Here is a 71,052-nt window from a genome sequence, read left to right as displayed (position 1 = left end):
GCTTCTATTTGAATTGTCTCCCAAGTGCTGTATGCAGCTGTAGATGAATGCATGCCTCTGGACAGACGAAAGAGGTAGGGAAGAATTCTAAGGAGCATTTTGACTGTCTGCAGAAGTGAGATCAGATGGCCAATGCAATGTGGTGCTAGGCTTTTCCCTTTAGGTTTTACCCCAAGAATGTTTTGCTTCTACTCGAATTGTCTCAGAAGCGCTGTATGCAGCTGTAGATGAATGCATGTATCTCGGCAGAGGAAAGAGGTAGGGACGAATTCTAAGGATCATTTTGACTGTCTCCAGAAGTTAGATCAGATGGACAATGCAATGTGGTGCTAGGCTTTTCCCTTTAGGTTTTACCCCAAAAAGGTTTTGCTTCTATTCGAATTGTCTCCCAAGTGCTGTATGCAGCTGTAGATGAATGCATGCATCTCGACAGAGGAAAGAGGTAGGGAAGAATTCTAAGGGGCATTTTGACTGTCTGCAGAAGTGAGATCTGATGGCCAATGCAATGTGGTGCTAGGCTTTTCCCTTTAGGTTTTACCCCAAGAATGTTTTGCTTCTATTCGAATTGTCTCAGAAGCGCTGTATGCAGCTGTAGATGAATGCATGTCTCTTGGCAGAGGAAAGAGGTAGGGAAGAATTCTAAGGAGCATTTTGAGTGTCTCCAGAACTTAGATCAGGTGGCCAATGCAATGTGGTGCTAGGCTTTTCCCTTTAGGTTTTACCCCAAGAATGTTTTGCTTCTATTCGAATTGTCTCACAAGTGCTGTATGCAGCTGTAGATGAATGCATGTCTCTCGGCAGAGGAAAGAGGTAGGGAAGAATTCTAAGGATCATTTTGACTGTCTCCAGAACTTCGATCACGTGGCCAATGCAATGTGGTGGTAGGCTTTTCCCTTTAGGTTTTACCCCAAGAATGTTTTACTTCAATTCGAATTGTCTCAGAAGTGCTGTATGCAGCTGTAGATGAATGCATGTCTCTCCGCCGAGGAAAGAGGTAGGGAAGAATTCTAAGGAGCATTTTGACTGTCTGCAGAAGTGAGATCAGATGGCCAATGCAATGTGGTGCTAGGCCTTTCCCTTTAGGTTTTACCCCAAGAAAGTTTTGCTTCTATTCGAATTGTCTCAGAAGTGCTGTATGCAGCTGCAGATGAATGCATGTCTCTCAGCGGAGGAAAGAGGTAGGGAAGAATTCTAAGGATCATTTTGACTGTCTCCAGAAGTGAGATCAGATGGCCAATGCAATGTGGTGCTAGGCTTTTCCCTTTAGGTTTTACCCCAAGAATGGTTTGCTTCTATTGGAATTGTCTCAGAAGTGCTGTATGCAGCTGTAGATGAATGCATGTACCTCGGCCGAGGAAAGAGGCAGGGAAGAATTCTAAGGATCATATTTACTCTGTCCAGAAGTGAGATCAGATGGCCAATGCAATGTCGTGCTAGGCTTTTCACTTTAGGTTTTACCCCAAGAATGTTTTGCTTCTATTCGAATTGTCTGAGAAGTGCTGTATGCAGCTGTAGATGAATGCATGCATCTCGACAGAGGAAAGAGGTAGGGAAGAATTCTAAGGAGCATTTTGACTGTCTGCAGAAGTGAGATCTGATGGCCAATGCAATGTGGTGCTAGGCTTTCCCCTTTAGGTTTTACCCCAAGAATGTTTTGCTTCTATTCGAATTGTCTCCCAAGTGCTGTATGCAGCTGTAGATGAATGCATGTCTCTCCGCCGAGGAATGAGGTAGGGAAGAATTCTAAGGAGCATTTTGACTGTCTGCAGAAGTGAGATCAGATGGCCAATGCAATGTGGTGCTAGGCTTTTCCCTTTAGGTTTTACCCCAAGAATGGTTTGCTTCTATTCGAATTGTCTTAGAAGTGCTGTATGCAGCTGTAGATGAATGCATGACTCGCGGCAGAGGAAAGAGGTAGGGAAGAATTCTAAGGAGCATTTTGACTGTCTCCAGAAGTGAGATCAGATGGCCAATGCAATGTGGTGCGAGGCTTTTCCCTTTAGGTTTTACCCCAAGAATGGTTTGCTTCTATTCGAATTGTCTCCCAAGTGCTGTATGCAGCTGTAGATGAATGCATGTCTCTCGGCAGAGGAAAGAGGAAGGGAAGAATTCTAAGGATCATTTTGACTGTCTCCAGTAGTGAGATCTGATGGCCAATGCAATGTGGTGCTAGGCTTTTCCCTTTAGGTTTTACCCCAAGAATGTTTTGCTTCTATTCGAATTGTCTCAGAAGTGCTGTATGCAGCTGCAGATGAATGCATGTACCTCGGCCGAGGAAAGAGGTAGGGAAGAATTCTAAGGATCATTTTTACTCACTCCAGAAGTGAGATCAGATGGCCAATGCAATGTGGTGCTAGGCTTTTCCCTTTAGGTTTTACCCCAAGAATGTTTCGCTTCTATTCGAATTGTCTCCCAAGTGCTGTATGCAGCTGTAGATGAATGCATGTCTCTCGGCCGAGGAAAGAGGTAGGGAAGAATTCTAAGGAGCATTTTGACTGTCTGCAGAAGTGAGATCTGATGGCCAATGCAATGTGGTGCTAGGCTTTTCCCTTTAGGTTTTACCCCAAGAATGTTTTGCTTCTACTCGAATTGTCTCCCAAGTGCTGCATGCAGCTGTAGATGAATGCATGTACCTCGGCAGAGGAAAGAGGTAGGGAAGAATTCTAAGGATCATTTTGACTGTCTCCAGAAGTGAGATCAGATGGCCAATGCAATGTGGTGCTAGGCTTTTCCCTTTAGGTTTTACCCCAAGGATGTTTTGCTTCTATTCGAATTGTCTCCCAAGTGCTGTATGCAGCTGTAGATGAATGCATGTGTGTCGGCGGAGGAAAGAGGTAGGGAAGAATTCTAAGGAGCATTTTGGCTGTCTCCAGAAGTTAGATCAGATGGCCTATGCAATGTGGTGCTAGGCGTACCCATTTAGGTTTTACCCCAAGAATGTTTTGCTTCTATTCGAATTGTCTCCCAAGTGCTGTATGCAGCTGTAGATGAATGCATGACTCTCGGCACAGGAAAGAGGTAGGGAAGAATTCTAAGGATCATTTTGACTGTCTCCAGAAGTGAGATCAGATGGCCAATGCAATGTGGTGCTAGGCTTTTCCCTTTAGGTTTTACCCCAAGAATGTTTTGCTTCTATTCGAATTGTCTCCCAAGTGCTGTATGCAGCTGTAGATGAATGCATGTATCTAGGCCGAGGAAAGAGGTAGGGAAGAATTCTAAGGATCATATTGACTGTCTGCAGAAGTGAGATCAGATGGCCAATGCAATGTGGTGCTAGGTGTACTCATTTAGGTTTTACCCCAAGAATGTTTTGCTTCTATTCGAATTGTCTCCCAAGTGCTGTATGCAGCTGTAGATGAATGCATGTATCTAGGCCGAGGAAAGAGGTTAGGAAGAATTCTAAGGATCATTTTTACTCTCTCCAGAAGTCAGATCAGATGGACAATGCAATGTGGTGCTAGGCTTTTCCCTTTCGGTTTTACCCCAAGACTATTTTGCTTCTATTCGAATTGTCTCAGAAGTGCTGTATGCAGCTGTAGATGAATGCATGTATCTCGGCCGAGGGAAGCGGTAGGGAAGAATTCTAAGGAGCATTTTGACTGTCTCCAGAACTTAGATCAGATGGTAAATGCAATGTGGTGCTAGGCTTTTCCCTTTAGGTTTTACCCCAAGAATGTTTTGCTTCTATTGGAATTGTCTCAGAAGTGCTGTATGCAGCTGTAGATGAATGCATGCATCTCGACAGAGGAAAGAGGTAGGGAAGAATTCTATGGAGCATTTTGACTGTCTGCCGAAGTGAGATCAGATGGCCAATGCTATGTGGTGCTAGGCTTATCCCTTTAGGTTTTACCCCAAGAATGTTTTGCTTCTATTCGAATTGTCTCAAAAGTGCTGTATGCAGCTGTAGATGAATGCATGCCTCTGGACAGACGAAAGAGGTAGGGAAGAATTCTAAGGAGCATTTTGACTGTCTGCAGAAGTGAGATCAGATGGCCAATGCAATGTGGTGCTAGGCTTTTCCCTTTAGGTTTTACCCCAAGAATGTTTTGCTTCTATTTGAATTGTCTCACAAGTGCTGTATGCAGCTGTAGATGAATGCATGTCTCTCGGCGGAGGAAAGAGGTAGGGAAGAATTCTAAGGAGCATTTTGGCTGTCTCCAGAAGTTAGATCAGATGGCCAATGCAATGTGGTGCTAGGCGTACCCATTTAGGTTTTACCCCAAGAATGTTTTGCTTCTATTCGAATTGTCTCCCAAGTGCTGTATGCAGCTGTAGATGAATGCATGACTCTCGGCACAGGAAAGAGGTAGGGAAGAATTCTAAGGATCATTTTGACTGTCTCCAGAAGTGAGATCAGATGGCCAATGCAATGTGGTGCTAGGCTTTTCCCTTTAGGTTTTACCCCAAGAATGTTTTGCTTCTATTCGAATTGTCTCCCAAGTGCTGTATGCAGCTGTAGATGAATGCATGTATCTAGGCCGAGGAAAGAGGTAGGGAAGAATTCTAAGGATCATATTGACTGTCTGCAGAAGTGAGATCAGATGGCCAATGCAATGTGGTGCTAGGTGTACTCATTTAGGTTTTACCCCAAGAATGTTTTGCTTCTATTCGAATTGTCTCCCAAGTGCTGTATGCAGCTGTAGATGAATGCATGTATCTAGGCCGAGGAAAGAGGTTAGGAAGAATTCTAAGGATCATTTTTACTCTCTCCAGAAGTCAGATCAGATGGACAATGCAATGTGGTGCTAGGCTTTTCCCTTTCGGTTTTACCCCAAGACTGTTTTGCTTCTATTCGAATTGTCTCAGAAGTGCTGTATGCAGCTGTAGATGAATGCATGTATCTCGGCCGAGGGAAGCGGTAGGGAAGAATTCTAAGGAGCATTTTGACTGTCTCCAGAACTTAGATCAGATGGTAAATGCAATGTGGTGCTAGGCTTTTCCCTTTAGGTTTTACCCCAAGAATGTTTTGCTTCTATTTGAATTGTCTCCCAAATGCTGTATGCAGCTGTAGATGAATGCATGCATACGGACAGAGGAAAGAGGTAGGGAAGAATTCTAAGGATCATTTTGACTGTCTGCAGAAGTGAGATCAGATGGCCAATGCAATGTGGTGCTAGGCTTTTCCCTTTAGGTTTTACCCCAAGAATGTTTTGCTTCTATTCGAATTGTCTCCCAAGTGCTGTATGCTGCTGTAGATGAATGCATGTCTCTCGGCAGAGGAAAGAGGTAGGGAAGAATTCTAAGGAGCATTTTGACTGTCTGCCGAAGTGAGATCAGATGGCCAATGCAATGTGGTGCTAGGCTTTTCCCTTTAGGTTTTACCCCAAGAATGTTTTGCTTCTATTGGAATTGTCTCAGAAGTGCTGTATGCAGCTGTAGATGAATGCATGCATCTCGACAGAGGAAAGAGGTAGGGAAGAATTCTATGGAGCATTTTGACCGTCTGCCGAAGTGAGATCAGATGGCCAATGCTATGTGGTGCTAGGCTTATCCCTTTAGGTTTTACCCCAAGAATGTTTTGCTTCTATTCGAATTGTCTCAGAAGTGCTGTATGCAGCTGTAGATGAATGCATGCCTCTGGACAGACGAAAGAGGTAGGGAAGAATTCTAAGGAGCATTTTGACTGTCTGCAGAAGTGAGATCAGATGGCCAATGCAATGTGGTGCTAGGCTTTTCCCTTTAGGTTTTACCCCAAGAATGTTTTGCTTCTATTTGAATTGTGTCACAAGTGCTGTATGCAGCTGTAGATGAATGCATGTATCTCGGCCGAGGGAAGAGGTAGGGAAGAATTCTAAGGAGCATTTTGACTGTCTCCAGAAGTGAGATTAGATGGCCAATGCAATGTGGTGCTAGGCTTTTCCCTTTAGGTTTTACCCCAAGAATGTTTTGCTTCTATTTGAATTGTCTCAGAAGCGCTGTATGCAGCTGTAGATGAATGCATGTATCTCGGCAGAGGAAAGAGGTAGGGAAGAATTCTAAGGATCATTTTGACTGTCTCCAGAAGTTAGATCAGATGGACAATGCAATGTGGTGCTAGGCTTTTCCCTTGAGGTTTTACCCCAAGAAGGTTTTGCTTCTATTCGAATTGTCTCAGAATTGCTGTATGCAGCTGTAGATGAATGCATGTCTCTCGGCAGAGGAACGAGGTAGGGAAGAATTCTAAGGAGCATTTTGACTGTCTCCAGAAGTGAGATCTGATGGCCAATGCTATTTGGTGCTAGGCTTTTCCCTTTAGGTTTTACCCCAAGAATGTTTTGCTTCTATTTGAATTGTCTCCCAAGTGCTGTATGCAGCTGTAGATGAATGCATGTATCTAGGCCGAGGAAAGAGGTTAGGAAGAATTCTAAGGATCATTTTTGCTCTCTCCAGAAGTCAAATCAGATGGACAATGCAATGTGGTGCTAGGCTTTTCCCTTTCGGTTTTACCCCAAGACTGTTTTTCTTCTATTCGAATTGTCTCAGAAGTGCTGTATGCAGCTGTAGATGAATGCATGTATCTCGGCCGAGGGAAGCGGTAGGGAAGAATTCTAAGGAGCATTTTGACTGTCTCCAGAACTTAGATCAGATGGTAAATGCAATGTGGTGCTAGGCTTTTCCCTTTAGGTTTTACCCCAAGAATGTTTTGCTTGTATTTGAATTGTCTCCCAAGTGCTGTATGCAGCTGTAGATGAATGCATGCATACGGACAGAGGAAAGAGGTAGGGAAGAATTCTAAGGAGCATTTGGACTGTCTCCAGAAGTGAGATCAGATGGCCAATGCAATGTGGTGCTAGGCTTTTCCCTTTAGGTTTTACCCCAAGAATGTTTTGCTTCTATTCGAATTGTCTCAGAAGTGCTGTATGCAGCTGTAGATTAATGCATGCATCTCGACAGAGGAAAGAGGTAGGGAAGAATTCTAAGGAGCTTTTTGACTGTCTGCAGAAGTGAGATCTGATGGCCAGTGCAATGTGGTGCTAGGCTTTTCCCTTTAGGTTTTACCCCAAGAATGTTTTGCTTCTATTCGAATTGTCTCCCAAGTGCTGTATGCCGCTGTAGATGAATGCATGTCTCTTGGCAGAGGAAAGAGGTAGGGAAGAATTCTAAGGGTCATTTTTCCTCTCTACAGAAGTGAGATCAGATGGCCAATGCAATGTGGTGCTAGGCATTTCCCTTTAGGTTTTACCCCAAGAATGTTTTGCTTCTATTCGAATTGTCTCAGAATTGCTGTATGCAGCTGTAGATGAATGCATGTCTCTCGGCAGACGAAAGAGGCAGGGAAGAATTCTAAGGATCATTTTGACTGTCTCCAGAAGTGAGATCTGATGGCCAGTGCAATGTGGTGCTAGGCTTTTCCCTTTAGGTTTTACCCCAAGAATGTTTTGCTTCTATTTGAATTGTGTCACAAGTGCTGTATGCAGCTGTAGATGAATGCATGTATCTCGGCCGAGGGAAGAGGTAGGGAAGAATTCTAAGGAGCATTTTGACTGTCTCCAGAAGTGAGATTAGATGGCCAATGCAATGTGGTGCTAGGCTTTTCCCTTTAGGTTTTACCCCAAGAATGTTTTGCTTCTATTTGAATTGTCTCAGAAGCGCTGTATGCAGCTGTAGATGAATGCATGTATCTCGGCAGAGGAAAGAGGTAGGGAAGAATTCTAAGGATCATTTTGACTGTCTCCAGAAGTTAGATCAGATGGACAATGCACTGTGGTGCTAGGCTTTTCCCTTGAGGTTTTACCCCAAGAAGGTTTTGCTTCTATTCGAATTGTCTCAGAATTGCTGTATGCAGCTGTAGATGAACGCATGTCTCTCGGCAGAGGAACGAGGTAGGGAAGAATTCTAAGGAGCATTTTGACTGTCTCCAGAAGTGAGATCTGATGGCCAATGCTATTTGGTGCTAGGCTTTTCCCTTTAGGTTTTACCCCAAGAATGTTTTGCTTCTATTTGAATTGTCTCCCAAGTGCTGTATGCAGCTGTAGATGAATGCATGTATCTAGGCCGAGGAAAGAGGTTAGGAAGAATTCTAAGGATCATTTTTGCTCTCTCCAGAAGTCAAATCAGATGGACAATGCAATGTGGTGCTAGGCTTTTCCCTTTCGGTTTTACCCCAAGACTGTTTTTCTTCTATTCGAATTGTCTCAGAAGTGCTGTATGCAGCTGTAGATGAATGCATGTATCTCGGCCGAGGGAAGCGGTAGGGAAGAATTCTAAGGAGCATTTTGACTGTCTCCAGAACTTAGATCAGATGGTAAATGCAATGTGGTGCTAGGCTTTTCCCTTTAGGTTTTACCCCAAGAATGTTTTGCTTGTATTTGAATTGTCTCCCAAGTGCTGTATGCAGCTGTAGATGAATGCATGCATACGGACAGAGGAAAGAGGTAGGGAAGAATTCTAAGGAGCATTTGGACTGTCTCCAGAAGTGAGATCAGATGGCCAATGCAATGTGGTGCTAGGCTTTTCCCTTTAGGTTTTACCCCAAGAATGTTTTGCTTCTATTCGAATTGTCTCAGAAGTGCTGTATGCAGCTGTAGATTAATGCATGCATCTCGACAGAGGAAAGAGGTAGGGAAGAATTCTAAGGAGCTTTTTGACTGTCTGCAGAAGTGAGATCTGATGGCCAGTGCAATGTGGTGCTAGGCTTTTCCCTTTAGGTTTTACCCCAAGAATGTTTTGCTTCTATTCGAATTGTCTCCCAAGTGCTGTATGCCGCTGTAGATGAATGCATGTCTCTTGGCAGAGGAAAGAGGTAGGGAAGAATTCTAAGGGTCATTTTTCCTCTCTCCAGAAGTGAGATCAGATGGCCAATGCAATGTGGTGCTAGGCATTTCCCTTTAGGTTTTACCCCAAGAATGTTTTGCTTCTATTCGAATTGTCTCAGAATTGCTGTATGCAGCTGTAGATGAATGCATGTCTCTCGGCAGACGAAAGAGGCAGGGAAGAATTCTAAGGATCATTTTGACTGTCTCCAGAAGTGAGATCTGATGGCCAGTGCAATGTGGTGCTAGGCTTTTCCCTTTAGGTTTTACCCCAAGAATGTTTTGCTTCTATTCGAATTGTCTCTCAAGTGCTGTATGCAGCTGTAGATTAATGCATGCATCTCGACAGGAGAAAGAGGTAGGGAAGAATTCTAAGGAGCATTTTGACTGTCTGCAGAAGTGAGATCTGATGGCCAATGCAATGTGGTGCTAGGCTTTTCCCTTTAGGTTTTACCCCAAGAATGTTTTGCTTCTATTCGAATTGTCTCAGAAGTGCTGTATGCAGCTGTAGATGAATGCATGTCTCTCAGCCGAAAGAAGAGGTAGGGACGAATTCTAAGGAGCATTTTGACTGTCTGCAGAAGTGTGATCAGATGGCCAATTCAATGTGGTGCTAGGCTTGTCCCTTTAGGTTTTACCCCAAGAATGTTTTGCTTCTATTCGTATTGTCTCAGAAGTGCTGTATGCAGCTGTAGATGAATGCATGTCTCTCGGCAGAGGAAAGAGGTAGGGAAGAATTCTAAGGAGCATTTTGACTGTCTCCAGAACTTAGATCAGGTGGCCAATGCAATGTGGTGCTAGGCTTTTCCCTTTAGGTTTTACCCCAAGAATGTTTTGCTTCTATTCGAATTGTCTCCCAAGTGCTGTATGCAGCTGTAGATGAATGCATGCATCTCGACAGAGGAAAGAGGTAGGGAAGAATTCTAAGGAGCATTTTGACTGTCTGCAGAAGTTAGATCAGATGGCCAATGCAATGTGGTGCTAGGCTTGTCCCTTTAGGTTTTCCCCCAAGAATGTTTTACTTCTATTCGAATTGTCTCACAAGTGCTGTATGCAGCTGTAGATGAATGCATGTCTCTCGGCAGAGGAAAGAGGTAGGGAAGAATTCTAAGGAGCATTTTGACTGTCTCCAGAACTTAGATCAGGTGGCCAATGCAATGTGGTGCTAGGCTTTTCCCTTTAGGTTTTACCCCAAGAATGTTTTGCTTCTATTCGAATTGTCTCCCAAGTGCTGTATGCCGCTGTAGATGAATGCATGTCTCTCGGCAGAGGAAAGAGGTAGGGAAGAATTCTAAGGGTCATTTTTCCTCTCTCCAGAAGTGAGATCAGATGGCCAATGCAATGTGGTGCTAGGCTTTTCCCTTTAGGTTTTACCCCAAGAATGTTTTGCTTCTATTCGAATTGTCTCAGAATTGCTGTATGCAGCTGTAGATGAATGCATGTCTCTCGGCAGACGAAAGAGGCAGGGAAGAATTCTAAGGATCATTTTGACTGTCTCCAGAAGTGAGATCTGATGGCCAGTGCAATGTGGTGCTAGGCTTTTCCCTTTAGGTTTTACCCCAAGAATGTTTTGCTTCTATTCGAATTGTCTCTCAAGTGCTGTATGCAGCTGTAGATTAATGCATGCATCTCGACAGGAGAAAGAGGCAGGGAAGAATTCTAAGGAGCATTTTGACTGTCTGCAGAAGTGAGATCTGATGGCCAATGCAATGTGGTGCTAGGCTTTTCCCTTTAGGTTTTACCCCAAGAATGTTTTGCTTCTATTCGAATTGTCTCAGAAGTGCTGTATGCAGCTGTAGATGAATGCATGTCTCTCAGCCGAAAGAAGAGGTAGGGACAAATTCTAAGGAGCATTTTGACTGTCTGCAGAAGTGTGATCAGATGGCCAATTCAATGTGGTGCTAGGCTTGTCCCTTTAGGTTTTACCCCAAGAATGTTTTGCTTCTATTCGTATTGTCTCCGAAGTGCTGTATGCAGCAGTAGATGAATGCATGTCTCTCGGCAGAGGAAAGAGGTAGGGAAGAATTCTAAGGAGCATTTTGACTGTCTCCAGAACTTAGATCAGGTGGCCAATGCAATGTGGTGCTAGGCTTTTCCCTTTAGGTTTTACCCCAAGAATGTTTTGCTTCTATTCGAATTGTCTCCCAAGTGCTGTATGCAGCAGTAGATGAATGCATGTCTCTCGGCAGAGGAAAGAGGTAGGGAAGAATTCTAAGGAGCATTTTGACTGTCTCCAGAACTTAGATCAGGTGGCCAATGCAATGTGGTGCTAGGCTTTTCCCTTTAGGTTTTACCCCAAGAATGTTTTGCTTCTATTCGAATTGTCTCCCAAGTGCTCTATGCAGCTGTAGATGAATGCATGTCTCTCCGCCGAGGAAAGAGGTGGGGAAGAATTCTAAGGAGCATTTTTACTGTCTCCAGAAGTGAGATCAGATGGCCAATGCAATGTGGTGCTAGGCTTTTCCCTTTAGGTTTTACCCCAAGACTGTTTTGCTTCTATTCGAATTGTCTCACAAGTGCTGTATGCAGCTGTAGATGAATGCATGTCTCTCGGCAGAGGAAAGAGGTAGGGAAGAATTCTAAGGAGCATTTTGACTGTCTCCAGAACTTAGATCAGGTGGCCAATGCAATGTGGTGCTAGGCTTTTCCCTTTAGGTTTTACCCCAAGAATGTTTTGCTTCTATTCGAATTGTCTCCCAAGTGCTGTATGCAGCTGTAGATGAATGCATGCATCTCGACAGAGGAAAGAGGTAGGGAAGAATTCTAAGGAGCATTTTGACTGTCTGCAGAAGTTAGATCAGATGGCCAATGCAATGTGGTGCTAGGCTTTTCCCTTTAGGTTTTACCCCAAGAATGTTTTACTTCTATTCGAATTGTCTCACAAGTGCTGTATGCAGCTGTAGATGAATGCATGTCTCTCGGCAGAGGAAAGAGGTAGGGAAGAATTCTAAGGAGCATTTTGACTGTCTCCAGAACTTAGATCAGGTGGCCAATGCAATGTGGTGCTAAGCTTTTCCCTTTAGGTTTTACCCCAAGAATGTGTTGCTTCTATTCGAATTGTCTCAGAAGTGCTGTATGCAGCTGTAGATGAATGCATGCATCTCGACAGAGGAAAGAGGTAGGGAAGAATTCTAAGGAGCTTTTTGACTGTCTGCAGAAGTGAGATCTGATGGCCAATGCAATGTGGTGCTAGGCTTTTCTCTTTAGGTTTTACCCCAAGAATGTTTTGCTTCTATTCGTATTGTCTCCCAAGTGCTGTATGCAGCTGTAGATGAATGCATGTCTCTCGGCAGAGGAAAGAGGTAGGGAAGAATTCTAAGGGTCATTTTTCCTCTCTCCAGAAGTGAGATCAGATGGCCAATGCAATGTGGTGCTAGGCATTTCCCTTTAGGTTTTACCCCAAGAATGTTTTGCTTCTATTCGAATTGTCTCAGAATTGCTGTATGCAGCTGTAGATGAATGCATGTCTCTCGGCAGACGAAAGAGGCAGGGAAGAATTCTAAGGATCATTTTGACTGTCTCCAGAAGTGAGATCTGATGGCCAATGCAATGTGGTGCTAGGCTTTTCCCTTTAGGTTTTACCCCAAGAATGTTTTGCTTCTATTCGAATTGTCTCTCAAGTGCTGTATGCAGCTGTAGATTAATGCATGCATCTCGACAGGAGAAAGAGGTAGGGAAGAATTCTAAGGAGCATTTTGACTGTCTGCAGAAGTGAGATCTGATGGCCAATGCAATGTGGTGCTAGGCTTTTCCCTTTAGGTTTTACCCCAAGAATGTTTTGCTTCTATTCGAATTGTCTCAGAAGTGCTGTATGCAGCTGTAGATGAATGCATGTCTCTCAGCCGAAAGAAGAGGTAGGGACGAATTCTAAGGAGCATTTTGACTGTCTGCAGAAGTGTGATCAGATGGCCAATTCAATGTGGTGCTAGGCTTGTCCCTTTAGGTTTTACCCCAAGAATGTTTTGCTTCTATTCGTATTGTCTCCGAAGTGCTGTATGCAGCTGTAGATGAATGCATGTCTCTCGGCAGAGGAAAGAGGTAGGGAAGAATTCTAAGGAGCATTTTGACTGTCTCCAGAACTTAGATCAGGTGGCCAATGCAATGTGGTGCTAGGCTTTTCCCTTTAGGTTTTACCCCAAGAATGTTTTGCTTCTATTCGAATTGTCTCCCAAGTGCTCTATGCAGCTGTAGATGAATGCATGTCTCTCCGCCGAGGAAAGAGGTGGGGAAGAATTCTAAGGAGCATTTTTACTGTCTCCAGAAGTGAGATCAGATGGCCAATGCAATGTGGTGCTAGGCTTTTCCCTTTAGGTTTTACCCCAAGACTGTTTTGCTTCTATTCGAATTGTCTCACAAGTGCTGTATGCAGCTGTAGATGAATGCATGCATCTCGACAGAGGAAAGAGGTAGGGAAGAATTCTAAGGAGCATTTTGACTGTCTGCAGAAGTTAGATCAGATGGCCAATGCAATGTGGTGCTAGGCTTGTCCCTTTAGGTTTTACCCCAAGAATGTTTTGCTTCTATTCGAATTGTCTCACAAGTGCTGTATGCAGCTGTAGATGAATGCATGTCTCTCGGCAGAGGAAAGAGGTAGGGAAGAATTCTAAGGAGCATTTTGACTGTCTCCAGAACTTAGATCAGGTGGCCAATGCAATGTGGTGCTAGGCTTTTCCCTTTAGGTTTTACCCCAAGAATGTTTTGCTTCTATTCGAATTGTCTCAGAAGTGCTGTATGCAGCTGTAGATGAATGCATGCATCTCGACAGAGGAAAGAGGTAGGAAAGAATTCTAAGGAGCTTTTTGACTGTCTGCAGAAGTGAGATCTGATGGCCAATGCAATGTGGTGCTAGGCATTTCCCTTTAGGTTTTACCCCAAGAATGTTTTGCTTCTATTCGAATTGTCTCAGAATTGATGTATGCAGCTGTAGATGAATGCATGTATCTCGGCAGAGGAAAGAGGTAGGGAAGAATTCTAAGGAACGTTTTGACTGTTTGCAGAAGTGGGATCAGATGGCCAATGCAATGTGGTGCTAGGCTTTTCCCTTTAGGTTTTACCCCAAGAATGTTTTCCTTCTATTGGAATTGTCTCAGAAGTGCTATATGCAGCTGTAGATGAATGCATGTATCTCGGCAGCGGAAAGAGGTAGGGAAGAATTCTAAGGAGCATTTTGACTGTCTCCAGAAGTGAGATCAGATGGCCAATGCAATGTGGTGCTAGGCTTTTCCCTTTAGGTTTTACCCCAAGAATGTTTTGCTTCTATTCGAATTGTCTCCCAAGTGCTGTATGCAGCTGTAGATGAATGCATGTCTCTCAGCCGAAAGAAGAGGTAGGGACGAATTCTAAGGAGCATTTTGACTGTGTCCAGAAGTGAGATCTGATGGCCAATGCAATGTGGTGCTAGGCTTTTCCCTTTAGGTTTTACCCCAAGAATGTTGTGCTTCTATTCGAATTGTCTCAGCAGTGCTGTATGCAGCTGTAGATGAATGCATGCATCTCGACAGAGGAAAGAGGTAAGGAAGAATTCTAAGGAGCATTTTGACTGTCTGCAGAAGTGAGATCTGATGGCCAATGCAATGTGGTGCTAGGCTTTTCCCTTTAGGTTTTACCCCAAGAATGTTTTGCTTCTATTCGAATTGTCTCCCAAGTGCTGTATGCAGCTGTAGATGAATGCATGTGTCTCAGCCGAAAGAAGAGGTAGGGACGAATTCTAAGGAGCATTTTGACTGTCTCCAGAAGTTAGATCAGATGGCCAATGCAATGTGGTGCTAGGCTTGTCCATTTAGGTTTTACCCCAAGAATGTTTTGCTTCTATTCGAATTGTCTCCCAAGTGCTGTATGCAGCTGTAGATGAATGCATGTCTCTCGGCCGAGGAAAGAGGTAGGGAAGAATTCAAAGCATCATTTTGACTGTCTCCAGAAGTGAGATCTCATGGCCAATGCAATGTGGTGCTAGGCTTTTCCCTTTAGGTTTTACCCCAATACTGTTTTGCTTCTATTCGAATTGTCTCCCAAGTGCTGTATGCCGCTGTAGATGAATGCATGTCTCTCGGCAGAGGAAAGAGGTAGGGAAGAATTCTAAGGGTCATTTTTCCTCTCTCCAGAAGTGAGATCAGATGGCCAATGCAATGTGGTGCTAGGCATTTCCCTTTAGGTTTTACCCCAAGAATGTTTTGCTTCTATTCGAATTGTCTCAGAATTGCTGTATGCAGCTGTAGATGAATGCATGTCTCTCGGCAGACGAAAGAGGCAGGGAAGAATTCTAAGGATCATTTTGACTGTCTCCAGAAGTGAGATCTGATGGCCAGTGCAATGTGGTGCTAGGCTTTTACCTTTAGGTTTTACCCCAAGAATGTTTTGCTTCTATTCGAATTGTCTCTCAAGTGCTGTATGCAGCTGTAGATTAATGCATGCATCTCGACAGGAGAAAGAGGTAGGGAAGAATTCTAAGGAGCATTTTGACTGTCTGCAGAAGTGAGATCTGATGGCCAATGCAATGTGGTGCTAGGCTTTTCCCTTTAGGTTTTACCCCAAGAATGTTTTGCTTCTATTCGAATTGTCTCAGAAGTGCTGTATGCAGCTGTAGATGAATGCATGTCTCTCAGCCGAAAGAAGAGGTAGGGACGAATTCTAAGGAGCATTTTGACTGTCTGCAGAAGTGTGATCAGATGGCCAATTCAATGTGGTGCTAGGCTTGTCCCTTTAGGTTTTACCCCAAGAATGTTTTGCTTCTATTCGTATTGTCTCAGAAGTGCTGTATGCAGCTGTAGATGAATGCATGTCTCTCGGCAGAGGAAAGAGGTAGGGAAGAATTCTAAGGAGCATTTTGACTGTCTCCAGAACTTAGATCAGGTGGCCAATGCAATGTGGTGCTAGGCTTTTCCCTTTAGGTTTTACCCCAAGAATGTTTTGCTTCTATTCGAATTGTCTCCCAAGTGCTCTATGCAGCTGTAGATGAATGCATGTCTCTCCGCCGAGGAAAGAGGTGGGGAAGAATTCTAAGGAGCATTTTGACTGTCTCCAGAAGTGAGATCAGATGGCCAATGCAATGTGGTGCTAGGCTTTTCCCTTTAGGTTTTACCCCAAGACTGTTTTGCTTCTATTCGAATTGTCTCACAAGTGCTGTATGCAGCTGTAGATGAATGCATGCATCTCGACAGAGGAAAGAGGTAGGGAAGAATTCTAAGGAGCATTTTGACTGTCTGCAGAAGTTAGATCAGATGGCCAATGCAATGTGGTGCTAGGCTTGTCCCTTTAGGTTTTACCCCAAGAATGTTTTGCTTCTATTCGAATTGTCTCACAAGTGCTGTATGCAGCTGTAGATGAATGCATGTCTCTCGGCAGAGGAAAGAGGTAGGGAAGAATTCTAAGGAGCATTTTGACTGTCTCCAGAACTTAGATCAGGTGGCCAATGCAATGTGGTGCTAGGCTTTTCCCTTTAGGTTTTACCCCAAGAATGTTTTGCTTCTATTCGAATTGTCTCAGAAGTGCTGTATGCAGCTGTAGATGAATGCATGCATCTCGACAGAGGAAAGAGGTAGGAAAGAATTCTAAGGAGCTTTTTGACTGTCTGCAGAAGTGAGATCTGATGGCCAATGCAATGTGGTGCTAGGCATTTCCCTTTAGGTTTTACCCCAAGAATGTTTTGCTTCTATTCGAATTGTCTCAGAATTGATGTATGCAGCTGTAGATGAATGCATGTATCTCGGCAGAGGAAAGAGGTAGGGAAGAATTCTAAGGAACGTTTTGACTGTTTGCAGAAGTGGGATCAGATGGCCAATGCAATGTGGTGCTAGGCTTTTCCCTTTAGGTTTTACCCCAAGAATGTTTTCCTTCTATTGGAATTGTCTCAGAAGTGCTATATGCAGCTGTAGATGAATGCATGTATCTCGGCAGCGGAAAGAGGTAGGGAAGAATTCTAAGGAGCATTTTGACTGTCTCCAGAAGTGAGATCAGATGGCCAATGCAATGTGGTGCTAGGCTTTTCCCTTTAGGTTTTACCCCAAGAATGTTTTGCTTCTATTCGAATTGTCTCCCAAGTGCTGTATGCAGCTGTAGATGAATGCATGTCTCTCAGCCGAAAGAAGAGGTAGGGACGAATTCTAAGGAGCATTTTGACTGTGTCCAGAAGTGAGATCTGATGGCCAATGCAATGTGGTGCTAGGCTTTTCCCTTTAGGTTTTACCCCAAGAATGTTGTGCTTCTATTCGAATTGTCTCAGCAGTGCTGTATGCAGCTGTAGATGAATGCATGCATCTCGACAGAGGAAAGAGGTAAGGAAGAATTCTAAGGAGCATTTTGACTGTCTGCAGAAGTGAGATCTGATGGCCAATGCAATGTGGTGCTAGGCTTTTCCCTTTAGGTTTTACCCCAAGAATGTTTTGCTTCTATTCGAATTGTCTCCCAAGTGCTGTATGCAGCTGTAGATGAATGCATGTGTCTCAGCCGAAAGAAGAGGTAGGGACGAATTCTAAGGAGCATTTTGACTGTCTCCAGAAGTTAGATCAGATGGCCAATGCAATGTGGTGCTAGGCTTGTCCATTTAGGTTTTACCCCAAGAATGTTTTGCTTCTATTCGAATTGTCTCCCAAGTGCTGTATGCAGCTGTAGATGAATGCATGTCTCTCGGCCGAGGAAAGAGGTAGGGAAGAATTCAAAGCATCATTTTGACTGTCTCCAGAAGTGAGATCTCATGGCCAATGCAATGTGGTGCTAGGCTTTTCCCTTTAGGTTTTACCCCAATACTGTTTTGCTTCTATTCGAATTGTCTCCCAAGTGCTGTATGCCGCTGTAGATGAATGCATGTCTCTCGGCAGAGGAAAGAGGTAGGGAAGAATTCTAAGGGTCATTTTTCCTCTCTCCAGAAGTGAGATCAGATGGCCAATGCAATGTGGTGCTAGGCATTTCCCTTTAGGTTTTACCCCAAGAATGTTTTGCTTCTATTCGAATTGTCTCAGAATTGCTGTATGCAGCTGTAGATGAATGCATGTCTCTCGGCAGACGAAAGAGGCAGGGAAGAATTCTAAGGATCATTTTGACTGTCTCCAGAAGTGAGATCTGATGGCCAGTGCAATGTGGTGCTAGGCTTTTCCCTTTAGGTTTTACCCCAAGAATGTTTTGCTTCTATTCGAATTGTCTCTCAAGTGCTGTATGCAGCTGTAGATTAATGCATGCATCTCGACAGGAGAAAGAGGTAGGGAAGAATTCTAAGGAGCATTTTGACTGTCTGCAGAAGTGAGATCTGATGGCCAATGCAATGTGGTGCTAGGCTTTTCCCTTTAGGTTTTACCCCAAGAATGTTTTGCTTCTATTCGAATTGTCTCAGAAGTGCTGTATGCAGCTGTAGATGAATGCATGTCTCTCAGCCGAAAGAAGAGGTAGGGACGAATTCTAAGGAGCATTTTGACTGTCTGCAGAAGTGTGATCAGATGGCCAATTCAATGTGGTGCTAGGCTTGTCCCTTTAGGTTTTACCCCAAGAATGTTTTGCTTCTATTCGTATTGTCTCAGAAGTGCTGTATGCAGCTGTAGATGAATGCATGTCTCTCGGCAGAGGAAAGAGGTAGGGAAGAATTCTAAGGAGCATTTTGACTGTCTCCAGAACTTAGATCAGGTGGCCAATGCAATGTGGTGCTAGGCTTTTCCCTTTAGGTTTTACCCCAAGAATGTTTTGCTTCTATTCGAATTGTCTCCCAAGTGCTCTATGCAGCTGTAGATGAATGCATGTCTCTCCGCCGAGGAAAGAGGTGGGGAAGAATTCTAAGGAGCATTTTGACTGTCTCCAGAAGTGAGATCAGATGGCCAATGCAATGTGGTGCTAGGCTTTTCCCTTTAGGTTTTACCCCAAGACTGTTTTGCTTCTATTCGAATTGTCTCACAAGTGCTGTATGCAGCTGTAGATGAATGCATGTCTCTCGGCAGAGGAAAGAGGTAGGGAAGAATTCTAAGGAGCATTTTGACTGTCTGCAGAAGTGAGATCAGGTGGCCAATGCAATGTGGTGCTAGGCTTTTCCCTTTAGGTTTTACCCCAAGAATGTTTTGCTTCTATTCGAATTGTCTCAGAAGTGCTGTATGCAGCTGTAGATGAATGCATGCATCTCGACAGAGGAAAGAGGTAGGGAAGAATTCTAAGGAGCTTTTTGACTGTCTGCAGAAGTGAGATCTGATGGCCAATGCAATGTGGTGCTAGGCTTTTCCCTTTAGGTTTTACCCCAAGAATGTTTTGCTTCTATTCGAATTGTCTCCCAAGTGCTGTATGCCGCTGTAGATGAATGCATGTCTCTCGGCAGAGGAAAGAGGTAGGGAAGAATTCTAAGGGTCATTTTTCCTCTCTCCAGAAGTGAGATCAGATGGCCAGTGCAATGTGGTGCTAGGCTTTTCACTTTAGGTTTTACCCCAAGAATGTTTTGCTTCTATTCGAATTGTCTCTCAAGTGCTGTATGCAGCTGTAGATTAATGCATGCATCTCGACAGGAGAAAGAGGTAGGGAAGAATTCTAAGGAGCATTTTGACTGTCTGCAGAAGTGAGATCTGATGGCCAATGCAATGTGGTGCTAGGCTTTTCCCTTTAGGTTTTACCCCAAGAATGTTTTGCTTCTATTCAAATTGTCTCAGAAGTGCTGTATGCAGCTGTAGATGAATGCATGTCTCTCAGCCGAAAGAAGAGGTAGGGACGAATTCTAAGGAGCATTTTGACTGTCTGCAGAAGTGTGATCAGATGGCCAATTAAATGTGGTGCTAGGCTTGTCCCTTTAGGTTTTACCCCAAGAATGTTTTGCTTCTATTCGTATTGTCTCCGAAGTGCTGTATGCAGCTGTAGATGAATGCATGTCTCTCGGCAGAGGAAAGAGGTAGGGAAGAATTCTAAGGAGCATTTTGACTGTCTCCAGAACTTAGATCAGGTGGCCAATGCAATGTGGTGCTAGGCTTTTCCCTTTAGGTTTTACCCCAAGAATGTTTTGCTTCTATTCGAATTGTCTCCCAAGTGCTGTATGCAGCTGTAGATGAATGCATGTCTCTCCGCCGAGGAAAGAGGTGGGGAAGAATTCTAAGGAGCATTTTGACTGTCTCCAGAAGTGAGATCAGATGGCCAATGCAATGTGGTGCTAGGCTTTTCCCTTTAGGTTTTACCCCAAGACTGTTTTGCTTCTATTCGAATTGTCTCACAAGTGCTGTATGCAGCTGTAGATGAATGCATGTCTCTCGGCAGAGGAAAGAGGTAGGGAAGAATTCTAAGGAGCATTTTGACTGTCTCCAGAACTTAGATCAGGTGGCCAATGCAATGTGGTGCTAGGCTTTTCCCTTTAGGTTTTACCCCAAGAATGTTTTCCTTCTATTCGAATTGTCTCCCAAGTGCTGTATGCAGCTGTAGATGAATGCATGCATCTCGACAGAGGAAAGAGGTAGGGAAGAATTCTAAGGAGCATTTTGACTGTCTGCAGAAGTTAGATCAGATGGCCAATGCAATGTGGTGCTAGGCTTGTCCCTTTAGGTTTTACCCCAAGAATGTTTTGCTTCTATTCGAATTGTCTCAGAATTGCTGTATGCAGCTGTAGATGAATGCATGTCTCTCGGCAGAGGAAAGAGGTAGGGAAGAATTCTAAGGAGCATTTTGACTGTATCCAGAACTTAGATCAGGTGGCCAATGCAATGTGGTGCTAGGCTTTTCCCTTTAGGTTTTACCCCAAGAATGTTTTGCTTCTATTCGAATTGTCTCCCAAGTGCTGTATGCAGCTGTAGATGAATGCATGCATCTCGACAGAGGAAAGAGGTAGGGAAGAATTCTAAGGAGCTTTTTGACTGTCTGCAGAAGTGAGATCTGATGGCCAATGCAATGTGGTGCTAGGCTTTTCCCTTTAGGTTTTACCCCAAGAATGTTTTGCTTCTATTCGAATTGTCTCCCAAGTGCTGTATGCCGCTGTAGATGAATGCATGTCTCTCGGCAGAGGAAAGAGGTAGGGAAGAATTCTAAGGGTCATTTTTCCTCTCTCCAGAAGTGAGATCAGATGGCCAATGCAATGTGGTGCTAGGCATTTCCCTTTAGGTTTTACCCCAAGAATGTTTTGCTTCTATTCGAATTGTCTCAGAATTGCTGTATGCAGCTGTAGATGAATGCATGTCTCTCGGCAGACGAAAGAGGCAGGGAAGAATTCTAAGGATCATTTTGACTGTCTCCAGAAGTGAGATCTGATGGCCAATGCAATGTGGTGCTAGGCTTTTCCCTTTAGGTTTTACCCCAAGAATGTTTTGCTTCTATTCGAATTGTCTCCCAAGTGCTCTATGCAGCTGTAGATGAATGCATGTCTCTCCGCCGAGGAAAGAGGCAGGGAAGAATTCTAAGGATCATTTTGACTGTCTCCAGAAGTGAGATCAGATGGCCAATTCAATGTGGTGCTAGGCTTTTCCCTTTAGGTTTTACCCCAAGAATGTTTTGCTTCTATTCGAATTGTCTCAAAAGTGCTGTATGCAGCTGTAGATGAATGCATGTACCTCAGCCGAGGAAAGAGGCAGGGAAGAATTCTAAGGATCATATTTACTCTCTCCAGAAGTGAGATCAGATGGCCAATGCAATGTGGTGCTAGGCTTTTCCCTTTAGGTTTTACCCCAAGAATGTTTTGCTTCTATTTGAATTGTCTCAGAAGCGCTGTATGCAGCTGTAGATGAATGCATGTATCTCGGCAGAGGAAAGAGGTAGGGAAGAATTCTAAGGAGCATTTTGACTGTCTCTAGACGTGAGATCAGATGGCCAATGCAATGTGGTGCTAGGCTTTTCCCTTTCGGTTTTACCCCAAGACTGTTTTGCTTCTATTCGAATTGTCTCAGAAATGGTGTATGCAGCTGTAGATGAATGCATGTATCTCGGCCGAGGGAAGAGGTAGGGAAGAATTCTAAGGAGCATTTTGACTGTCTCCAGAACGTAGATCAGATGGCCAATGCAATGTGGTGCTAGGCTTTTCCCTTTAGGTTTTACCCCAAGAATGTTTTGCTTGTATTCGAATTGCCTCCCAAGTGCTGTATGCAGCTGTAGATGAATGCATGTATCTCGGCCGAGGAAAGAGGTAGGGAAGAATTCTAAGGATCATTTTGACTGTCTCCAGAAGTGAGATCAGATGGCCAAAGAAATGTGGTGCTAGGCTTTTCCCTTTAGGTTTTACCCCAAGAATGTTTTGCTTCTATTCGATTTGTCTCAAAAGTGCTGTATGCAGCTGTAGATGAATGCATGTCTCTCGGCAGACGAAAGAGGTAGGGAAGAATTCTAAGGAGCATTTTGACTGTCTCCAGAAGTGAGATCAGATGGCCAATGCAATGTGGTGCTAGGCTTTTCCCTTGAGGTTTTACCCCAAGAATGGTTTGCTTCTATTCGAATTGTCTCCCAAGTGCTGTATGCAGCTGTAGATGAATGCATGTCTCTCGGGAGACGAAAGAGGTAGGGAAGAATTCTAAGGAGCATTTTGACTGTCTCTAGAGGTGAGATCAGATGGCCAATGCAATGTGGTGCTAGGCTTTTCCCTTTCGGTTTTACCCCAAGACTGTTTTGCTTCTATTCGAATTGTCTCAGAAGTGCTGTATGCAGCTGTAGATGAATGCATGCATCTGGACAGAGGAAAGAGGTAGGGAAGAATTCTAAGGAGCATTTTGACTGTCTGCCGAAGTGAGATCAGATGGCCAATGCAATGTGGTGCTAGGCTTTTCCCTTTAGGTTTTACCCCAAGAATGTTTAGCTTCTATTCCAATTGTCTCAGAAGTGCTGTATGCAGCTGTAGATGAATGCATGTATCTCGGCACAGGGAAGAGGTAGGGAAGAATTCTAAGGAGCATTTTGACTGTCTGCAGAAGTGAGATCAGATGGCCAAAGCAATGTGGTGCTAGGCTTTTCCCTGTAGGTTTTACCCCAAGAATGTTTAGCTTCTATTCTAATTGTCTCCCAAGTGCTGAACGCAGCTGTAGATGAATGCATGTCTCTCGGCAGAGGAAAGAGGTAGGGAAGAATTCTAAGGAGCATTTTGACTGTCTCTAGACGTGAGATCAGATGGCCAATGCAATGTGGTGCTAGGCTTTTCCCTTTCGGTTTTACCCCAAGACTGTTTTGCTTCTATTCGAATTGTCTCAGAAGTGCTGTATGCAGCTGTAGATGAATGCATGCATCTGGACAGAGGAAAGAGGTAGGGAAGAATTCTAAGGAGCATTTTGACTGTCTGCCGAAGTGAGATCAGATGGCCCATGCAATGTGGTGCTAGGCTTTTCCCTTTAGGTTTTACCCCAAGAATGTTTAGCTTCTATTCAAATTGTCTCAGAAGTGCTGTATGCAGCTGTAGATGAATGCATGTATCTCGGCACAGGGAAGAGGTAGGGAAGAATTCTAAGGAGCATTTTGACTGTCTGCAGAAGTGAGATCAGATGGCCAAAGCAATGTGGTGCTAGGCTTTTCCCTGTAGGTTTGACCCCTAGAATGTTTTGCTTCTATTCGAATTGTCTCCCAAGTGCTGTATGCAGCTGTAGATGAATGCATGTATCTCGGCAGAGGAAAGAGGTAGGGAAGAATTCTAAGGAGCATTTTGACTGTCTGCAGAAGTGAGATCAGGTGCCAATGCAATGTGGTGCTAGGCTTTTCCCTTTAGGTTTTACCCCAAGAATGTTTTGCTTCTACTTGCATTGTCTCACAAGTGCTGTATGCAGCTGTAGATGAATGCATGCATCTGGACAGAGGAAAGAGGTAGGGAAGAATTCTAAGGAGCATTTTGACTGTCTGCAGAAGTGAGATCCGATGGCCAATGCAATGTGCTGCTAGGCTTTTCCCTTTAGGTTTTACCCCAAGAATGTTTTGCTTCTATTCGAATTGTCTCAGAAGTGCTGTATGCAGCTGTAGATGAATGCATGCATCTCGACAGAGGAAAGAGGTAGGGAAGAATTCTAAGGAGCATTTTGACTGTCTGCAGAAGTGAGATCAGATGGCCAATGCAATGTGCTGCTAGGCTTTTCCCTTTAGGTTTTACCCCAAGAATGTTTTGCTTCTATTCGAATTGTCTCCCAAGTGCTGTATGCCGCTGTAGATGAATGCATGCATCTCGACAGAGGAAAGAGGTAGGGAAGAATTCTATGGAGCATTTTGACTGTCTGCCGAAGTGAGATCAGATGGCCAATGCTATGTGGTGCTAGGCTTATCCCTTTAGGTTTTACCCCAAGAATGTTTTGCTTCTATTCGAATTGTCTCAGAAGTGCTGTATGCAGCTGTAGATGAATGCATGCATCTCGACAGAGGAAAGAGGTAGGGAAGAATTCTATGGAGCATTTTGACTGTCTGCCGAAGTGAGATCAGATGGCCAATGCTATGTGGTGCTAGGCTTATCCCTTTAGGTTTTACCCCAAGAATGTTTTGCTTCTATTCGAATTGTCTCAAAAGTGCTGTATGCAGCTGTAGATGAATGCATGCCTCTGGACAGACGAAAGCGGTAGGGAAGAATTCTAAGGAGCATTTTGACTGTCTCCAGAAGTTAGATCAGATGGCCAATGCAATGTGGTGCTAGGCTTTTCCCTTTAGGTTTTACCCCAAGAATGTTTTACTTCTATTTGAATTGTCTCAGAAGTGCTGTATGCAGCTGTAGATGAATGCATGTCTCTCCGCCGAGGAAAGAGGTAGGGAAGAATTCTAAGGAGCATTTTGACTGTCTCCAGAAGTGAGATCAGATGGCCAATGCAATGTGGTGCTAGGCTTTTCCCTTTAGGTTTTACCCCAAGAATGTTTTGCTTCTATTGGAATTGTCTCAGAAGTGCTGTATGCAGCTGTAGATGAATGCATGTTTCTCGGCCGAGGAAAGAGGCAGGGAAGAATTCTAAGGATCATTTTGACTGTCTCCAGAAGTGAGATCAGATGGCCAATTCAATGTGGTGCTAGGCTTTTCCCTTTAGGTTTTACCCCAAGAATGTTTTGCTTCTATTTGAATTGTCTCAGAAGCGCTGTATGCAGCTGTAGATGAATGCATGTATCTCGGCAGAGGAAAGAGGTAGGGAAGAATTCTAAGGAGCATTTTGACTGTCTCTAGACGTGAGATCAGATGGCCAATGCAATGTGGTGCTAGGCTTTTCCCTTTCGGTTTTACCCCAAGACTGTTTTGCTTCTATTCGAATTGTCTCAGAAATGGTGTATGCAGCTGTAGATGAATGCATGTATCTCGGCCGAGGGAAGAGGTAGGGAAGAATTCTAAGGAGCATTTTGACTGTCTCTAGAACGTAGATCAGATGGCCAATGCAATGTGGTGCTAGGCTTTTCCCTTTAGGTTTTACCCCAAGAATGTTTTGCTTGTATTCGAATTGCCTCCCAAGTGCTGTATGCAGCTGTAGATGAATGCATGTATCTCGGCCGAGGAAAGAGGTAGGGAAGAATTCTAAGGATCATTTTGACTGTCTCCAGAAGTGAGATCAGATGGCCAAAGAAATGTGGTGCTAGGCTTTTCCCTTTAGGTTTTACCCCAAGAATGTTTTGCTTCTATTCGATTTGTCTCAAAAGTGCTGTATGCAGCTGTAGATGAATGCATGTCTCTCGGCAGACGAAAGAGGTAGGGAAGAATTCTAAGGAGCATTTTGACTGTCTCCAGAAGTGAGATCAGATGGCCAATGCAATGTGGTGCTAGGCTTTTTCCTTGAGGTTTTACCCCAAGAATGGTTTGCTTCTATTCGAATTGTCTCCCAAGTGCTGTATGCAGCTGTAGATGAATGCATGTCTCTCGGCTGACGAAAGAGGTAGGGAAGAATTCTAAGGAGCATTTTGACTGTCTCTAGAGGTGAGATCAGATGGCCAATGCAATGTGGTGCTAGGCTTTTCCCTTTCGGTTTTACCCCAAGACTGTTTTGCTTCTATTCGAATTGTCTCAGAAGTGCTGTATGCAGCTGTAGATGAATGCATGCATCTGGACAGAGGAAAGAGGTAGGGAAGAATTCTAAGGAGCATTTTGACTGTCTGCCGAAGTGAGATCAGATGGCCCATGCAATGTGGTGCTAGGCTTTTCCCTTTAGGTTTTACCCCAAGAATGTTTAGCTTCTATTCAAATTGTCTCAGAAGTGCTGTATGCAGCTGTAGATGAATGCATGTATCTCGGCACAGGGAAGAGGTAGGGAAGAATTCTAAGGAGCATTTTGACTGTCTGCAGAAGTGAGATCAGATGGCCAAAGCAATGTGGTGCTAGGCTTTTCCCTGTAGGTTTGACCCCTAGAATGTTTTGCTTCTATTCGAATTGTCTCCCAAGTGCTGTATGCAGCTGTAGATGAATGCATGTATCTCGGCAGAGGAAAGAGGTAGGGAAGAATTCTAAGGAGCATTTTGACTGTCTCCAGAAATTAGATCAGGTGCCAATGCAATGTGGTGCTAGGCTTTTCCCTTTAGGTTTTACCCCAAGAATGTTTTGCTTCTACTTGCATTGTCTCACAAGTGCTGTATGCAGCTGTAGATGAATGCATGCATCTGGACAGAGGAAAGAGGTAGGGAAGAATTCTAAGGAGCATTTTGACTGTCTGCAGAAGTGAGATCCGATGGCCAATGCAATGTGGTGCTAGGCTTTTCCCTTTAGGTTTTACCCCAAGAATGTTTTGCTTCTATTCGAATTGTCTCAGAAGTGCTGTATGCAGCTGTAGATGAATGCATGTCTCTCGGCAGACGAAAGAGGTAGGGAAGAATTCTAAGGAGCATTTTGACTGTCTCCAGAAGTGAGATCAGATGGCCAATGCAATGTGGTGCTAGGCTTTTCCCTTGAGGTTTTACACCAAGAATGGTTTGCTTCTATTCGAATTGTCTCCCAAGTGCTGTATGCAGCTGTAGATGAATGCATGTCTCTCGGCAGACGAAAGAGGTAGGGAAGAATTCTAAGGAGCATTTTGACTGTCTCTAGAGGTGAGATCAGATGGCCAATGCAATGTGGTGCTAGGCTTTTCCCTTTCGGTTTTACCCCAAGACTGTTTTGCTTCTATTCGAATTGTCTCAGAAGTGCTGTATGCAGCTGTAGATGAATGCATGCATCTGGACAGAGGAAAGAGGTAGGGAAGAATTCTAAGGAGCATTTTGACTGTCTGCCGAAGTGAGATCAGATGGCCAATGCAATGTGGTGCTAGGCTTTTCCCTTTAGGTTTTACCCCAAGAATGTTTAGCTTCTATTCCAATTGTCTCAGAAGTGCTGTATGCAGCTGTAGATGAATGCATGTATCTCGGCACAGGGAAGATGTAGGGAAGAATTCTAAGGAGCATTTTGACTGTCTGCAGAAGTGAGATCAGATGGCCAAAGCAATGTGGTGCTAGGCTTTTCCCTGTAGGTTTTACCCCAAGAATGTTTAGCTTCTATTCTAATTGTCTGATAAGTGCTGTATGCAGCTGTAGATGAATGCATGTATCTCGGCAGAGGAAAGAGGTAGGGAAGAATTCTAAGGAGCATTTTGACTGTCTCCAGAACTTAGATCAGGTGCCAATGCAATGTGGTGCTAGGCTTTTCCCTTTAGGTTTTACCCCAAGAATGTTTTGCTTCTATTCGAATTGTCTCCCAAGTGCTGTATGCAGCTGTAGATGAATGCATGTCTCTCGGCAGACGAAAGAGGTAGGGAAGAATTCTAAGGAGCATTTTGACTGTCTCTAGAGGTGAGATCAGATGGCCAATGCAATGTGGTGCTAGGCTTTTCCCTTTAGGTTTTACCCCAATAATGTTTTGCTTCTATTCGAATTGTCTCAGAAGTGCTGTATGCAGCTGTAGGTGAATGCATGTATCTCGGCAGAGGAAAGAGGTAGGGAAGAATTCTAAGGATCATTTTGACTGTCTCCAGAAGTTAGATCAGATGGCCAATGCAATGTGGTGCTAGGCTTTACTCTTTAGGTTTTCTTAGTTTCATAGTTTCATAGTTTCATTCAGTGTTGGAAGGGACCACAAGGATCATCTAGTTCCAACCCCCCTGCCATGGGCAGGGACACCCCACACTAGATCAGGCTGGACAGAGCCTCGTCCAGCCTGCTCTTAAACACCCCCAGGGACGGGGCCTCGACCACCTCCCTGGACAACCCATTCCAGGGTTTCACCACTCTCATGGTGAAGAACCTCCTCCTCACATCTAGCCTGAATCTCCCCACCTCCAGCTTCATTCCATTCCCCCTAGTCCTATCACTACCTGATATCCTGAGAAGTCCTTCCCCAGCCTTCCTGTAGGCCCCTTTCAGATACTGGAAGGCGACAATTAGGTCACCTCGGAGCCTTCTCTTCTGCAGACTGAACAGCCCCAACTCCTTCAGTCTGTCCTCATAGGAGAGGTGCTCCAGCCCTCTGATCATCCTTGTGGCCCTTCTCTGGACACGTTCCAGCACCTCCACATCCCTCTTGTAATAGGGGCTCCAGAACTGGACACAGTACTCCAGGTGGGGTCTCACCAGGGCTGAGTAGAGGGGGAGGATCACCTCCCTCGACCTGCTGGCCACACTTCTCCTGATGCAGCCCAGGATCTGATTGGCTTTGCGGGCTGCAAGTGCACACTGAGAGCTCATGTTGAGCTTTTTGTCCACCAGCACCCCCAAGTCTCTCTCTTCAGGGCTACTTTCCAGCCAGTCACTGCCCAGCCTGTATTTGTGCCTGGGATTGCCTCGACCCAGATGCAGGACCCTGCACTTGCTCTTATTGAACTTCATGAGGTTGGCTTGTGCCCACCTCTCCAGCCTGTCAAGGTCCCTCTGGATGGCCTCCCTTCCCTCCAGCGTGTCTGCTGCACCACACAGCTTGGTGTCATCAGCAAACTTGCTGAGGGTGCACTCAATGCCACTGTCCATGTCACCCACAAAGATGTTGAATAAGACAGGTCCCAGGACTGATCCCTGAGGGACTCCGCTTGTCACTGGCCTCCACTGGGACATGGAGCCATTGACAGCCACTCTTTGGGTGCGGCCATCAAGCCAGTTCCTTATCCATCTAGTGGTCCACCCATCAAACCCATGTGTCACCAGTTTGGAGACCAGGATGTGGTGTGGGACAGTGTCGAAGGCTTTGCTCAGGTCCAGGTAAACGACATCAGTTGCTCGCCCCTCATCTATTAATTTTGTCACCTGCTCATAGAAGGCCACCAGGTTGGTCAGGCAGGACCTGCCCTTGGCAAAGCCATGCTGACTGTTCCCAATCACCTCTTCACTATTCTTTTGAGCGAGTAGTGACTCCAGGAGGATCTGCTCCATGATCTTTCCAGGCACAGAGGTGAGACTGACTGGCCTGTAGTTCCCTGGTTCCTCCTTCTTGCCCTTTTTGAAGATGGGGGCAATGTTTCCCCTTTTCCAGTCTGTGGGGACTTCACCAGACTGCCAGGACTTTTGAAATATAATAGAGAGGGGTTTAGCAACCTCCTCTGCCAGTTCTCTCAGTACCCGTGGGTGTATCCCGTCGGGTCCCATGGACTTGAACACTTTCAGGTTCTTCAGATGATCACGAACCTGATCTGCACTTACAATGGGCAGTTCTTCCTCCCAGTCCCTGGCTTTGACTTCCATAACATCAGGAGTGTGGCTAGAGGCCCTTGCAGTGAAGACTGAGGTAAAGAAGTTATTAAGTACCTCATCCTTATCCTCATCACTTGTGACCATGTCACCATTTTCCTTTCTGAGGGGGCCCACACCTTCCCTAGTCTTCTTCTTCCCATTAATATACCTGTAAAAGTTCTTAGTATTCCCTTTAATCTCCCTGGCTAGATTCAACTCAAACTCTGCTTTGGCTTTCCTAACCAGGACTCTTGCTGCTCGGGCAGCATCCTTATATTCCCCCTGTTCTACCTGTCCTTCCCTCCACTTCCTGTAGAGTTTCCTTTTAAGTAATAGTGTGTCCAGTACCTCCTTGCCCATCCAGGCAGGCCTCCTAGCATTCTTACCTGCTTTTCTCTTTGTTGGTACACAGTTTTTCTCTTTGTTTGTACAGGTTTTACCCCAATACTGTTTTACTTCTATTTGAATTGTCTCCCAAGTGCTGTACGCAGCTGTAGATGAATGCATGTATCTCGGCAGAGGAAAGAGGTAGGGAAGAATTCTAAGGAGCATTTTGACTGTCTCCAGAAGTTAGATCAGATGGCCAATGCAATGTGGTGCTCGGCTTTTCCATTTAGGTTTTACCCCAAGAATGGTTTCCTTCTATTTCAATTGTCTCACAAGAGCTGTATGCAGCTGTAGATGAATGCATGCATCTGGACAGAGGAAAGAGGTAGGGAAGAAATCTAAGGAGCATTTTGACTGTCTGCAGAAGTGAGATCAGATGGCCAATGCAATGTGGTGCTAGGCTTTTCCCTTTAGGTTTTACCCCAAGAATGTTTCGCTTCTATTTGAATTGTCTCAGAAGTGCTGTACGCAGCTGTAGATGAATGCATGTATCTCGGGCGAGGACAGAGGTAGGGAAGAATTCTAAGGAGCATTTTGACTGTCTGCAGAAGTGAGATCAGATGGCCAATGCAATGTGGTGCTAGGCTTTTCCCTTTAGGTTTTACCCCAAGAATGGTTTGCTTCTATTCGAATTGTCTCAGAAGTGCTGTATGCAGCTGTAGATGAATGCATGTATCTCGGCCGAGGGAAGAGGTAGGGAAGAATTCTAAGGAGCATTTTGACTGTCTCCAGAACTTAGATCAGATGGCCAATGCAATGTGGTGCTAGGCTTTTCCCTTTAGGTTTTACCCCAAGAATGTTTTGCTTCTATTCGAATTGCCTCCCAAGTGCTGTATGCAGCTGTAGATGAATGCATGTATCTCGGCCGAGGAAAGAGGTAGGGAAGAATTCTAAGGATCATTTTGACTGTCTCCAGAGGTGAGATCAGATGGCCAATGCAATGTGGTGCTAGGCTTTTCCCTTTAGGTTTTACCCCAAGAATGTTTTGCTTCTATTCAGGTTGTCTCCCAAGTGCTGTATGCAGCTGTAGATGAATGCATGCTTCTGGACAGAGGAAAGAGGTAGGGAAGAATTCTAAGGAGCATTTTGACTGTCTCCAGAAGTGAGATCAGATGGCCAATGCAATGTGGTGCTAGGCTTTTCCCTTTAGGTTTTACCCCAAGACTGTTTTGCTTCTATTCGAATTGTCTCCCAAGTGCTGTATGCAGCTGTAGATGAATGCATGTATCTCGGCACAGGGAAGAGGTAGGGAAGAATTCTAAGGAGCATTTTGACTGTCTGCAGAAGTGAGATCAGATGGCCAAAGCAATGTGGTGCTCGGCTTTTCCCTGTAGGTTTGACCCCTAGAATGTTTTGCTTCTATTCGAATTTTCTCCCAAGTGCTGTATGCAGCTGTAGATGAATGCATGTATCTCGGCAGAGGAAAGAGGTAGGGAAGAATTCTAAGGAGCATTTTGACTGTCTCCAGAACTTAGATCAGGTGCCAATGCAATGTGGTGCTAGGCTTTTCCCTTTAGGTTTTACCCCAAGAATGTTTTGCTTCTATTCGAATTGTCTCCCAAGTGCTGTATGCAGCTGTAGATGAATGCATGTCTCTCGGCAGACGAAAGAGGTAGGGAAGAATTCTAAGGAGCATTTTGACTGTCTCCAGAAGTGAGATCAGATGGCCAATGCAATGTGGTGCTAGGCTTTTCCCTTGAGGTTTTACCCCAAGAATGGTTTGCTTCTATTCAAATTGTCTCCCAAGTGCTGTATGCAGCTGTAGATGAATGCATGTCTCTCGGCAGACGAATGAGGTAGGGAAGAATTCTAAGGAGCATTTTGACTGTCTCCAGAGGTGAGATCAGATGGCCAATGCAATGTGGTGCTAGGCTTTTCCCTTTAGGTTTTACCCCAAGAATGTTTTGCTTCTATTTGAATTGTCTCCCAAGTGCTGTACGCAGCTGTAGATGAATGCATGTATCTCGGCAGAGGAAAGAGGTAGGGAAGAATTCTAAGGAGCATTTTGACTGTCTCCAGAAGTTAGATCAGATGGCCAATGCAATGTGGTGCTAGGCTTTTCCCTTTAGGTTTTACCGCAATACTGTTTTGCTTCTATTCAAATTGTCTCAGAAGTGCTGAATGCAGCTGTAGATGAATGCATGTATCTCGGCAGAAGAAAGAGCTAGGGAAGAATTCTAAGGATCATTTTGACTGTCTGCAGAAGTTAGATCAGATGTCCAATGCAATGTGGTGCTAGGCTTTTCCCTTTAGGTTTTAATCCAAGAATGTTTTGCTTCTATTCAAATTGTCTCAGAAGTGCTGTATGCAGCTGTAGATGAATGCATGTATCTCGGCCGAGGGAAGAGGTAGGGAAAAATTCTAAAGGAGCATTTTGACTGTCTGCAGAAGTGAGATCAGATGGCCAATGCAATGTGGTGCGAGGCTTTTCCCTTTAGGTTTTACCCAAAGAATGGTTTGCTTCTATTGGAATTGTCTCCCAAGTGCTGTATGCAGGTGTAGATAAATGCATGTCTCCCGGCAGAGGGAAGAGGAAGGGAACAATTCTAAGGAGCATTTTGAATGCCTGCAGAAGTGAGATCAGATGGCCAATGCAATGTGGTGCTAGGCTTTTCCCTTTAGGTTTTACCCCAAGAATGTTTTGCTTCTATTCGAATTGTCTCCCAAGTGCTGTATGCAGCTGTAGATGAATGCATGTCTCTCGGCAGAGTGAAGAGGTAGGGAAGAATTCTAAGGAGCATTTTGACTGTCTCCAGAAGTGAGATCAGATGGCCAATGCAATGTGGTGCTAGGCTTTTCCCTTTAGGTTTTACCCCAAGAATGTTTTGCTTCTATTCGAATTGTCTCCCAAGTGCTGTATGCAGCTGTACAGGAATGCATGTCTCTAAGCAGAGGGAAGAGGTAGGGAAGAATTCTAAGGAGCATTTTGACTGTCTGCAGAAGTGAGATCAGATGGCCAATGCAATGTGGTACGAGGCTTTTCCCTTTAGGTTTTACCCCAAGAATGTTTTGCTTCTATTCGAATTGTCTCAGAAGTGCTGTATGCAGCTGTAGATGAATGCATGTATCTCAGCAAAGGAAAGAGGTAGGGAAGAATTCTAAGGATCATTTTGACTGTCTCAGAAATTAGATCAGATGGCCAATGCAATGTGGTGCTAGGCTTTTCCCTTTAGGTTTTATCCCAAGAATATTTTGCTTCTATTCGAATTGTCTCAGAAGTGCTGTATGCAGCTGTAGATGAATGCATGTATCTCGGCAGAGGAAAGAGGTAGGGAAGAATTCTAAGGATCATTTTGACTGTCTCAAGAAGTTAGATCAGATGGCCAATGCCATGTGGTGCTAGGCTTTTCCCTTTAGGTTTTTCCCCAAGAATGTTTTGCTTCTATTCGAATTGTCTCCCACGTGCTGTATGCAGCTGTAGATGAATGCATGTATCTCGGCAGAGGAAAGAGGTAGGGAAGATTTCTAAGGATCATTTTGACTGTCTCCAGAAGTTAGATCAGATGGCCAATGCCATGTGGTGCTAGGCTTTTCCCTTTAGGTTTTACCCCAAGAATGTTTTGCTTCTATTCGAATTGTCTCACAAGTGCTGTATGCAGCTGTAGATGAAGGCATGTATCTCGGCAGAGGAAAGAGGTAGGGAAGAATTCTAAGGATCATTTTGACTGTCTCCAGAAGTTAGATCAGATGGCCAATGCAATGTGGTGCTAGGCTTTTCCCTATAGGTTTTACCCCAAGAATGGTTTGCTTCTATTCGAATTGTCTGATAAGTGCTATATGCAGCTGTAGATGAATGCATGTATCTCGGCCAAGGAAAGAGGTAGGGAAGAATTCTAAGGAGCTTTTTGACTGTCTCCAGAAGTTAGATCAGATGGCCAATGCAATGTGGTGCTAGGCTTTTCCCTTTAGGTTTTACCCCAAGAATGTTTTGCTTCTATTCGAATTGTCTCAGAATTGCTGCATGCAGCTGTAGATGAATGCATGAATCTCGGCAGAGGAAAGAGGTAGGGAAGAATTCTAAGGAGTATTTTGACTGTCTCCAGAAGTTAGATCAGATGGCCAATGCAATGTGGTGCTAGGCTTTTCCCTTTAGGTTTTACCCCAAGAATGGTTTGCTTCTATTTGAATTGTCTCAGAAGTGCTGTATGCAGCTGTAGATGAATGCATGTATCTCGGCAGAGGAAAGAGGTAGGGAAGAATTCTAAGGAGCATTTTGACTGTGTCCAGAAGTTAGATCAGATGGCCAATGCAATGTGGTGCTAGGCTTTTCCCTTTAGGTTTTACCCCAACAAATTTTTGCTTCTACTCGAATTGTCTCAGAAGTGCTGTATGCAGCTGTAGATGAATGCATGTATCTCGGCAGAGGAAAGAGGTAGGCAAGAATCCTAAGGAGCATTTTGACTGTCTCCAGAAGTTAGATCAGATGGCCAATGCAATGTGGTGCTAGGCTTTTCCCTTTAGGTTTTACCCCAAGAATGGTTTGCTTCTCTTCGAATTGTCTCACAAGTGCTGTATGCAGCTGTAGATGAATGCATGTATCTCGGCCGAGGAAAGAGGTAGGGAAGAATTCTAAGGATCATTTTGACTGTCTCCAGAAGTTAGATCAGATGGCCAATGCAATGTGGTGCTAGGCTTTTCCCTTTAGGTTTTACCCCAAGAATGTTTTGCTTCTATTCGGATTTTCTCACAAGTGCTGTATGCAGCTGTAAATGAATGCATGTATCTCGGACGAGGAAAGAGGTAGGGAAGAATTCTAAGGATCATTTTGACTGTCTCCAGAAGTTAGATCAGATGGCCAATGCAATGTGGTGCTAGCCTTTTCCCTTTAGGTTTTACCCCAACAAAGTTTTGCTTCTATTCGAATTGTCTCAGAAGTGCTGTATGCAGCTGTAGATGAATGCATGTATCTCGGCCGAGGAAAGAGGTAGGGAAGAATTCTAAGGATCATTTTGACTGTCTCCAGAAGTTAGATCAGATGGCCAATGCAATGTGGTGCTAGGCTTTTCCCTATAGGTTTTACCCCAAGAATGGTTTGCTTCTATTCGAATTGTCTGATAAGTGCTATATGCAGCTGTAGATGAATGCATGTATCTCGGCCAAGGAAAGAGGAAGGGAAGAATTCTAAGGAGCATTTTGACTGTCTCCAGAAGTTAGATCAGATGGCCAATGCAATGTGGTGCTAGGCTTTTCCCTTTAGGTTTTACCCCAAGAATGTTTTGCTTCTATTCGAATTGTCTCAGAATTGCTGCATGCAGCTGTAGATGAATGCATGAATCTCGGCAGAGGAAAGAGGTAGGGAAGAATTCTAAGGAGTATTTTGACTGTCTCCAGAAGTTAGATCAGATGGCCAATGCAATGTGGTGCTAGGCTTTTCCCTTTAGGTTTTACCCCAAGAATGGTTTGCTTCTATTTGAATTGTCTCAGAAGTGCTGTATGCAGCTGTAGATGAATGCATGTATCTCGGCAGAGGAAAGAGGTAGGGAAGAATTCTAAGGATCATTTTGACTGTCTCCAGAAGTTAGATCAGATGGCCAATGCAATGTGGTGCTAGGCTTTTCCCTTTAGGTTTTACCCCAAGAATGTTTTGCTTCTATTCGGATTTTCTCACAAGTGCTGTATGCAGCTGTAAATGAATGCATGTATCTCGGCCGAGGAAAGAGGTAGGGAAGAATTCTAAGGATCATTTTGACTGTCTACAGAAGTTAGATCAGATGGCCAATGTGATGTGCTGCTAGGCTTTTCCCTATAGGTTTTACCCCAAGAATGGTTTGCTTCTATTCGAATTGTCTGATAAGTGATATATGCACCTGTAGATGAATGCATGTATCTCAGCAGAGGAAAGAGGTAGGCAAGAATCCCAAGGAGCATTTTGACTGTCTCCAGAAGTTAGATCAGATGGCCAATGTGATGTGCTGCTAGGCTTTTCCCTTTACATTTTACCCCAAAAAAGGTTTGTTTCTATTCGAATATTCTCAGAAGTGCTGTATGCAGCTGTAGATGAATGAATGTATCTTGGCAGAGGAAAGAATTACGGAAGAATTCTAAGGATCATTTTGACTGTCTCCAGAAGTTAGATCAGATGGCCAATGCAATGTGGTGCTAGGCTTTTCCCTTTAGGTTTTACCCCAAGAATGTTTTGCTTCTATTCGAATTGTCTCCCAAGTACTGTATGCAGCTGTAGATGAATGCAAGTATCTCGGCCGAGGAAAGAGGTAGGGAAGAATTCTAAGGATCATTTTGACTGTCTCCAGAAGTGAGATCAGATGGCCAATGCAATGTGGTGCTAGGCTTTTCCCTATAGGTTTTACCCCAAGAATGGTTTGCTTCTATTCGAATTGTCTGGTAAGTGATATATGCACCTGTAGATGAATGCATGTATCTCAGCAGAGGAAAGAGGTAGGCAAGAATCCCAAGGAGCATTTTGACTGTCTCCAGAAGTTAGATCAGATGGCCAATGTGATGTGCTGCTAGGCTTTTCCCTTTACATTTTACCCCAAAAAAGGTTTGTTTCTATTCGAATATTCTCAGAAGTGCTGTATGCAGCTGTAGATGAATGAATGTATCTTGGCAGAGGAAAGAATTACGGAAGAATTCTAAGGATCATTTTGACTGTCTCCAGAAGTTAGATCAGATGGCCAATGCAATGTGGTGCTAGGCTTTTCCCTTTAGGTTTTACCCCAAGAATGTTTTGCTTCTATTCGAATTGTCTCCCAAGTACTGTATGCAGCTGTAGATGAATGCATGTATCTCGGCAGAGGAAAGAGGTAGGGAAGAATTCTAAGGATCATTCTGACTGTCTCCAGAAGTTAGATCAGATAACCAATGCAATGTGGTGCTAGGCTTTTCCCTTTAGGTTTTACCCCAAGAATGTTTTGCTTCTATTCGAATTGTCTCAGAAGTGCTGTATGCAGCTGTAGATGAATGCATGTATCTCAGCAAAGGAAAGAGGTAGGGAAGAATTCTAAGGATCATTTTGACTGTCTCAGAAATTAGATCAGATGGCCAATGCAATGTGGTGCTAGGCTTTTCCCTTTAGGTTTTATCCCAAGAATATTTTGCTTCTATTCGAATTGTCTCAGAAGTGCTGTATGCAGCTGTAGATGAATGCATGTATCTCGGCAGAGGAAAGAGGTAGGGAAGAATTCTAAGGATCATTTTGACTGTCTCAAGAAGTTAGATCAGATGGCCAATGCCATGTGGTGCTAGGCTTTTCCCTTTAGGTTTTTCCCCAAGAATGTTTTGCTTCTATTCGAATTGTCTCCCACGTGCTGTATGCAGCTGTAGATGAATGCATGTATCTCGGCAGAGGAAAGAGGTAGGGAAGATTTCTAAGGATCATTTTGACTGTCTCCAGAAGTTAGATCAGATGGCCAATGCCATGTGGTGCTAGGCTTTTCCCTTTAGGTTTTACCCCAAGAATGTTTTGCTTCTATTCGAATTGTCTCACAAGTGCTGTATGCAGCTGTAGATGAAGGCATGTATCTCGGCAGAGGAAAGAGGTAGGGAAGAATTCTAAGGATCATTTTGACTGTCTCCAGAAGTTAGATCAGATGGCCAATGCAATGTGGTGCTAGGCTTTTCCCTATAGGTTTTACCCCAAGAATGGTTTGCTTCTATTCGAATTGTCTGATAAGTGCTATATGCAGCTGTAGATGAATGCATGTATCTCGGCCAAGGAAAGAGGTAGGGAAGAATTCTAAGGAGCATTTTGACTGTCTCCAGAAGTTAGATCAGATGGCCAATGCAATGTGGTGCTAGGCTTTTCCCTTTAGGTTTTACCCCAAGAATGTTTTGCTTCTATTCGAATTGTCTCAGTATTGCTGCATGCAGCTGTAGATGAATGCATGAATCTCGGCAGAGGAAAGAGGTAGGGAAGAATTCTAAGGAGTATTTTGACTGTCTCCAGAAGTTAGATCAGATGGCCAATGCAATGTGGTGCTAGGCTTTTCCCTTTAGGTTTTACCCCAAGAATGGTTTGCTTCTATTTGAATTGTCTCAGAAGTGCTGTATGCAGCTGTAGATGAATGCATGTATCTCGGCAGAGGAAAGAGGTAGGGAAGAATTCTAAGGAGCATTTTGACTGTGTCCAGAAGTTAGATCAGATGGCCAATGCAATGTGGTGCTAGGCTTTTCCCTTTAGGTTTTACCCCAACAAATTTTTGCTTCTACTCGAATTGTCTCAGAAGTGCTGTATGCAGCTGTAGATGAATGCATGTATCTCGGCAGAGGAAAGAGGTAGGCAAGAATCCTAAGGAGCATTTTGACTGTCTCCAGAAGTTAGATCAGATGGCCAATGCAATGTGGTGCTAGGCTTTTCCCTTTAGGTTTTACCCCAAGAATGGTTTGCTTCTCTTCGAATTGTCTCAGAAGTGCTGTATGCAGCTGTAGATGAATGCATGTATCTCGGCCGAGGAAAGAGGTAGGGAAGAATTCTAAGGATCATTTTGACTGTCTCCAGAAGTTAGATCAGATGGCCAATGCAATGTGGTGCTAGGCTTTTCCCTTTAGGTTTTACCCCAAGAATGTTTTGCTTCTATTCGGATTTTCTCACAAGTGCTGTATGCAGCTGTAAATGAATGCATGTATCTCGGCCGAGGAAAGAGGTAGGGAAGAATTCTAAGGATCATTTTGACTGTCTCCAGAAGTTAGATCAGATGGCCAATGCAATGTGGTGCTAGCCTTTTCCCTTTAGGTTTTACCCCAACAAAGTTTTGCTTCTATTCGAATTGTCTCAGAAGTGCTGTATGCAGCTGTAGATGAATGCATGTATCTCGGCCGAGGAAAGAGGTAGGGAAGAATTCTAAGGATCATTTTGACTGTCTCCAGAAGTTAGATCAGATGGCCAATGCAATGTGGTGCTAGGCTTTTCCCTATAGGTTTTACCCCAAGAATGGTTTGCTTCTATTCGAATTGTCTGATAAGTGCTATATGCAGCTGTAGATGAATGCATGTATCTCGGCCAAGGAAAGAATTACGGAAGAATTCTAAGGATCATTTTGACTGTCTCCAGAAGTTAGATCAGATGGCCAATGCAATGTGGTGCTAGGCTTTTCCCTTTAGGTTTTACCCCAAGAATGTTTTGCTTCTATTCGAATTGTCTCCCAAGTACTGTATGCAGCTGTAGATGAATGCATGTATCTCGGCAGAGGAAAGAGGTAGGGAAGAATTCTAAGGATCATTCTGACTGTCTCCAGAAGTTAGATCAGATAACCAATGCAATGTGGTGCTAGGCTTTTCCCTTTAGGTTTTACCCCAAGAATGTTTTGCTTCTATTCGAATTGTCTCAGAAGTGCTGTATGCAGCTGTAGATGAATGCATGTATCTCAGCAAAGGAAAGAGGTAGGGAAGAATTCTAAGGATCATTTTGACTGTCTCAGAAATTAGATCAGATGGCCAATGCAATGTGGTGCTAGGCTTTTCCCTTTAGGTTTTATCCCAAGAATATTTTGCTTCTATTCGAATTGTCTCAGAAGTGCTGTATGCAGCTGTAGATGAATGCATGTATCTCGGCAGAGGAAAGAGGTAGGGAAGAATTCTAAGGATCATTTTGACTGTCTCAAGAAGTTAGATCAGATGGCCAATGCCATGTGGTGCTAGGCTTTTCCCTTTAGGTTTTTCCCCAAGAATGTTTTGCTTCTATTCGAATTGTCTCCCACGTGCTGTATGCAGCTGTAGATGAATGCATGTATCTCGGCAGAGGAAAGAGGTAGGGAAGATTTCTAAGGATCATTTTGACTGTCTCCAGAAGTTAGATCAGATGGCCAATGCCATGTGGTGCTAGGCTTTTCCCTTTAGGTTTTACCCCAAGAATGTTTTGCTTCTATTCGAATTGTCTCACAAGTGCTGTATGCAGCTGTAGATGAAGGCATGTATCTCGGCAGAGGAAAGAGGTAGGGAAGAATTCTAAGGATCATTTTGACTGTCTCCAGAAGTTAGATCAGATGGCCAATGCAATGTGGTGCTAGGCTTTTCCCTATAGGTTTTACCCCAAGAATGGTTTGCTTCTATTCGAATTGTCTGATAAGTGCTATATGCAGCTGTAGATGAATGCATGTATCTCGGCCAAGGAAAGAGGTAGGGAAGAATTCTAAGGAGCATTTTGACTGTCTCCAGAAGTTAGATCAGATGGCCAATGCAATGTGGTGCTAGGCTTTTCCCTTTAGGTTTTACCCCAAGAATGTTTTGCTTCTATTCGAATTGTCTCAGTATTGCTGCATGCAGCTGTAGATGAATGCATGAATCTCGGCAGAGGAAAGAGGTAGGGAAGAATTCTAAGGAGTATTTTGACTGTCTCCAGAAGTTAGATCAGATGGCCAATGCAATGTGGTGCTAGGCTTTTCCCTTTAGGTTTTACCCCAAGAATGGTTTGCTTCTATTTGAATTGTCTCAGAAGTGCTGTATGCAGCTGTAGATGAATGCATGTATCTCGGCAGAGGAAAGAGGTAGGGAAGAATTCTAAGGAGCATTTTGACTGTGTCCAGAAGTTAGATCAGATGGCCAATGCAATGTGGTGCTAGGCTTTTCCCTTTAGGTTTTACCCCAACAAATTTTTGCTTCTACTCGAATTGTCTCAGAAGTGCTGTATGCAGCTGTAGATGAATGCATGTATCTCGGCAGAGGAAAGAGGTAGGCAAGAATCCTAAGGAGCATTTTGACTGTCTCCAGAAGTTAGATCAGATGGCCAATGCAATGTGGTGCTAGGCTTTTCCCTTTAGGTTTTACCCCAAGAATGGTTTGCTTCTCTTCGAATTGTCTCAGAAGTGCTGTATGCAGCTGTAGATGAATGCATGTATCTCGGCCGAGGAAAGAGGTAGGGAAGAATTCTAAGGATCATTTTGACTGTCTCCAGAAGTTAGATCAGATGGCCAATGCAATGTGGTGCTAGGCTTTTCCCTTTAGGTTTTACCCCAAGAATGTTTTGCTTCTATTCGGATTTTCTCACAAGTGCTGTATGCAGCTGTAAATGAATGCATGTATCTCGGCCGAGGAAAGAGGTAGGGAAGAATTCTAAGGATCATTTTGACTGTCTCCAGAAGTTAGATCAGATGGCCAATGCAATGTGGTGCTAGCCTTTTCCCTTTAGGTTTTACCCCAACAAAGTTTTGCTTCTATTCGAATTGTCTCAGAAGTGCTGTATGCAGCTGTAGATGAATGCATGTATCTCGGCCGAGGAAAGAGGTAGGGAAGAATTCTAAGGATCATTTTGACTGTCTCCAGAAGTTAGATCAGATGGCCAATGCAATGTGGTGCTAGGCTTTTCCCTATAGGTTTTACCCCAAGAATGGTTTGCTTCTATTCGAATTGTCTGATAAGTGCTATATGCAGCTGTAGATGAATGCATGTATCTCGGCCAAGGAAAGAGGAAGGGAAGAATTCTAAGGAGCATTTTGACTGTCTCCAGAAGTTAGATCAGATGGCCAATGCAATGTGGTGCTAGGCTTTTCCCTTTAGGTTTTACCCCAAGAATGTTTTGCTTCTATTCGAATTGTCTCAGAATTGCTGCATGCAGCTGTAGATGAATGCATGAATCTCGGCAGAGGAAAGAGGTAGGGAAGAATTCTAAGGAGTATTTTGACTGTCTCCAGAAGTTAGATCAGATGGCCAATGCAATGTGGTGCTAGGCTTTTCCCTTTAGGTTTTACCCCAAGAATGGTTTGCTTCTATTTGAATTGTCTCAGAAGTGCTGTATGCAGCTGTAGATGAATGCATGTATCTCGGCAGAGGAAAGAGGTAGGGAAGAATTCTAAGGATCATTTTGACTGTCTCCAGAAGTTAGATCAGATGGCCAATGCAATGTGGTGCTAGGCTTTTCCCTTTAGGTTTTACCCCAAGAATGTTTTGCTTCTATTCGGATTTTCTCACAAGTGCTGTATGCAGCTGTAAATGAATGCATGTATCTCGGCAGAGGAAAGAGGTAGGGAAGAATTCTAAGGATCATTTTGACTGTCTCCAGAAGTTAGATCAGATGGCCAATGTGATGTGCTGCTAGGCTTTTCCCTATAGGTTTTACCCCAAGAATGGTTTGCTTCTATTCGAATTGTCTGATAAGTGATATATGCACCTGTAGATGAATGCATGTATCTCAGCAGGGGAAAGAGGTAGGCAAGAATCCCAAGGAGCATTTTGACTGTCTCCAGAAGTTAGATCAGATGGCCAATGTGATGTGCTGCTAGGCTTTTCCCTTTACATTTTACCCCAAAAAAGGTTTGTTTCTATTCGAATATTCTCAGAAGTGCTGTATGCAGCTGTAGATGAATGAATGTATCTTGGCAGAGGAAAGAATTACGGAAGAATTCTAAGGATCATTTTGACTGTCTCCAGAAGTTAGATCAGATGGCCAATGCAATGTGGTGCTAGGCTTTTCCCTATAGGTTTTACCCCAAGAATGTTTTGCTTCTATTCGAATTGTCTCCCAAGTACTGTATGCAGCTGTAGATGAATGCAAGTATCTCGGCCGAGGAAAGAGGTAGGGAAGAATTCTAAGGATCATTTTGACTGTCTCCAGAAGTTAGATCAGATGGCCAATACAATGTGGTGCTAGGCTTTTCCCTTTAGGTTTTACCCCAAGAATGTTTTGCTTCTATTCGAATTGTCTCAGAAGTGCTGTATGCAGCTGTAGATGAATGCATGTATCTCAGCAAAGGAAAGAGGTAGGGAAGAATTCTAAGGATCATTTTGACTGTCTCAGAAATTAGATCAGATGGCCAATGCAATGTGGTGCTAGGCTTTTCCCTTTAGGTTTTACCCCAAGAATGTTTTGCTTCTATTCGAATTGTCTCAGAAGTGCTGTATGCAGCTGTAGATGAATGCATGTATCTCGGCAGAGGAAAGAGGTAGGGAAGAATTCTAAGGATCATTATGACTGTCTCAAGAAGTTAGATCAGATGGCCAATGCCATGTGGTGCTAGGCTTTTCCCTTTAGGTTTTTCCCCAAGAATGTTTTGCTTCTATTCGAATTGTCTCCCAAGTGCTGTATGCAGCTGTAAATGAATGCATGTATCTCGGCAGAGGAAAGAGGTAGGGAAAATTTCTAAGGATCATTTTGACTGTCTCCAGAAGTTAGATCAGATGGCCAATGCCATGTGGTGCTAGGCTTTTCCCTTTAGGTTTTACCCCAAGAATGTTTTGCTTCTATTCGAATTGTCTCACAAGTGCTGTATGCAGCTGAAGATGAAGGCATGTATCTCGGCAGAGGAAAGAGGTAGGGAAGAATTCTATGGATCATTTTGACTGTCTCCAGAAGTTAGATCAGATGGCCAATGCAATGTGGTGCTAGGCTTTTCCCTATAGGTTTTACCCCAAGAATGGTTTGCTTCTATTCGAATTGTCTGATAAGTGCTATATGCAGCTGTAGATGAATGCATGTATCTCGGCCAAGGAAAGAGGTAGGGAAGAATTCTAAGGAGCATTTTGACTGTCTCCAGAAGTTAGATCAGATGGCCAATGCAATGTGGTGCTAGGCTTTTCCCTTTAGGTTTTACCCCAAGAATGTTTTGCTTCTATTCGAATTGTCTCAGAATTGCTGCATGCAGCTGTAGATGAATGCATGAATCTCGGCAGAGGAAAGAGGTAGGGAAGAATTCTAAGGAGTATTTTGACTGTCTCCAGAAGTTAGATCAGATGGCCAATGCAATGTGGTGCTAGGCTTTTCCCTTTAGGTTTTACCCCAAGAATGTTTTGCTTCTATTCGAATTGTCTCAGAATTGCTGCATGCAGCTGTAGATGAATGCATGTATCTCGGCAGAGGAAAGAGGTAGGGAAGAATTCTAAGGAGCATTTTGACTGTGTCCAGAAGTTAGATCAGATGGCCAATGCAATGTGGTGCTAGGCTTTTCCCTTTAGGTTTTACCCCAACAAATTTTTGCTTCTACTCGAATTGTCTCAGAAGTGCTGTATGCAGCTGTAGATGAATGCATGTATCTCGGCAGAGGAAAGAGGTAGGCAAGAATCCTAAGGAGCATTTTGACTGTCTCCAGAAGTTAGATCAGATGGCCAATGCAATGTGGTGCTAGGCTTTTCCCTTTAGGTTTTACCCCAAGAATGGTTTGCTTCTCTTCGAATTGTCTCAGAAGTGCTGTATGCAGCTGTAGATGAATGCATGTATCTCGGCCGAGGAAAGAGGTAGGGAAGAATTCTAAGGATCATTTTGACTGTCTCCAGAAGTTAGATCAGATGGCCAATGCAATGTGGTGCTAGGCTTTTCCCTTTAGGTTTTACCCCAAGAATGTTTTGCTTCTATTCGGATTTTCTCACAAGTGCTGTATGCAGCTGTAAATGAATGCATGTATCTCGGCCGAGGAAAGAGGTAGGGAAGAATTCTAAGGATCATTTTGACTGTGTGCAGAACTTAGATCAGATGGCCAATGCAATGTGGTGCTAGCCTTTTCCCTATAGGTTTTACCCCAAGAATGGTTTGCTTCTATTCGAATTGTCTGATAAGTGCTATATGCAGCTGTAGATGAATGCGTGTATCTCGGCAGAGGAAAGAGGTAGGCAAGAATCCTAAGCATCATTTTGAGTGTCTCCAGAAGTTAGATCAGATGGCCAATGCAATGTGGTGCTAGGCTTTTCCCTTTTGGTTTTACCCCAAGAATGTTTTGCTTCTATTCAAATTGTCTCAGAAGTGCTGTATGCAGGTGTAGATGAATGCATGTATCTCGGCTGAGAAAGAGGTAGAGAAGATTTCTAAGGATCATTTTGACTGTCTTCAGAAGTTAGATCAGATGGCCAATGCAATGTGGTGCTAGGCTTTTCCCTTTAGGTTTTACCCCAGGAATGGTTTGCTTCTATTCAAATTGTCTCACAAGTGCTGTATGCAGCTGTAGATGAATGCATGTATCTCGGCAGAGGAAAGAGGTAGGGAAGATTTCTAAGGATCATTTTGACTATCTTCAGAAGTTAGATCAGATGGCCAATGCAATGTGGTGCTAGGCTTTTCCCTTTAGGTTTTACCCCAAGAATGGTTTGCTTCTATTCGAATTGTCTCACAAGTGCTGTATGCAGCTGTAGATGAATGCATGTATCTCGGCCGAGGAAAGAGGTAGGGAAGAATTCTAAGGATCATTTTGACAGTCTCCAGAAGTTAGATCAGATGGCCAATGCAATGTGGTGCTAGGCTTTTCCCTTTAGGTTTTACCCCAAGAATGTTTTGCTTCTATTTGAATTGTCTCCCAAGTGCCGTATGCAGCTGTAGATGAATGCATGTATCTCGGCAGAGGAAAGAGGTAGGGAAGAATTCTAAGGAGCATTTTGACTGTCTCCAGAAGTTAGATCAGATGGCCAATGCAATGTGGTGCTAGGCTTTTCCCTTTAGGTTTTACCCCAAGAATGTTTTGCTTCTATTTGAATTGTCTCCCAAGTGCTGTATGCGGCTGTAGATGAATGCATGTATCTCGGCCGAGGAAAGAGGTAGGGAAGAATTCTAAGGATCATTTTGACTGTCTCCAGAAGTTAGATCAGATGGCCAATGCCATGTGGTGCTAGGCTTTTCCCTTTAGGTTTTACCCCAAGAATGTTTTGCTTCTATTCGAATTGTCTCAGAATTGCTGCATGCAGCTGTAGATGAATGCATGAATCTCGGCAGAGGAAAGAGGTAGGGAAGAATTCTAAGGAGCATTTTGACTGTCTCCAGAAGTTAGATCAGATGGCCAATGCAATGTGGTGCTAGGCTTTTCCCTTTAGGTTTTACGCCAAGAATGTTTTGCTTCTATTCGAATTGTCTCAGAAGTGCTGTATGCAGCTGTAGATGAATGCATGTATCTCGGCAGAGGAAAGAGGTAGGGAAGAATTCTAAGGATCATTTTGACTGTGTCCAGAAGTTAGATCAGATGGCCAATGCAATGTGGTGCTAGCCTTTTCACTTTAGGTTTTACCCCAAGAATGTTTTGCTTCTATTTGAAATGTCTCAGAAGTGCTGTATGCAGCTGTAGATGAATGCATGTATCTCGGCCGAGGAAAGAGGTAGGGAAGAATTCTAAGGATCATTTTGACTGTCTCCAGAAGTTAGATCAGATGGCCAATGCAATGTGGTGCTAGGCTTTTCCCTATAGGTTTTACCCCTGGAATGGTTTGCTTCTATTCGAATTGTCTGATAAGTGCTATATGCAGCTGTAGATGAATGCATGTATCTCGGCCGAGGAAAGAGGTAGGGAAGAATTCTAAGGAGCATTTTGACTGTCTCCAGAAGTGAGATCAGATGGCCAATGCAATGTGGTGCTAGGCTTTTCCCTTTAGGTTTTACCCCAAGAATGTTTTGCTTCTATTCGAATTGTCTCAGAATTGCTGCATGCAGCTGTAGATGAATGCATGAATCTCGGCAGAGGAAAGAGGTAGGGAAGAATTCTAAGGAGCATTTTGACTGTCTCCAGAAGTTAGATCAGATGGCCAATGCAATGTGGTGCTAGGCTTTTCCCTTTAGGTTTTACCCCAAGAATGGTTTGCTTCTATTTGAATTGTCTCACAAGTGCTGTATGCAGCTGTAGATGAATGCATGTATCTCGGCAGAGGAAAGAGGTAGGGAAGAATTCTAAGGAGCATTTTGACTGTGTCCAGAAGTTAGATCAGATGGCCAATGCAATGTGGTGCTAGGCTTTTCCCTTTCGGTTTTACCCCAAGAATGGTTTGCTTCTATTCGAATTGTCTCAGAAGTGCTGTATGCAGCTGTAGATGAATGCATGTATCTCGGCAGAGGAAAGAGGTAGGGAAGATTTCTACGGATCATTTTGACTGTCTTCAGAAGTTAGATCAGATGGCCAATGCAATGTGGTGCTAGGCTTTTCCCTTTAGGTTTTACCCCAAGAATGTTTTGCTTCTATTCGAATTGTCTCACAAGTGCTGTATGCAGCTGTAGATGAATGCATGTATCTCGGCAGAGGAAAGAGGTAGGGAAGAATTCTAAGGATCATTTTGACTGTCTCCAGAAGTTAGATCAGATGGCCAATGCCATGTGGTGCTAGGCTTTTCCCTTTAGGTTTTACCCCAAGAATGTTTTGCTTCTATTCGAATTGTCTCACAAGTGCTGTATGCAGCTGTAGATGAATGCATGTATCTCGGCCGAGGAAAGAGGTAGGGAAGAATTCTAAGGATCATTTTGACTGTCTCCAGAAGTTAGATCAGATGGCCAATGCAATGTGGTGCTAGGCTTTTCCCTATAGGTTTTACCCCAAGAATGGTTTGCTTCTATTCGAATTGTCTGATAAGTGCTATATGCAGCTGTAGATGAATGCATGTATCTCGGCCGAGGAAAGAGGTAGGGAAGAATTCTAAGGAGCATTTTGACTGTCTCCAGAAGTGAGATCAGATGGCCAATGCAATGTGGTGCTAGGCTTTTCCCTTTAGGTTTTACCCCAAGAATGTTTTGCTTCTATTCGAATTGTCTCAGAATTGCTGCATGCAGCTGTAGATGAATGCATGAATCTCGGCCGAGGAAAGAGGTAGGGAAGAATTCTAAGGAGCATTTTGACTGTCTCCAGAAGTTAGATCAGATGGCCAATGCAATGTGGTGCTAGGCTTTTCCCTTTAGGTTTTACCCCAAGAATGGTTTGCTTCTATTTGAATTGTCTCACAAGTGCTGTATGCAGCTGTAGATGAATGCATGTATCTCGGCAGAGGAAAGAGGTAGGGAAGAATTCTAAGGATCATTTTGACTGTGTCCAGAAGTTAGATCAGATGGCCAATGCAATGTGGTGCTAGGCTTTTCCCTTTAGGTTTTACCCCAAGAATGGTTTGCTTCTATTCGAATTGTCTCACAAGTGCTGTATGCAGCTGTAGATGAATGCATGTATCTCGGCAGAGGAAAGAGGTAGGGAAGAATTCTAAGGATCATTTTGACTGTCTCCAGAAGTTAGATCAGATGGCCAATGCCATGTGGTGCTAGGCTTTTCCCTTTAGGTTTTACCCCAAAAATGTTTTGCTTCTATTCGAATTGTCTCACAAGTGCTGTATGCAGCTGTAGATGAATGCATGTATCTCGGCAGAGGAAAGAGGTAGGGAAGAATTCTAAGGATCATTTTGACTGTCTCCAGAAGTTAGATCAGATGGCCAATGCAATGTGGTGCTAGGCTTTTCCCTTTAGGTTTTACCCCAAGAATGTTTTGCTTCTATTCGAATTGTCTCCCAAGAGCTGTATGCAGCTGTAGATGAATGCATGTATCTCGGCAGTGGAAAGAGGTAGGGAAGAATTCTAAGGAGCATTTTGACTGTGTCCAGAAGTTAGATCAGATGGCCAATGCCATGTGGTGCTAGCCTTTTCCCTTTAGGTTTTACCCAAGAATGGTTTGCTTCTATTTGAATTGTCTCACAAGTGCTGTATGCAGCTGTAGATGAATGCATGTATCTCGGCAGAGGAAAGAGGTAGGGAAGAATTCTAAGGAGCATTTTGACTGCCTCCAGAAGTTAGATCAGATGGCCAATGCAATGTGGTGCTAGGCTTTTCCCTTTAGGTTTTACCCCAAGAATGGTTTGCTTCTATTCGAATTGTCTCAGAAGTGCTGTATGCAGCTGTAGATGAATGCATGTATCTCGGCAGAGGAAAGAGGTAGGGAAGATTTCTAAGGATCATTTTGACTGTCTTCAGAAGTTAGATCAGATGGCCAATGCAATGTGGTGCTAGGCTTTTCCCTTTAGGTTTTACCCCAAGATTGTTTTGCTTCTATTCGAATAGTCTCACAAGTGCTGTATGCAGCTGTAGATGAATGCATGTATCTCGGCAGAGGAAAGAGGTAGGGAAGAATTCTAAGGATCATTTTGACTGTCTCCAGAAGTTAGATCAGATGGCCAATGCAATGTGGTGCTAGGCTTTTCCCTTTAGGTTTTACCCCAAGAATGGTTTGCTTCTATTCGAATTGTCTCAGAAGTGCTGAATGCAGCTGTAGATTAATGCATGTATCTCGGCAGAGGAAAGAGGTAGGGAAGAATTCTAGGGAGCATTTTGACCGTGTCCAGAAGTTAGATCAAATGGCCAATGCAATGTGGTGCTAGGCTTTTCCCTTTAGGTTTTACCCCTAGAATGTTTTGCTTCTATTCGAATTGTCTCACAAGTGCTGTATGCAGGTGAAGATGAATGCATGTATCTCGGCCAAGGAAAGAGGTAGGGAGAATTCTAAGGAGCATTTTGACTGTCTCCAGAAGTTAGATCAGATGGCCAATGCAATGTGGTGCTAGGCTTTTCCCTATAGGTTTTACCCCCAGAATGTTTTGCTTCCATTCGAATTGTCTCAGAAGTGCTGTATGCAGCTGTATATGAATGCATGTATCTCGGCAGAGGAAAGACGTAGGGAAGATTTCTAAGGATCATTTTGACTGTCTCCAGAAGTGAGATCAGATGGCCAATGCAATGTGGTGCTAGGCTTTTCCCTTTAGGTTTTACCCCAAGAATGTTTTGCTTCTATTCGAATTGTCTCCCAAGTGCTGTATGCAGCTGTATATGAATGCATGTATCTCGGCAGAGGAAAGAGGTAGGGAAGATTTCTAAGGATCATTTTGACTGTCTCCAGAAGTGAGATCAGATGGCCAATGCAATGTGGTGCTAGGCTTTTCCCTTTAGGTTTTACCCCCAGAATGTTTTGCTTCTATTCTAATTGTCTCAGAAGTGCTGTATGCAGCTGTAGATGAATGCATGTATCTCGGCAGAGGAAAGATGTAGGGAAGAATTCTAAGGATCATTTTGACTGTCTCCAGAAGTTAGATCAGATGGCCAATGCCATGTGGTGCTAGGCTTTTCCCTTTAGGTTTTACCCCAAGAATGTTTTGCTTCTATTCGAATTGTCTCACAAGTGCTGTATGCAGCTGTAGATGAATGCATGTATCTCGGCAGAGGAAAGATGTCGGGAAGAATTCTAAGGATCATTTTGACTGTCTCCAGAAGTTAGATCAGATGGCCAATGCAATGTGGTGCTAGGCTTTTCCCTTTAGGTTTTACCCCAAGAATGTTTTGCTTCTATTCGAATTGTCTCCCAAGTGCTGTATGCAGCTGTAGATGAATGCATGTGTCTCGGCAGAGGAAAGAGGTAGGGAAGAATTCTATGGATCATTTTGACTGTGTCCAGAAGTTAGATCAGATGGCCAATGCAATGTGGTGCTAGCCTTTTCCCTTTAGGTTTTACCCCAACAAAGTTTTGCTTCTATTCGAATTGTCTCCCAAGTGCTGTATGCAGCTGTAGATGAATGCATGTATCTCGGCCGAGGAAAGAGGTAGGGAAGAATTCTAAGGATCATTTTGACTGTCTCCAGAAGTTAGATCAGATGGCCCATGCAATGTGGTGCTAGGCTTTTCCCTATAGGTTTTACCCCAAGAATGGTTTGCTTCTATTCGAATTGTCTGCTAAGTGCTATATGTAGCTGTAGATGAATGCATGTATCTCGGCCGAGGAAAGAGGTAGGGAAGAATTCTAAGGAGCATTTTGACTGTCTCCAGAAGTGAGATCAGATGGCCAATGCAATGTGGTGCTAGGCTTTTCCCTTTAGGTTTTACCCCAAGAATGTTTTGCTTCTATTCGAATTGTCTCAGAAATGCTGCATGCAGCTGTAGATGAATGCATGTATCTCGGCAGAGGAAAGAGGTAGGGAAGAATTCTAAGCGGCATTTTGACTGTGTCCAGAAGTTAGATCAGATGGCCAATGCAATGTGGTGCTAGGCTTTTCCCTTTAGGTTTTACCCCAACAAATTTTTGCTTCTATTCGAATTGTCTCCAAGTACTATATGCAGCTGTATGTGAATGCATGTTTCTCGGCCGAGGAAAGAGGTAGGGAGAATTCTAAGGATCATTTTGACTGTCTCCAGAAGTGAGATCAGATGGCCAATGCAATGTGGTGCTAGGCTTTTCCCTTTAGGTTTTACCCCAAGAATGTTTTGCTTCTATTCGAATTGTCTCAGAAATGCTGTATGCAGCTGTAGATGAATGCATGTATCTCGGCAGAGGAAAGAGGTAGGCAAGAATCCTAAGGAGCATTTTGACTGTGTCCAGAAGTTAGATCAGATGGCCAATGCAATGTGGTGCTAGGCTTTTCCCTTTAGGTTTTACCCCAAGAATGTTTTGCTTCTATTCGAATTGTCTCCAAGTACTATATGCAGCTGTATGTGAATGCATGTTTCTCGGCCGAGGAAAGAGGTAGGGAGAATTCTAAGGATCATTTTGACTGTCTCCAGAAGTGAGATCAGATGGCCAATGCAATGTGGTGCTAGGCTTTTCCCTTTAGGTTTTACCCCCAGAATGTTTTGCTTCTATTCGAATTGTCTCCTAAGTGCTGTATGCAGCTGTAGATGAATGCATGTATCTCGGCAGAGGAAAGAGGAAGGGAAGATTTCTAAGGATCATTTTGATTGTCTCCAGAAGTTAGATCAGATGGCCAATGCAATGGGGTGCTAGGCTTTTCCCTTTTGGTTTTACCCCAAGAATGTTTTGCTTCTATTCGAATTGTCTCAGAAGTGCTGTATGCAGCTGTAGATGAAGGCATGTATCTCGGCAGAGAAAGAGGTAGGGAAGAATTCTAAGGAGCATTTTGACTGTCTCCAGAAGTTAGATCAGATGGCCAATGCAATGTGGTGCTAGGCTTTTCCCTTTAGGTTTTACCCCCAGAATGTTTTGCTTCTATTAGAATTGTCTAGCAAGTGCTGTATGCAGGTGAAGATGAATGCATGTATCTCGGCCAAGGAAAGAGGTAGGGAGAATTCTAAGGAGCATTTTGACTGTCTCCAGAAGTTAGATCAGATGGCCAATGCAATGTGGTGCTAGGCTTTTCCCTTTAGGTTTTACCCCAAGAATGTTTTGCTTCTATTCGGACTTTCTCACAAGTGCTGTATGCAGCTGTAAATGAATGCATGTATCTCGGCCGAGGAAAGAGGTAGGGAAGATTTCTAAGGATAATTTTGACTGTCTCCAGAAGTGAGATCAGATGGCCAATGCAATGTGGTGCTAGGCTTTTCCCTTTAGGTTTTACCCCCAGAATGTTTTGCTTCTATTCTAATTGTCTCAGAAGTGCTGTATGCAGCTGTAGATGAATGCATGTATCTCGGCAGAGGAAAGAGGTAGGGAAGAATTCTATGGATCATTTTGACTGTGTCCAGAAGTTAGATCAGATGGCCAATGCAATGTGGTGCTAGCCTTTTCCCTTTAGGTTTTACCCCAACAAAGTTTTGCTTCTATTCGAATTGTCTCAGAAGTGCTGTATGCAGCTGTAGATGAATGCATGTATCTCGGCCGAGGAAAGAGGTAGGGAAGAATTCTAAGGATCATTTTGACTGTCTCCAGAAGTTAGATCAGATGGCCCATGCAATGTGGTGCTAGGCTTTTCCCTATAGGTTTTACCCCAAGAATGGTTTGCTTCTATTCGAATTGTCTGCTAAGTGCTATATGTAGCTGTAGATGAATGCATGTATCTCGGCCGAGGAAAGAGGTAGGGAAGAATTCTAAGGAGCATTTTGACTGTGTCCAGAAGTGAGATCAGATGGCCAATGCAATGTGGTGCTAGGCTTTTCCCTTTAGGTTTTACCCCAAGAATGTTTTGCTTCTATTCGAATTGTCTCAGAATTGCTGCATGCAGCTGTAGATGAATGCATGTATCTCGGCAGAGGAAAGAGGTAGGGAAGAATTCTAAGGAGCATTTTGACTGTGTCCAGAAGTTAGATCAGATGGCCAATGCAATGTGGTGCTAGGCTTTTCCCTTTAGGTTTTACGCCAAGAATGTTTTGCTTCTATTCGAATTGTCTCAGAAGTGCTGTATGCAGCTGTAGATGAATGCATGTATCTCGGCAGAGGAAAGAGGTAGGCAAGAATCCTAAGGAGCATTTTGACTGTGTCCAGAAGTTAGATCAGATGGCCAATGCAATGTGGTGCTAGGCTTTTCCCTTTAGGTTTTACCCCAAGAATGTTTTGCTTCTATTCGAATTGTCTCCAAGTACTATATGCAGCTGTATATGAATGCATGTTTCTCGGCCGAGGAAAGAGGTAGGGAGAATTCTAAGGAGCATTTTGACTGTCTCCAGAAGTTAGATCAGATGGCCAATGCAATGTGGTGCAAGGCTTTTCCCTTTAGGTTTTACCCCAAGAATGGTTTGCTTCTATTCGAGTTGTCTCAGAAGAGCTGAATGCAGCTGTAGATTAATGCATGTATCTCGGCCGAGGAAAGAGGTAGGGAAGAATTCTAAGGAGCATTTTGACCGTGTCCAGAAGTTAGATCAGATGGGCAATGCAATGTGGTGCTAGGCTTTTCCCTTTAGGTTTTACCCCCAGAATGTTTTGCTTCTATTCGAATTGTCTCCCAAGTGCTGTATGCAGCTGTGTATGAATGCATGTATCTCGGCAGAGGAAAGAGGTAGGGAAGATTTCTAAGGATCATTTTGACTGTCTCCAGAAGTGAGATCAGATGGCCAATGCAATGTGGTGCTAGGCTTTTCCCTTTAGGTTTTACCCCCAGAATGGTTTGCTTCTATTCGAATTGTCTCCTAAAGTGCTGTATGCAGCTGTAGATGAATGCATGTATCTCGGCAGAGGTAAGAGGTAGGGAAGAATTCTAAGGATCATTTTGACTGTCTCCAGAAGTTAGATCAGATGGCCAATGCAATGTGGTGCTAGGCTATTCCCTTTAGGTTTTACCCCAAGAATGTTTTGCTTCTATTCGAATTGTCTCCCAAGTGCTGTATGCAGCTGTAGATGAATGCATGTATCTCGGCCGAGGAAAGAGGTAGGGAAGAATTCTAAGGAGCATTTTGACTGTCTCCAGAAGTGAGATCAGATGGCCAATGCAATGTGGTGCTAGGCTTTTCCCTTTAGGTTTTACCCCAAGAATGTTTTGCTTCTATTCGAATTGTCTCAGAAATGCTGCATGCAGCTGTAGATGAATGCATGTATCTCGGCAGAGGAAAGAGGTAGGGAAGAATTCTAAGCGGCATTTTGACTGTGTCCAGAAGTTAGATCAGATGGCCAATGCAATGTGGTGCTAGGCTTTTCCCTTTAGGTTTTACCCCAACAAATTTTTGCTTCTATTCGAATTGTCTCAGAAGTGCTGTATGCAGCTGTAGATGAATGCATGTATCTCGGCAGAGGAAAGAGGTAGGCAAGAATCCTAAGGAGCATTTTGACTGTGTCCAGAAGTTAGATCAGATGGCCAATGCAATGTGGTGCTAGGCTTTTCCCTTTAGGTTTTACCCCAAGAATGTTTTGCTTCTATTCGAATTGTCTCCAAGTACTATATGCAGCTGTATGTGAATGCATGTTTCTCGGCCGAGGAAAGAGGTAGGGAGAATTCTAAGGATCATTTTGACTGTCTCCAGAAGTGAGATCAGATGGCCAATGCAATGTGGTGCTAGGTTTTTCCCTTTAGGTTTTACCCCAAGAATGTTTTGCTTCTATTCGAATTGTCTCCCAAGTGCTGTATGCAGCTGTGTATGAATGCATGTATCTCGGCAGAGGAAAGAGGTAGGGAAGATTTCTAAGGATCATTTTGACTGTCTCCAGAAGTGAGATCAGATGGCCAATGCAATGTGGTGCTAGGCTTTTCCCTTTAGGTTTTACCCCCAGAATGTTTTGCTTCTATTCGAATTGTCTCCTAAAGTGCTGTATGCAGCTGTAGATGAATGCATGTATCTCGGCAGAGGAAAGAGGAAGGGAAGATTTCTAAGGATCATTTTGATTGTCTCCAGAAGTTAGATCAGATGGCCAATGCAATGGGGTGCTAGGCTTTTCCCTTTTGGTTTTACCCCAAGAATGTTTTGCTTCTATTCGAATTGTCTCAGAAGTGCTGTATGCAGCTGTAGATGAAGGCATGTATCTCGGCAGAGAAAGAGGTAGGGAAGAATTCTAAGGAGCATTTTGACTGTCTCCAGAAGTTAGATCAGATGGCCAATGCAATGTGGTGCTAGGCTTTTCCCTTTAGGTTTTACCCCCAGAATATTTTGCTTCTATTAGAATTGTCTAGCAAGTGCTGTATGCAGGTGAAGATGAATGCATGTATCTCGGCCAAGGAAAGAGGTAGGGAGAATTCTAAGGAGCATTTGGACTGTCTCCAGAAGTTAGATCAGATGGCCAATGCAATGTGGTGCTAGGCTTTTCCCTTTAGGTTTTACCCCAAGAATGTTTTGCTTCTATTCGGACTTTCTCACAAGTGCTGTATGCAGCTGTAAATGAATGCATGTATCTCGGCCGAGGAAAGAGGTAGGGAAGATTTCTAAGGATAATTTTGACTGTCTCCAGAAGTGAGATCAGATGGCCAATGCAATGTGGTGCTAGGCTTTTCCCTTTAGGTTTTACCCCCAGAATGTTTTGCTTCTATTCTAATTGTCTCCCAAGTCCTGTATGCAGCTGTTAATGAATGCATGTATCTCGGCAGAGGAAAGAGGTAGGGAAGAATTCTATGGATCATTTTGACTGTGTCCAGAAGTTAGATCAGATGGCCAATGCAATGTGGTGCTAGCCTTTTCCCTTTAGGTTTTACCCCAACAAAGTTTTGCTTCTATTCGAATTGTCTCAGAAGTGCTGTATGCAGCTGTAGATGAATGCATGTATCTCGGCCGAGGAAAGAGGTAGGGAAGAATTCTAAGGATCATTTTGACTGTCTCCAGAAGTTAGATCAGATGGCCCATGCAATGTGGTGCTAGGCTTTTCCCTATAGGTTTTACCCCAAGAATGGTTTGCTTCTATTCGAATTGTCTGCTAAGTGCTATATGTAGCTGTAGATGAATGCATGTATCTCGGCCGAGGAAAGAGGTAGGGAAGAATTCTAAGGAGCATTTTGACTGTGTCCAGAAGTGAGATCAGATGGCCAATGCAATGTGGTGCTAGGCTTTTCCCTTTAGGTTTTACCCCAAGAATGTTTTGCTTCTATTCGAATTGTCTCAGAATTGCTGCATGCAGCTGTAGATGAATGCATGTATCTCGGCAGAGGAAAGAGGTAGGGAAGAATTCTAAGGAGCATTTTGACTGTGTCCAGAAGTTAGATCAGATGGCCAATGCAATGTGGTGCTAGGCTTTTCCCTTTAGGTTTTACCCCAACAAATTTTTGCTTCTATTCGAATTGTCTCAGAAGTGCTGTATGCAGCTGTAGATGAATGCATGTATCTCGGCAGAGGAAAGAGGTAGGCAAGAATCCTAAGGAGCATTTTGACTGTGTCCAGAAGTTAGATCAGATGGCCAATGCAATGTGGTGCTAGGCTTTTCCCTTTAGGTTTTACCCCAAGAATGTTTTGCTTCTATTCGAATTGTCTCCAAGTACTATATGCAGCTGTATATGAATGCATGTTTCTCGGCCGAGGAAAGAGGTAGGGAGAATTCTAAGGAGCATTTTGACTGTCTCCAGAAGTTAGATCAGATGGCCAATGCAATGTGGTGCAAGGCTTTTCCCTTTAGGTTTTACCCCAAGAATGGTTTGCTTCTATTAGAATTGTCTCAGAAGAGCTGAATGCAGCTGTAGATGAATGCATGTATCTCGGCAGAGGAAAGAGGAAGGGAAGATTTCTAAGGATCATTTTGATTGTCTCCAGAAGTTAGATCAGATGGCCAATGCAATGGGGTGCTAGGCTTTTCCCTTTTGGTTTTACCCCAAGAATGTTTTGCTTCTATTCGAATTGTCTCAGAAGTGCTGTATGCAGCTGTAGATGAAGGCATGTATCTCGGCAGAGAAAGAGGTAGGGAAGAATTCTAAGGAGCATTTTGACTGTCTCCAGAAGTTAGATCAGATGGCCAATGCAATGTGGTGCTAGGCTTTTCCCTTTAGGTTTTACCCCCAGAATATTTTGCTTCTATTAGAATTGTCTAGCAAGTGCTGTATGCAGGTGAAGATGAATGCATGTATCTCGGCCAAGGAAAGAGGTAGGGAGAATTCTAAGGAGCATTTTGACTGTCTCCAGAAGTTAGATCAGATGGCCAATGCAATGTGGTGCTAGGCTTTTCCCTTTAGGTTTTACCCCAAGAATGTTTTGCTTCTATTCGAACTTTCTCACAAGTGCTGTATGCAGCTGTAAATGAATGCATGTATCTCTGCCGAGGAAAGAGGTAGGGAAGATTTCTAAGGATAATTTTGACTGTCTCCAGAAGTGAGATCAGATGGCCAATGCAATGTGGTGCTAGGCTTTTCCCTTTAGGTTTTACCCCCAGAATGTTTTGCTTCTATTCTAATTGTCTCCCAAGTCCTGTATGCAGCTGTTAATGAATGCATGTATCTCGGCAGAGGAAAGAGGTAGGGAAGAATTCTATGGATCATTTTGACTGTGTCCAGAAGTTAGATCAGATGGCCAATGCAATGTGGTGCTAGCCTTTTCCCTTTAGGTTTTACCCCAACAAAGTTTTGCTTCTATTCGAATTGTCTCAGAAGTGCTGTATGCAGCTGTAGATGAATGCATGTATCTCGGCCGAGGAAAGAGGTAGGGAAGAATTCTAAGGATCATTTTGACTGTCTCCAGAAGTTAGATCAGATGGCCCATGCAATGTGGTGCTAGGCTTTTCCCTATAGGTTTTACCCCAAGAATGGTTTGCTTCTATTCGAATTGTCTGCTAAGTGCTATATGTAGCTGTAGATGAATGCATGTATCTCGGCCGAGGAAAGAGGTAGGGAAGAATTCTAAGGAGCATTTTGACTGTGTCCAGAAGTGAGATCAGATGGCCAATGCAATGTGGTGCTAGGCTTTTCCCTTTAGGTTTTACCCCAAGAATGTTTTGCTTCTATTCGAATTGTCTCAGAATTGCTGCATGCAGCTGTAGATGAATGCATGTATCTCGGCAGAGGAAAGAGGTAGGGAAGAATTCTAAGGAGCATTTTGACTGTGTCCAGAAGTTAGATCAGATGGCCAATGCAATGTGGTGCTAGGCTTTTCCCTTTAGGTTTTACCCCAACAAATTTTTGCTTCTATTCGAATTGTCTCAGAAGTGCTGTATGCAGCTGTAGATGAATGCATGTATCTCGGCAGAGGAAAGAGGTAGGCAAGAATCCTAAGGAGCATTTTGACTGTGTCCAGAAGTTAGATCAGATGGCCAATGCAATGTGGTGCTAGGCTTTTCCCTTTAGGTTTTACCCCAAGAATGTTTTGCTTCTATTCGAATTGTCTCCAAGTACTATATGCAGCTGTATATGAATGCATGTTTCTCGGCCGAGGAAAGAGGTAGGGAGAATTCTAAGGAGCATTTTGACTGTCTCCAGAAGTTAGATCAGATGGCCAATGCAATGTGGTGCAAGGCTTTTCCCTTTAGGTTTTACCCCAAGAATGGTTTGCTTCTATTCGAGTTGTCTCAGAAGAGCTGAATGCAGCTGTAGATGAATGCATGTATCTCGGCAGAGGAAAGAGGAAGGGAAGATTTCTAAGGATCATTTTGATTGTCTCCAGAAGTTAGATCAGATGGCCAATGCAATGGGGTGCTAGGCTTTTCCCTTTTGGTTTTACCCCAAGAATGTTTTGCTTCTATTCGAATTGTCTCAGAAGTGCTGTATGCAGCTGTAGATGAAGGCATGTATCTCGGCAGAGAAAGAGGTAGGGAAGAATTCTAAGGAGCATTTTGACTGTCTCCAGAAGTTAGATCAGATGGCCAATGCAATGTGGTGCTAGGCTTTTCCCTTTAGGTTTTACCCCCAGAATATTTTGCTTCTATTAGAATTGTCTAGCAAGTGCTGTATGCAGGTGAAGATGAATGCATGTATCTCGGCCAAGGAAAGAGGTAGGGAGAATTCTAAGGAGCATTTTGACTGTCTCCAGAAGTTAGATCAGATGGCCAATGCAATGTGGTGCTAGGCTTTTCCCTTTAGGTTTTACCCCAAGAATGTTTTGCTTCTATTCGAACTTTCTCACAAGTGCTGTATGCAGCTGTAAATGAATGCATGTATCTCTGCCGAGGAAAGAGGTAGGGAAGATTTCTAAGGATAATTTTGACTGTCTCCAGAAGTGAGATCAGATGGCCAATGCAATGTGGTGCTAGGCTTTTCCCTTTAGGTTTTACCCCCAGAATGTTTTGCTTCTATTCTAATTGTCTCCCAAGTCCTGTATGCAGCTGTTAATGAATGCATGTATCTCGGCAGAGGAAAGAGGTAGGGAAGAATTCTATGGATCATTTTGACTGTGTCCAGAAGTTAGATCAGATGGCCAATGCAATGTGGTGCTAGCCTTTTCCCTTTAGGTTTTACCCCAACAAAGTTTTGCTTCTATTCGAATTGTCTCAGAAGTGCTGTATGCAGCTGTAGATGAATGCATGTATCTCGGCCGAGGAAAGAGGTAGGGAAGAATTCTAAGGATCATTTTGACTGTCTCCAGAAGTTAGATCAGATGGCCCATGCAATGTGGTGCTAGGCTTTTCCCTATAGGTTTTACCCCAAGAATGGTTTGCTTCTATTCGAATTGTCTGCTAAGTGCTATATGTAGCTGTAGATGAATGCATGTATCTCGGCCGAGGAAAGAGGTAGGGAAGAATTCTAAGGAGCATTTTGACTGTGTCCAGAAGTGAGATCAGATGGCCAATGCAATGTGGTGCTAGGCTTTTCCCTTTAGGTTTTACCCCAAGAATGTTTTGCTTCTATTCGAATTGTCTCAGAATTGCTGCATGCAGCTGTAGATGAATGCATGTATCTCGGCAGAGGAAAGAGGTAGGGAAGAATTCTAAGGAGCATTTTGACTGTGTCCAGAAGTTAGATCAGATGGCCAATGCAATGTGGTGCTAGGCTTTTCCCTTTAGGTTTTACCCCAACAAATTTTTGCTTCTATTCGAATTGTCTCAGAAGTGCTGTATGCAGCTGTAGATGAATGCATGTATCTCGGCAGAGGAAAGAGGTAGGCAAGAATCCTAAGGAGCATTTTGACTGTGTCCAGAAGTTAGATCAGATGGCCAATGCAATGTGGTGCTAGGCTTTTCCCTTTAGGTTTTACCCCAAGAATGTTTTGCTTCTATTCGAATTGTCTCCAAGTACTATATGCAGCTGTATATGAATGCATGTTTCTCGGCCGAGGAAAGAGGTAGGGAGAATTCTAAGGAGCATTTTGACTGTCTCCAGAAGTTAGATCAGATGGCCAATGCAATGTGGTGCAAGGCTTTTCCCTTTAGGTTTTACCCCAAGAATGGTTTGCTTCTATTCGAGTTGTCTCAGAAGAGCTGAATGCAGCTGTAGATTAATGCATGTATCTCGGCCGAGGAAAGAGGTAGGGAAGAATTCTAAGGAGCATTTTGACCGTGTCCAGAAGTTAGATCAGATGGCCAATGCAATGTGGTGCTAGGCTTTTCCCTTTAGGTTTTACCCCAAGAATGTTTTGCTTCTATTCGAATTGTCTCAGAAGTGCTGTATGCAGCTGTAGATGAATGCATGTATCTCGGCAGAGGAAAGAGGTAGGGAAGATTTCTAAGGATCATTTTGACTGTCTCCAGAAGTGAGATCAGATGGCCAATGCAATGTGGTGCTAGGCTTTTCCCTTTAGGTTTTACCCCAAGAATGTTTTGCTTCTATTCGAATTGTCTCCCAAGTGCTGTATGCAGCTGTATATGAATGCATGTATCTCGGCAGAGGAAAGAGGAAGGGAAGATTTCTAAGGATCATTTTGATTGTCTCCAGAAGTTAGATCAGATGGCCAATGCAATGGGGTGCTAGGCTTTTCCCTTTTGGTTTTACCCCAAGAATGTTTTGCTTCTATTCGAATTGTCTAGCAAGTGCTGTATGCAGGTGAAGATGAATGCATGTATCTCGTCCAAGGAAAGAGGTAGGGAGAATTCTAAGGAGCATTTTGACTGTCTCCAGAAGTTAGATCAGATGGCCAATGCAATGCGGTGCTAGGCTTTTCCCTTTAGGTTTTACCCCAAGAATGGTTTGCTTCTCTTCGAATTGTCTCACAAGTGCTGTATGCAGCTGTAGATGAATGCATGTATCTCGGCAGAGGTAAGAGGTAGGGAAGAATTCTAAGGATCATTTGGACTGTCTCCAGACGTTAGATCAGATGGCCAATGCAATGTGGTGCTAGGCTATTCCCTTTAGGTTTTACCCCAAGAATGTTTGGCTTCTATTCGAATTGTCTCCCAAGTGCTGTATGCAGCTGTAGATGAATGCATGTATCTCGGCAGAGGAAAGAGGTAGGGAAGAATTCTAAGGATCATTTTGACTGTCTCCAGAAGTCAGAACAGATGGCCAATGCAATGTGGTGCTAGGCTTTTCCCTTTAGGTTTTACCCCAAGAATGGTCTGCTTCTAATTGAATTTTCTCACAAGTGCTGTATGCAGGTGAAGATGAATGCATGTATCTCGGCAGTGGAAAGAATTAGGGAAGAATTCTAAGGAGCATTTTGACTGTCTCCAGAAGTTAGATCAGATGGCCAATGCAATGTGGTGCTAGGCATTTCCCTTTAGGTTTTACCCCAAGAATGTTTTGCTTCTATTCGAATCGTCTCACAAGTGCTGTATGCAGGTGAAGATGAATGCATGCATCTCGGCCAAGGAAAGAGGTAGGGAGAATTCTAAGGAGCATTTTGACTGTCTCCAGAAGTGAGATCAGATGGACAATGCAATGTGGTGCTAGGCTTGTCCCTTTAGGTTTTACCCCAAGAATGTTTTGCTTCTGTTCGAATTGTCTCACAAGTGCTGTATGCAGCTGTAGATGAATGCATGCGTCTCGGCCGAGGAAAGAGGTAGGGAGAATTCTAAGGAGCATTTTGACTGTCTCCAGAAGTTAGATCAGATGGCCAATGCAATGTGGTGCAAGGCTTTTCCCTTTAGGTTTTACCCCAAGAATGGTTTGCTTCTATTCGAGTTGTATCAGAAGAGCTGAATGCAGCTGTAGATTAATGCATGTATCTCGGCAGAGGAAAGAGGTAGGGAAGAATTCTAAGGATCATTTTGACTGTCTCCAGAAGTTAGATCAGATGGCCAATGCCATGTGGTGCTAGGCTTTTCCCTTTAGGTTTTACCCCAAGAATGTTTTGCTTCTATTCGAATTGTCTCCCAAGTCCTGTATGCAGCTGTTAATGAATGCATGTATCTCGGCAGAGGAAAGAGGTAGGGAAGAATTCTAAGGATCATTTTGACTGTCTCCAGAAGTTAGATCAGATGGCCAATGCAATGTGGTGCTAGGCTTTTCCCTTTAGGTTTTACCCCAAGAATGTTTTGCTTCTATTCGAATTGTCTCCCAAGTGCTGTATGCAGCTGTAGATGAAGGCATGTATCTCGGCAGAGGAAAGAGGTAGGGAAGAATTCTAAGGATCATTTTGACTGTCTCCAGAAGTTAGATCAGATGGCCAATGCAATGTGGTGCTAGGCTTTTCCCTTTAGGTTTTACCCCAAGAATGTTTTGCTTCTATTCGAATTGTCTCAGAAGTGCTGTATGCAGCTGTAGATGAATGCATGTATCTCGGCCGAGGAAAGAGGTAGGGAAGAATTCTAAGGAGCATTTTGACTGTGTCCAGAAGTTAGATCAGATGGCCAATGCAATGTGGTGCTAGGCTTTTCCCTTTAGGTTTTACCCCAAAAATGTTTTGCTTCTATTCGAATTGTCTCACAAGTGCTGTATGCAGCTGTAGATGAATGCATGCGTCTCGGCCGAGGAAAGAGGTAGGGAGAATTCTAAGGAGCATTTTGACTGTCTCCAGAAGTTAGATCAGATGGCCAATGCAATGTGGTGCAAGGCTTTTCCCTTTAGGTTTTACCCCAAGAATGGTTTGCTTCTATTCGAGTTGTATCAGAAGAGCTGAATGCAGCTGTAGATTAATGCATGTATCTCGGCAGAGGAAAGAGGTAGGGAAGAATTCTAAGGATCATTTTGATTGTCTCCAGAAGTTAGATCAGATGGCCAATGCCATGTGGTGCTAGGCTTTTCCCTTTAGGTTTTACCCCAAGAATGTTTTGCTTCTATTCGAATTGTCTCCCAAGTCCTGTATGCAGCTGTTAATGAATGCATGTATCTCGGCAGAGGAAAGAGGTAGGGAAGAATTCTAAGGATCATTTTGACTGTCTCCAGAAGTTAGATCAGATGGCCAATGCAATGTGGTGCTAGGCTTTTCCCTTTAGGTTTTACCCCAAGAATGTTTTGCTTCTATTCGAATTGTCTCCCAAGTGCTGTATGCAGCTGTAGATGAAGGCATGTATCTCGGCAGAGGAAAGAGGTAGGGAAGAATTCTAAGGATCATTTTGACTGTGTCCAGAAGTTAGATCAGATGGCCAATGCAATGTGGTGCTAGGCTTTTCCCTTTAGGTTTTACCCCAAGAATGTTTTGCTTCTATTCGAATTGTCTCCAAGTACTATCTGCAGCTGTATATGAATGCATGTATCTCGGCCGAGGAAAGAGGTAGGGAGAATTCTAAAGATCATTTTGATTGTCTCCAGAAGTTAGATCAGATGGCCAATGCAATGTGGTGCTAGGCTTTTCCCTATAGGTTTTACCCCAAGATTGTTTTGCTTCTATTCGAATTGTCTCCCAAGTGCTGTATGCAGGTGAAGATGAATGCATGTATCTCGGCAATGTAAAGAGGTAGGGAGAATTCTAAGGAGCATTTTGACTGTCTCCAGAAGTGAGATCAGATGGCCAATGCAATGTGGTGCTAGGCTTTTCCCTTTAGGTTTTACCCCAAGTATGTTTTGCTTCTATTCAAGTTTTCTCACAAGTGCTGTATGCAGCTGTAGATGAATGCATGTATCTCGGCAGAGGAAAGAATTACAGAAGAATTCTAAGGATCATTTTGACTGTCTCCAGAAGTTAGATCAGATGGCCAATGCAATGTGGTGCAAGGCTTTTTCCTTGAGGTTTTACCCCAAGAATGTTTTGCTTCTATTCGAATTGTCTCACAAGTGCTGTATGCAGCTGTAGATGAATGCATGAATCTCGGCCGAGGAAAGAGGTAGGGAAGAATTCTAAGGATCATTTTGTCTGTCTCCAGAAGTTAGATCAGATGGCCGATGCAATGTGGTGCTAGGCTATTCCCTTTAGGTTTTACCCCAAGAATGTTTTGCTTCTATTCGAATTGTCTCACAAGTGCTGTATGCAGCTGTAGATGAATGCATGTATCTCGGCCGAGGAAAGAGGTAGGGAAGAATTCTAAGGATCATTTTGTCTGTCTCCAGAAGTGAGATCAGATGGACAATGCAATGTGGTGCTAGGCTTTTCCCTTTAGGTTTTACCCAAGAATGGTTTGCTTCTATTCGAATTGTCTCACAAGTGCTGTATGCAGGTGAAGATGAATGCATGTATCTCGGCAGTGGAAAGAATTAGGGAAGAATTCTAAGGAGCATTTTGACTGTCTCCAGAAGTTAGATCAGATGGCCAATGCAATGTGGTGCTAGGCTTTTCCCTTTAGGTTTTACCCCAAGAATGTTTTGCTTCTATTCGAATCGTCTCACAAGTGCTGTATGCAGGTGAAGATGAATGCATGCATCTCGGCCAAGGAAAGAGGTAGGGAGAATTCTAAGGAGCATTTTGACTGTCTCCAGAAGTGAGATCAGATGGCCAATGCAATGTGGTGCTAGGCTTTTCCCTATAGGTTTTACCCCCAGAATGTTTTGCTTCTATTCGAATTGTCTCAGAAGTGCTGTATGCAGCTGTAGATGAATGCATGTATCTCGGCATAGGAAAGAGGTAGGGAAGATTTCTAAGGAGCATTTTGACTGTCTTCAGAAGTTAGATCAGATGGCCAATGCAATGTGGTGCTAGGCTTTTCCCTTTAGGTTTTACCCCAAGAATGTTTTGCTTCTATTCGAATTGTCTCACAAGTGCTGTATGCAGCTGTAGATGAATGCATGTATCTCGGCGGAGGAAAGAGGTAGGGAAGAATTCTAAGGATCATTTTGACTGTCTCCAGAAGTTAGATCAGATGGCCAATGCCATGTGGTGCTAGGCTTTTCCCTTTTGGTTTTACCCCAAGAATGTTTTGCTTCTATTCGAATTGTCTCACTAGTGCTGTATGCAGCTGTAGATGAATGCATGTATCTTGGCAGAGGAAAGAGGTAGGGAAGAATTCTAAGGATCATTTTGACTGTGTCCAGAAGTTAGATCAGATGGACAATGCAATGTGGTGCTAGCCTTTTCCCTTTAGGTTTTACCCCAAGAATGTTTGGCTTCCATTCGAATTGTCTCAGATATGCTGTATGCAGCTGCAGATGAATGCATGTATCTCGGCCGAGGAAAGAGGTAGGGAAGAATTCTAAGGATCATTTTGACTGTGTCCAGAAGTTAGATCAGATGGCCAATGCAATGTGGTGCTAGGCTTTTCCCTTTAGGTTTTACCCCAAGAATGTTTTGCTCGTATTCGAATTGTCTCAGAAGTGCGGTATGCTGCTGTAGATGAATGCATGTCTCTCGGCCGAGGAAAGAGGTAGGGAAGATTTCTAAGGATCATTTCGACTGTCTCCAGAAGTTAGATCAGATGGCCAATGCAATGTGGTGCTAGGCTTTTCCCTTTAGGTTTTACTCCAAGAATGGTTTGCTTCTATTCAAATTGTCTCAGAAGAGCTGTATGCAGCTGTAGATGAATGCATGTATCTCGGCAGAGGAAAGAGGTAGGGAAGATTTCTAAGGATCATTTTGACTGTCTTCAGAAGTTAGATCAGATGGCCAATGCAATGTGGTGCTAGGCGTTTCCCTTTAGGTTTTACCCCAAGAATGTTTTGCTTCTATTCGAATTGTCTCAGAATTGCTGCATGCAGCTGTAGATGAATGCAAGAATCTCGGCAGAGGAAAGAGGTAGGGAAGAATTCTAAGGAGCATTTTGACTGTCTCCAGAAGTGAGATCAGATGGCCAATGCAATGTGGTGCTAGGCTTTTCCCTTTAGGTTTTACCCCAAGAATGGTTTGCTTCTATTTGAATTGTCTCAGAAGTGCTGTATGCAGCTGCAGATGAATGCATGTATCTCGGCCGAGGAAAGAGGTAGGGAAGAATTCTAAGGATCATTTTGACTGTCTCCCGAAGTTAGATCAGATGGCCAATGCAATGTGGTGCTAGGCTTTTCCCTTTAGGTTTTACCCCAAGAATGTTTTGCTTCTATTCAAATTGTCTCATAAGTGCTGTATGCAGCTGTAGATGAATGCATGTATCCCGACAGAGCAAAGAGGTAGGGAAGAATTCTATGGATCATTTGGACTGTCTCCAGAAGTTAGATCAGATGGCCAATGCAATGTGGTGCTAGGCTTTTCCCGTTAGGTTTTACCCCAGGAATCGTTTGCTTCTATTCGAACTGTCTCCCAAGTACTGTATGCAGCTGTAGATGAATGCATGTATCTCGGCCGAAGAAAGAGGTAGGGAAGAATTCTAAGGATCATTTGGACTGTCTCCAGGAGTGAGATCAGATGGCCAATGCAATGTGGTGCTAGGCTTTTCCCTTTAGGTTTTACCCCAAGAATGGTTTGCTTCTATAAAAATTGTCTCAGAAGTGCTGAATGCAGCTGTAGAGGAATGCATGTATCCCGGCAGAGGAAAGAGGCAGGGAAGAATTCTAAGGATCATTTGGACTGTCTCCAGTAGTGAGATCAGATGTCCAATGCAATGTGGTGCTAGGCTTTTCCCGTTAGGTTTTACCCCAAGAATGGTTAGCTTCTATTCGAATTGTCTCCGAAGTGCTGTATGCAGCTGTTGATGAATGCATGTATCTCGGCCGAGGAAAGAGGTAGGGAAGAATTGTTAGGATCATTTTGACTGTCTCCAGAAATTAAATCAGATGGCCAATGCAATCTGGCGCTAGGCTTTTCCCTTTAGGTTTTACCCCAAGAAGGGTTAGCTTCTATTCGAATTGTCTCAGAAGTGGTGTATGCAGCTGTTGATGAATGCATGTATCTCGGCCGAGGAAAGAGGTAGGGAAGAATTCTAAGGATCATTTTGACTGTCTCCAGAAGTTAGATCAGATGGCCAATGCAATGTGGCGCTAGGCTTTTCCCTTTAGGTTTTACCCCAAGAATGTTTTGCTTCTATTCGAATTGTCTCAGAAGTGCTGTATGCAGCTGTAGATGAATGCATGTATCTCGGCCGAGGAAAGAGGTAGGGAAGAATTCTAAGGATCATTTTGATTGTCTCCAGAAGTTAGATCAGATGGCCAATGCAATGTGGTGCTAGGCTTTTCCCTTTAGGTTTTACCCCAAGAATGGTTTGCTTCTATTCAAATTGTCTCAGAAGTGCTGTATGCATGTGTAGATGAATGCATGTATCTCGGCCGAGGAAAGAGGTAGGGAAGAATTCTAAGGATCATTTTGACAGTCTCCAGAAGTTAGATCAGATGGCCAAAGCAATGTGGTGCTAGGCTTTTCCCTTTAGGTTTTACCCCAAGAATGTTTTGCTTCTGTTCGAATTGTCTGAGAAGTGCTGTATGCAGCTGTAGATGAATGCATGTATCTCGGCCGAGGAAAGAGGTAGGGAAGAATTCTAAGGATCATTTGGAATGTCTCCAGAAGTGAGATCAGATGGCCAATGCAATGTGGCGCTAGGCTTTTCCCTTTAGGTTTTACCCCAAGAATGGTTTGCTTCTATTCGAATTGTCTCAGAAGTGCTGTATGCAGCTGTAGATGAATGCATGTATCTCGGCAGAGGAAAGAGGTAGGGAAGAATTCTAAGGATCATTTTGACTGTCTCCAGAAGTTAAATCAGATGGCCAATGCAATGTGGCGCTAGGCTTTTCGCTTTAGGTTTTACCCCAAGAATGGTTAGCTTCTATTCGAATTGTCTCAGAAGTGCTGTATGCAGCTGTTGATGAATGCATGTATCTCGGCCGAGGAAAGAGGTAGGGAAGAATTCTTAGGATCATTTTGACTGTCTCCAGAAGTTAAATCAGATGGCCAATGCAATGTGGTGCTAGGCTTTTCCCTTTAGGTTTTCCCCCAGGAATCGTTTGCTTCTATTCGAACTGTCTCCCAAGTGCTGTATGCAGCTGTAGATGAATGCCTGTATCTCGGCCGAGGAAAGAGGTAGGGAAGAATTCTAAGGATCATTTTGACTGTCTCCAGAAGTTAAATCAGATGGCCAATGCAATGTGGTGCTAGTCTTTTCCCTTTAGGTTTTACCCCCAGAATGTTTTGCTTCTATTCGAATTGTCTCCCAAGTGCTGTATGCAGCTGTAGATGAAGGCATGTATCTCGGCCGAGGAAAGAGGTAGGGAAGAATTCTAAGGATCATTTTGACTGTCTCCAGAAGTTAGATCAGATGGCCAATGGAATGTGGCGCTAGGCTTTTCCCTTTAGGTTTTGCCCCAAGAATGTTTTGCTTCTATTCGAATTGTCTCAGAAGTGCTGTATGCAGCTGTAGATGAATGCATGTATCTCGGCCGAGGAAAGAGGTAGGGAAGAATTCTAAGGATCATTTTGATTGTCTCCAGAAGTTAGATCAGATGGCCAATGCAATGTGGTGCTAGGCTTTTCCCTTTAGGTTTTACCCAAAGAATGGTTTGCTTCTATTCAAATTTTTCTCAGAAGTGCTGTATGCGTGTGTAGATGAATGCATGTATCTCGGCCGAGGAAAGAGGTAGGGAAGAATTCTTAGGATCATTTTGACCGTCTCCAGAAGTTAGATCAGATGGCCAATGCAATGTGGTGCTAGGCTTTTCCCTTTAGGTTTTACCCCAAGAATGTTTTGCTTCTGTTCGAATTGTCTCAGAAGTGCTGTATGCAGCTGTAGATGAATGCATGTATCTCGGCCGAGGAAAGAGGTAGGGAAGAATTCTAAGGATCATTTGGACTGTCTCCAGAAGTGAGATCACATGGCCAATGCAATGTGGCGCTAGGCTTTTCCCTTTAGGTTTTACCCCAAGAATGGTTAGCTTCTATTCGAATTGTCTCCGAAGTGCTGTATGCATGTGTAGATGAATGCATGTATCTCGGCCGAGGAAAGCGGTAGGGAAGAATTGTTAGGATCATTTTGACTGTCTCCAGAAGTTAAATCAGATGGCCAATGCAATGTGGCGCTAGGCTTTTCCCTTTAGGTTTTACCCCTAGAATGGTTAGCTTCTATTCGAATTGTCTCCGAAGTGGTGTATGCAGCTGTTGATGAATGCATGTATCTCGGCCGAGGAAAGAGGTAGGGAAGAATTCTAAGGATCATTTTGACTGTCTCCAGAAGTTAGATCAGATGGCCAATGCAATGTGGCGCTAGGCTTTTCCCTTTAGGTTTTGCCCCAAGAATGTTTTGCTTCTATTCGAATTGTCTCAGAAGTGCTGTATGCAGCTGTAGATGAATGCATGTATCTCGGCCGAGGAAAGAGGTAGGGAAGAATTCTAAGGATCATTTTGACTGTCTCCAGAAGTTAGATCAGATGGCCAATGGAATGTGGCGCTAGGCTTTTCCCTTTAGGTTTTGCCCCAAGAATGTTTTGCTTCTATTCGAATTGTCTCAGAAGTGCTGTATGCAGCTGTAGATGAATGCATGTATCTCGGCCGAGGAAAGAGGTAGGGAAGAATTCTAAGGATCATTTTGATTGTCTCCAGAAGTTAGATCAGATGGCCAATGCAATGTGGTGCTAGGCTTTTCCCTTTAGGTTTTACCCCAAGAATGGTTTGCTTCTATTCAAATTGTCTCAGAAGTGCTGTATGCATGTGTAGATGAATGCATGTATCTCGGCCGAGGAAAGAGGTAGGGAAGAATTCTTAGGATCATTTTGACTGTCTCCAGAAGTTAAATCAGATGGCCAATGCAATGTGGTGCTAGGCTTTTCCCTTTAGGTTTTCCCCCCGGAATCGTTTGCTTCTATTCGAACTGTCTCCCAAGTGCTGTATGCAGCTGTAGATGAATGCCTGTATCTCGGCCGAGGAAAGAGGTAGGGAAGAATTCTTAGGATGATTTTGACTGTCTCCAGAAGTTGGATCACATGGCCAATAGTGGTGGGTTGAAGGGCAAGGCCGAGAAGCCTCCTCCCTTCCCCCTTTGTAAAGTAAAAGGGAAAAAAAAATTGAAGGGAAAGAAAAAAAAACTCGCAAGCTGAATTAGCAAAGCAGTGGAGCTGTATTTACAAAGCGATGTAGGGTTTGCAGGGAGATATTTACAAATTTACAATATCTACAATATATACAAAGATATACAACAGAGTAACACAGAAATGAGAGTGAACCCCTCTTGGCAGAGAGGGGGGTTCCCCACCTCCTCTTTCCCCTCTTTCCCCCCTTTCCCCAGATTAGGTTAGAAGAGAGAGCGAGCGAAAGAAAGAAGTTAAAAGCAGTTTTGTGTTAATTGGAAAGGAGTTAATACAGGCCTTATCAGTTTTTCTCTCAAGGCCGGAGCCTTGGCAGAAAGCCCAGCACAGGGACAGAGAGCAGCCGCACCGTAGAAAGGCGGAAGCAAGACTGACAGAAAAGTCGTGGAAATGTCCAGTTCACTCCCAGTTCCGAAAAGTGCTTCCTCCCACTTCACCAATGAAATTAGTTTAGACTATTCCTTCCGTTTACCAACTTCCGTCCACCATATTCTCTTTCTTAAGGGGGCAACGTCAACCGGCCGCACTAATGCAATGTGGCGCTAGGCTTTTCCCTTTAGGTTTTACCCCAAGAATGGTTTGCTTCTATTCGAACTGTCTCAGAAGTGCTGTATGCAGCTGTAGATAAATGCATGTATCTCGGCTGAAGAAAGAGGTAGGGAAGAATTCTAAGGATCATTTGGACCGTCTCCAGGAGTGAGATCAGATGGCCAATGCAATGTGGTGCTAGGCTTTTCCCGTTAGGTTTTACCCCAAGAATGTTTGGCTTCCATTCGAATTGTCTCAGAAATGCTGTATGCAGATGCAGATGAATGCATGTATCTCGGCCGAAGAAAGAGGTAGGGAAGAATTCTATGGATCATTTTGACTGTCTCCAGAAGTTAGATCAGATGGCCAATGCAATGTGGTGCTAGGCTTTTCCCTTTAGGTTTTACCCCAAGAATGGTTTGCTTCTATTCGAATAGTCTCCCAAGTGCTGTATGCAGCTGTAGATGAATGCATGTATCTCGGCAGAGGAAAGAGGTAGGAAAGAATTCTAAGGATCATTTGGACTGTCTCCAGAAGTTAGATCAGATGGCCAATGCAATGTGGTGCTAGGTTTTTCCCTTTAGGTTTTACCCCCCGAATGTTTTGCTTCTATTCGAATTGTCTCACAAGTGCTGTATGCAGCTATAGATGGATGCATGTATCTCGGCCGAGGAAAGAGGTAGGGAAGAATTCTAAGGATCATTTTGACTGTCTCCAGAAGTTAGATCAGATGGCCAATGCAATGTGGTGCTAGGCTTTTCCCTTCAGCTTTTACCCCAGGAATGTTTTGCTTCTATTCGAATTGTCTCAGAAGTGCTGTAGGCAGCTGTAGATGAATGCATGTATCTCGGCAGAGGAAAGAGGTAGGGAAGAATTCTAAGGATCATTTTGACTGTGTCCAGAAGTTAGATCAGATGGCCAATGCAATGTGGCGCTAGGCTTTTCCCTTTAGGTTTTGCCCCAAGAATGTTTTGCTTCTATTCGAATTGTCTCCGAAGTGCTGTATGCAGCTGTAGATTAATGCATGTATCTCGGCAGAGGAAAGAGGTAGGGAAGGATTCTCAGGATCATTTTGACTGTCTGCAGAAGTTAAATCAGATGGCCAATG

This window comes from Melanerpes formicivorus, unplaced genomic scaffold, assembly GCF_026170545.1.
Source record: "Melanerpes formicivorus ecotype bairdi unplaced genomic scaffold, bMelFor1.0.p_v2 SCAF_31, whole genome shotgun sequence".
Taxonomy (NCBI): Eukaryota; Metazoa; Chordata; class Aves; order Piciformes; family Picidae; genus Melanerpes; species Melanerpes formicivorus.
This window is presented reverse-complemented; position numbering follows the sequence as displayed.